At 38.5% G+C, this 72089-nt stretch overlaps 1 long non-coding RNA gene across 1 annotated transcript; it reads left to right on the top strand.

Moving 5' to 3' along the window:
• Nucleotides 1-1964: 1964 nt before the first annotated feature.
• Nucleotides 1965-38051, top strand: LOC311434934. The gene is made up of 4 exons (XR_014691840.1): nucleotides 1965-2084; nucleotides 9950-10025; nucleotides 36866-36949; nucleotides 37281-38051. It is a non-coding gene; the product is annotated as an uncharacterized lncRNA (long non-coding RNA).
• The last annotated feature ends 34038 nt before the right edge of the window (nucleotides 38052-72089 follow it).

Raw genomic sequence — 72089 nt, forward strand, 5'->3', positions numbered from 1 at the left:
CGTCCACTGACAGGCCAACTTCATAGCCTGACCAGGCCTTTTAAAATTATTTGTGTTGTGTGAGAAATACTGTGTCTAAGAAATGACATTTTTTTGTGCTCCTGTACTGACAATGGCCTGTGAAGCAAAGCATACTTTTTGATGTCTCTGGTTTCTTATTAACTTCATTGGATCTGATTGTTGGAATAGACAAGCATCATTCTGCTCCAAAGCTAGTTCTGTATTTCACGTGTTTCCAGTATATGCCTTTGCATCTTCTGTGCTCCAAGACACCAGATGCCAAAGAGGTCTAGATCTCATGCTGTTTGTTGGGAAGCTTTGACCTTTACTGTGCCATAGAAGTGCCTTCTCAGTGTCAAGGTAATAAATGACATCATCATATGAATCAAAATGATAGTCAAACACCCCTTCACATTACCAGAAGGGTATGAGAGAGTTCAAAAGTCTGGAAGGGAATGTGAATAGCAATAACTCTTCCTGCTTTCTGACATACTTATTCACTCAATTAAAAACTTGTGAAAACATATGAGATATATTTCTTACCTTTTTGTGTGTGTGTGAATTGTTCATCTAACAATGACAGCCATGAAGGACAACTATTTCTTTTTCCAGAACTTTCACATGGAAGAGGTGAGACCTATTCACAGTTCAGACATAGAGTAAGTAATTCCCATACTGTTATAGTATATGTCATATATCAGACAATATGAAAGTTTTATATCTGCACTGTGACATATCTGTCTTGTGTGATTTGTCTTCCAGCCTCTTTAAAGTCCAGGAAAAACTATACTCCAGGCTGGAACAAAACATGATTGCCTATACAAAGAAAAAAAAGAAAATTATTGTGACCAAGATCATCATTAATAGTACTAGTTAATGTTAAAGTAGACTCTAGGAATTTTAGCAGGAGTACAAAAGATGTCCACCAACATATCCGGATGAAAAATATGTTTCAACTGACTCATCAAGTTATAATTATAAATGCAAAATTACCGACACAACCCCTCCTCCCCCCCTTCCCATGACAAAAAGCCCAGGAATTAGACTTTCTTGGGACAGCGTCCAACTTGGTAATAATAATAAATGCTGATGAGGACGAAGAGGATTCGGCTGACCAGGAGGAACACAGCACCCGTAAGGCTATGTGGATGGAGACTGGGGAGTTAGATGATCTTTACAGTCCCTTCCAACCAAAACCTTTCTATGATTCTGTGATTACCACTACCTGTCTTATCTTCTTATATTTTTCTCTCATTAAATCCCTTTCCTAACTATCTCTCTGTGTATTTGCACTCTCTTGTCTATGTGAGCTGCAAGGATTAAGTGCCAGACTGAGATGCGGGTGAATAAACCTCAGTGCCAGCCACTGGGAGTCAGGCTGGGTAAGGGCACCCCAACTTGGGGTGCCAGCTACTGGAGTGAGTACAGGTGTCTCAGCACTAGCCACTGGTGACACCTGTGTGTATGAGTGGAGTTGGTGCCAGCTACTGGAGTCAGGCCAGGCATGTAGGCCCGTGGACTGTGATGCCAGCTACTAGAATGAGTTGAGTCCTCGTGTCAGAAGTTTGGAGCAGGTAGGGAGAACATAGCTCCCTGGATCTAGTAAATGTCCTAGAGAGTTTGAGCCTCAAGTGCCAGCTACTGGAGGGACTGGTGTGAGTGGGCGGGGTGCCAGCTAGGGGAATCATACTGAGGGTGAAGGCTCCCATGGCCTGTGGTGCCCGCTGATGGAGTGGGTAAGGATCAGTAAGTAGTTGGTGGGACCTCTCTAGATGCAAGGAGGGCCCCATGGACTTTGAGCCCACAGTGCTGCTACTGTGGGGATTGGTGTGAGTGAACTAGGTGCCAGCTACTGGAATCAATACTGTCTATACCCCCAGCCTGCGGTGCCATCTACTGGAGCGAGTGGGGTCCTGGCATTAGATGGGACACGTGGTGACCCCAGCAGCTGGGGAGGGAGCAGTGTGATCCCAGCTACCGCTGGGTACCGTTGTGGGTGAGGCAAGAACACTGCTCTGCACCGCTGGCTAGAGCATGGCTGTGAGCTACAGCCTGTGTGAATGGTGCCGTCTGCTGTCAGGGGGGTGAGTGTCTGTGTCTTTCCTAACCTGGTGTGTTCCCAGTGGTGTGAGTGTGTGTTTTCTAACAACATTTAAGCTAAACCAGTGGGCAAGTAATGGAGGCCTTGAGTCTGGGTATCAAAACAAGCAGTGGGTCTGTGTTGGTAAGTGCAAGGGGGACTATGGAATGTCGCGTGCCTGAGGGATGAGTTGTGTATGTGCATTTGCAGCAAACTTCAACTTGGACTGGCCAGTGAGTAAACAAACCATGAGGCAGGTAAGGGGGCCTAGGATCTGTGCAGGGATGCTGGGCCAGCAGAGGGACTGCTGAAAAGGTACTAAAGGAATGTGGGCAAGGGTGCTGGAAGAACAGAGGAACTGTGTCAGGTACTTGGAGGATCCATTAATGTGGGTGTGCCTGAGAACCTAGAGAGTGCTGTATGTGCTTTCACTAGTGACCTTACGTCTCTGCCAGCTGGAGAGGAGGAAAGGGTGTCTGTTTTTTTTTTTTTTTTCTTCTTTTTTTACACTTATGTGAGCCCTGTGTGTGTGTTTTTGAAGGCAGCCCTTGACTGCGGCAGCCTTTGTGCCCAGTCATATCAGTGTCCTGTCTTTGTGTGTGTCCATGTGTCTCTGGGATATGTGCTCAACTTTGCTACTGGTTGAACCTGGAAAGGGGAAATTGGCATCTGCACCCCCTGTCCCCCAGCCTGGGCACAGACCCTGGGTCACTGGGCCAGAGTAGCCAGGCAGGAAGGGTTAGGGCTGGAGGAGACAGCCACTTGCTCATTGTTCTTTATCCCACCTTAATAACAGTTATAATAACAGTAGTAATAATAATAACAGTAGTAATAATAATAACAGTAATAATAATAATAAACAGTTATTTCAAATTTATGGCATAAATGAGAAGACTAGGAATTTGCTAACATAAGTATCTTATAGTTTCATCAGCTTCTTGGAATTTGCTGAATATGATTTGAATTGTTAATAATATCGACTTTAAACTGAAATCACGAACTCACATCTTCTGGATTGTAAATTATTCTTCTGGACGTAAAAGGCAGAAAGAACCATTATGATTACCTTTCTGATCTGTATAATACAGTCACAGAATAACATCAGTTCTCACCCCTTAACTAGTTGATGAATTGAAATATATGTGAAAACAAAAAAGATACATGTATGTCTTGATTCAAGCTTGCTGGTTCTGCTCTAAGCAGAGGCTATGTTCAGAATTAAGGTATATGGTATCACCATGACTACAGCTAACTCAAACGTGTTAAAATGGCACAGAGATACGGCAGATGTATTATAAATACAAGCAACAAGAGATCCAGTGCAATGGTACTCTTAAAGTTCTTCAATCTGGTCTTCTTGTTCCATCTTGAAACCATCCTTGCAACTAACTCTGTCAGCTCCTCAGCAAGGGAAAAGCATGGCAGTTGTCATTAGATTTATGATTTAGGGTAATTTTTCCAGATGGTGCACAGTTAGTGGAACAAAAAATTCTTGAAAGCTGAATAGCTGAGTGGGAGCATCATACAGACATGCTGAAGTGGCTCCAAGAGCTAACTTTTACAACTAGTACAGCCAGGTTGATAATCATGATAAATTGGCCACGCATGAGTTTGGCTAGGTCTTCTATGAACCATTATCTCATGGTATTGCATTCCAGGGCAAAAAGTACCTAAACAAATTAAAAAAAAAAAAAAAAGAAAAAAAAAAGAAAGTGTATGAATAAATAAAGTTTTGTTCAGTACTCTTGAATTGTATTCTGTGACTATTAAGTTTTTATGACTCTTCAGTTTTGTACTTTTATGGTATGCTATTTGTTGTTTGTTTGTTTAGCTCTGAAGAAAATTATTTGGTATCATAGACATCTACAATGCTAAAGTTAACTCCAGTATTTTTTGGGGAAAACTTGCCATTTTATTTTACTCATTCACTTTAAAGCTGAAAAAAACTACTAGATTCAGTTTGAAGTACACACATCTGTGTTTTAGGCTAGAATGAGAAAAAAAAAAAAAGCCTTTTGAGTGAGATTTCCTGCATTTCGCACCTCTTGTGATTTCACAGCCCACTATTTGAATTGCTCAGTGTACGCTGTTTTATGCACAAATAGCTGGTAGTGAATCCAAGACATGAAACAAAACAAATATCCTACTTCCTTGAGCATACAGAATAAGGAAACAGTAGGAAGGCTGAATGTTTTGTGTGGCTGATAATTCAGAAAGACAGAAATAAGTTAAGGTAAATAGATTGTCAAAGTACTGTATAGAGGGATTTTCCAAAATAAATTTAATGTAAGAAGGAAGATACAGATTCCAGATATTTTCAGTGATCTGATCATCCTGTCTGGTCCAGAACTGTGTTGTAGGAAATTACTCAAATTCGTTTGCATTTTGCAAGCTATTTAGATTTTTGAGAGTAAGCATATCGTGGTGATGGTCTATATTCTGGAAGAATTTCTTACTAATTCTATTGATGGGTATTTTCCCAGCCATCACTTCTCAGGAATTACTGGCTGATGGTCAACTGCATGTGGCTCAGTTCACCTGGAATGCAGATTGCCCTTCTTCACCTTCTCATTTCTTCTTTAGATTTTTAAACCTTTCTTTTGTCAGGTTGATGCAACAGATTTGAATAGTTGAGGGGGTGTTATTTTTAACTGAAAACAAGCAAACAAAAAAAACCCTCTACAACAACTAACCAAAACCCGTCCCCCTAAATCCTTCATCAGGGAGTTAAATATATAAGCTGATGTATGAATTGTTGCTATGCAGCTATTCCATCTAAAAACTTTAAAGAAAAAAGTACTTTCATTTTTTACTCAGCCCATCTTTGGAGTTTGACTGTTGAATAGTTCCTCAGTTGTTCAAATATGTGTTATTATTGAATGCTGAATATGACAAATATTTCCTTGATGATGACGATGATATTTTTGGTCACATTGTTCACCACACTTTCAGTAGCTGAGATACTCAGGGTTAAATGGTAAAAAGCCAAAGACTAAAACCAAAACCAAACAGCAAAGAAAACCCCAGTCTGTGGCAGTCATGAAATCAAAATCACGCCAATGATATTTAGGCATATTTCTACAGTAACTAGTTTTAACTAGTTAAGTGTAAAAAATAACAAACAAAATTTCTACACCTCCATTATATGTATATTATACCTCCAGTATAATGTTCTCTGTTGACATCTCCAGCATGACAGTGGGCAACTAATTCATGTTATTAGATTTTTATCAAATTTATAGTAAAAGTTAATTCTTGCTCACCTCAAAAATGTGTAACTGAAGTGGCAAGTATCTGGAGAAGAAGCCAAGTATGTATAACTCCTTATTGATAAGTTGTAAGGTAGTTTACACAAATTTTACGAAATCCTATCTCTGTGCACCGTCGTCTTGTTGCTTACCAGTTTCTGAGTTGTAGCTGATCTATTTGAAATTATTTATAGATTCTACTCCAAGACATGGAATATATGGTTTTGTTTCTAACCCAGATAACATATATTTTTCAGAGCAATTTTTGTTGCAGAGGATTTTTTTTTAAGACAAAAAATATCAATATTAAAGTTATTTAAATAGGATCTAAGAATGTAAGAAAGTCTGTAGAGAAACAACAATTTTTGATCACAGAATCACAGAGTGGTTGAGGTTGAAAGGCACCTCTGGAGATCATATAGCCCAACACATCTTTCAAAAAGGAGCACCTAGAGCCATTTGCCCAGGACCATGTCCAGACAGCTTTTTAGTATTTCCAAGAAGCATCCTTCAGTCTCTCTGGGTAAAATGCACAGTCAAGAGGTGCTTCCAAATGTTCATAAGGAACCTTCGGTGTTTCAGTTTGTGCCCACTGCCTCTTGTTATGGCAGTGGAAACAAATTAAAACAATTTGTTTGCACTCTCCCTTCAGTTTTTTATATACCTTGATGAGATCTCTCCTGATCCTTCTCTTCTCTAAGCTGAACAGTCCCAACTTTTTCAGCCTTTCCCCAAAGAAGCTCCCATCCCTTCGTCATCTTCATGGCTCCACATTGGACTGTCTTCAGTGCTGATGTCTCTTTAGTACTGGGGGCCAAAGGTGTGGCCTCATCAGTGCTGAGCAGAAGGGAAGGATCTCCTCCCTTGACATGCTGGCAACACTTCTGTAGGATACTGTTAGCCTTCTTTGTGGCAAGGGCACATTGATGGTTCATGTTCAACTTGGTGTTCACCAGAATCCCCGGGTCCTTTCCTGTAGAGGTGCTTACAAGCTGGGTGGTCCCCAGCATATTCCTGGAGTTGTTTCTCCTCAGGTCCAGGTGCAGGAGCTTGCACTTCCCTTTGTTGAACTTCATAAGGTTCGTGTTAGCCTATTTTGAGTATAGTCTGATAGTATTTGATCAAATAGATGGATCGAGATCAAGTATTACAGCTGACAAGAAGCTGTTAAGTCAGAACAACGTCTTGCATGTTGAGAAACTTGTTACTTTTTTCCAACTTCTCAGCTGGTATTTAGTAGTATCTTAAACTAAGTAGTTTCCCAGTTGTCTTGGAAACTACTTCCATACTAAAATAATTATAACGCCTAATTACAAAAAACTTGTTTAGCCTTTTCTATTTTCATAGTCATTTTTTGCACCTAAACCAAAGTTATGAGTTTTGTTTGTACAGTCTTGGCGAATTTTTTTATGGCCATTCCTTTCTCCACCTGACCCTTCAGAGAACTGCTTTTTACTTGGAAAAACTCTGCTTGGTTGCATGGTTGTTTAAAGAATACATACTTCCCAGATTAGTTCAAAGATACAAACCTTTTCTCACTTTTTGCTGGATTTTGATTCTAAGCTGATATGTGTAATTTCAGCACTTTATTACTAGCATTTCAGCACTTCCTGTCAGAATAAATGTATCTAATGGAGCAAACCATGTAGAAAATAACTTCTAGCACTTTTTTTTTTTTAATTTTACTGAAACAAATATAAATCATTTCAGTGCTCAGCCCCAAGCGGAGATGATATCTGCCTTAAAAATAGCTACTTCAAAGAAGTTCAGAACACATTTGCATAAACCAGTTGTCAGATTGTTTGTGTTTAGTTCAAGAAGATGAAAATTAATTGTAAAATGCCATGTGGGAAATTTGTTCGTGCAGTGTCCATAGGGATGTACAACTTCATAACTTGGATTTTACACAGAATGGTTCAAAGGACAAATTTTAAAATCATGTTTCCCCTCCCATTATGGGTAAGTACACAGGCACATCTCAACAGACTACAAATTGCTTGTGTTTGCTTAAGTTCTGCTAATAAAACTTCTCTGGAAGGTGTGCCTATTTAGAGTAATTAAATAGTTGGCTCCTGTGGTGGTAAATGGAAGACATAACAGAGGAAAAGGTGATTTTCCACAATGCCTAATTAGAGACACACCTCAAAAAGGTATCTAGTGTGATTGACTGAAAACAAAAATAACTTTCCCACTACTTTCGAAGCTGAGAAAAAAACAGGTGGAGGAGGCCTGCTGGGGAATGTATCCCCACAGGAATACAGTGAATATTGCATATTCAATATTGCATATTCCTGTGAGGACAGCAAACAAAGGTTAGTTTGAGTAGAGCATTTACATATATGGAATTGAAAGAAGGCACCAGAGAGTTAGCTTTGCTCTCAAAGATTTTCTATAGGGGATGCAGCTCCATCATGGCTCAAGAGGAGACATCCCAGCAGTTTTAAAAGACATTTTTTGAAATGGAAGCCTATTTGAGGAAGGACTAAGTATCCTAATGTAAAGATCACTGAATTCAAAAAGAATCTTTCCTGATTTTAGGTTTACTCTATTTTGTATATTAATTGTTGAAACTTAATATTTCTCTAAATTATTCCGATGACACGTAGATACAAAGACTACCTGTACCAAAATAAGCAAGGTCGGGACATTCCCAGGCACCTTAACCTAATTGTATCTATTGTCAAATTGCCCCTATGGAAAAGTTTTTAGAGTGCTCCCTGGCATAGTTTTGGTTCAGTCAAATAGTCATAGTTTTGGCTCTGCTTCAGGTGTACCTCAGTGTATTTCCCAGGAAAAGCTCAGCAATTAGCATGGGAAAATAAGCAGTTTTAAGGAGGGCATCCTGTTATCTCTAACAGGAATAGGTTATCTCTAACAGGAATAATGTATGAATAAGTCCATGGCATTCCATGACAGTTTTCCTTAATAGTAGACCTAGCCACATTTAATTTATTCGTGTAAATATAAGGACAGTAGGGTCAGAAACATGGATCAGTCATACATAATGGATTTTACCCTGCTGAGCAGCTAAATTTCACCACATCCACTCTCTCACTCCCCCTCCTCGAACTAAGAGAAGAAAATATTTTGGTAAGAAAATAGGCTCACAGGTTGAGTTAAGAGTAATTTAATTAAAGGGGAAAGGGGAAAAAGAAAAAGTAAAGGCTATGTGGAAACACAGACGGAAGAAAAAAAAAGTATTTTCCATCTGTAAGCAATGTTTGGCCACATCCTGCGAAGCAGGACCTCAATATGCAGAGTGGTTGGTTAGGAATACAGATGTCTTCATAAACAGAGGGCCTCCCACCCCCCTCTTCACCCCCCCTTCTTCTTCCCCTTTCCCAGCTATTACTGCTGTGTGTGACACCACATGGTATGGAATAACCCTTTGGTCCATTTAGGTCAGCTGCCCTGGTGATGTCCCTTCCACACTTCTTCCCCACCCCCAGGCTTCTGGCTCTTGGAGGGGTTGTTAGGGAGTCTTGATGCTATGTCAGGACTGCTCAGCAATAAACACCAGTGTGATACCAACGCTGTTCTAACTACAAGTGCACAGCCCTATATGGGCCACTGCAGGGAAAGTTAACTCCATCCCAACCAGACCCAGTAAAATAACACAGGTTTGCCCTGACCTTTTTAATTAATATGTTGTTAAGCCTACTGATGGATTACAGCTATTTTTTTTTTCCTTACATGGTACAAAACCAAGCTGCAATGAGAAATCAGCTGAAAAACAGCCCTTTATGACAGAAAGAAATTGAAATGAAGATGTAGCATTTTGCATTGTTATACCATCTGTTTTATTAATTAACTTATTAATAAAAGTGGGTATTTAAATTGTAGTGGGTGATAGACACTGGGAAAACATTTTCTTTGATAAAACATAAAAACCTATGAGAAACTTTAAGGGTTGTTTGCTGGTTTGATCTGGTTTTCTTTTCCTGGATAAATTAAGATGGAGAAATGAAAGTCAGCAATACTTTCACACAGCCAGTTGCTGTACATAGATTTCCAAAATATATTGATGAATGGCATGCTGTTAAAGTCAAAATAATGATTTTAAATATTTTGAATTGCCATTGATATGAGACTTACAGGATTTTGAATATTTTAAATGTTTCAGCTTTTTATATTCTTTTCCCAAATCTCTGCTTCCTTTACTATAACTTATTTCCTTATTCCTCTCAGGCAGATAACCTCTAAACATAATAAGACTTGATATCTTTTGGAAACATTTTTAAGAGTCCTTATTGACTTTATTTACATAAACCTCTAAGCAGTTTACTCACAGACTGGAAGAAGCTCAGTCTTTGTTTCTCACCGCACTATCATTACTGAATATTTTTTGTTTCATGCCATATTATGGAAGAATAGGAGGTAGGAGGTAGAGAAGAGGAGAAGAGAGGAAACTTGAAATTTCAGACACTTCTCTGCTGGTGCCTATAAAAATCAGAGAAGTCTAGGATGGCCATTTACCTAGCATATTCTGTGAGGTAGGATGAACCATATGCTGTCATTGTTCTGGTGTCTCACAGGCTATAATTTGCTCTAAGACAACAAACGTATGTCATATGCATCCATGAATGAAGGTAAATTACTCTGGAAAATGTTTATTCCGCAGCTTACAAAAGAGAGTGCCATATATTTCATCACTGAATGGAAAGTTGCTGCAAGAACTCAGAGGAAAATGCATGTGGGTAAGTAGTTCTTGTTTTTACTCAAGCTCTCCAGCACTCAGGAACACAGCTACATAATTTCTGCCTTTTAAAAACGGCACATACCGGTTTCATTTCTTCAGAATATTCCTTTTATCTGGAATGGAAAAAGATATGAAAAAATAGTGTTTTATGCATGGGATAACGAATTCTTTTAACAGCAGCAATGGAATGATGTGGATCAAAAATGAAAAAAAGGATAGCCAATGAAAGAGGTTGAAGATTCATCAGATGATCTCCAGACAGAACTCTGGAGGTGATTAAGCAAACTGAGGTCCTTCTGTTTACCTAAACAAGATCTGTTTTTTTTTTTTTTTTTTTTTTTTTTCTTTTCACAAATTAGACTGTTTTACTATCCTTTAAACATCTATATTTTAAATAAAATCACATTCCACAATTTCAATACTTGTGAAGTTCCAAACTCCTATTTTTATTGGATCTGTCATGGTTATAAGATGTAGCCTGTTGGAAACTTTTTTTTTTTTCCAAACTAAATGGTACTATTTCAACTTATTTTCTGAGGACAATGTATACAAATTAGAAACTGGGCCACTTAAAAGCTGCAAAACTGATGTCATAGCTGATGAACTAAGTCTACCCAATCTTTTTCAAGTCTAAGTTTTGAGTCAGTTTTGAAAACTGAGAAATACATGCTGTGTATTAGAATACCTCTGTTTACCTAAGGAAGTTCTCATTATGAGCAAGATGACAAGATTCAGCTCTGCTCATTAAACGGAGTCACTGTATTCATACATCTTCCATAGACAGATACAATCACTGTTCTCTTCCTGCATAATTTTTGATAAAATTATTTTTGTCTTGATTCACTAAGATATTAAACTTGAAGTTCCAGAAGCTTTAATCTTGCTTTAATCTTTTTTTTTTTTTTTTTTTTTTTTTTTTTGGCTGCTGTGCCTGTTCTGTTCTACACTCTTCCCTTCTTCTGTTGCTACTCATGGTTTGTAAATTTCACTCAGAAGTAAATGACTAGAGGCACAGTTCATAAACTACTAGTGCAGCAAAGCAGAAAAACTTCAGAAATTCTCTGCTGTGTGCCTTGCAAAGTACTTTGACATCTTTCTGAAAGACTTGACATCTTTCTGAAAAAAACAAACAAACAAAAAAAACCACCACAAACCCAAAACATAAAAGATGACACTCAGTAAATACAAAATGTGGAGTACCAATGTATAAATGATATTTTCATAGTGAGACAAATAACTAATGCAGAATAAAGAGAAAATACAAATGGAGGAGAAGAAAGGGTATGACAAAGAAAGGAGTATCAGTACTATTTGAAAGATCAACCAATAATGATCAAAGAATATACAACCAAACTCAAGGGTGTTTACTCATCAGCCAGAATTAGATTGTAGCTGTAACCCAAGGCAACATTACATTTCTGTGTAAGTCTGCCAATATCCAGTTGAATCTTCACTTTGCAGCTGCCCATAATGCCCTACAGTGATAAATGAATGCTGGTGTGTTAAATTGTAAGTGCAGAAAACTGCATAGTTTAAAACAAAATTAATAGATAACGATAGGCTTAAAATTTGTTTCTTGTATAAGATCTGTAGCTTGGGGCTGCAATCATAAACCTCCTTTTCTTTTTTTTTTTTTTCCAATATTTTCAGACTTAAAGCAAGGCAACTGAACATTAACACTATTTTGCTCAGTAAACCATACATTTTCCTTCCCTTAATTTGTCATGTAAAGCTAGCTCCTTTATATGTCTTCAGATTTAACAGTTTTTCTGACTACGTAAGAAGTGTCACTGGCCACCTTCTTGGGATAAAGGGCATCTTTACACCTCAGAAATGCGTACTACCCAAGATCATGAAACTCTTTGATGTGATATACTAATGGCTTTTCTTAGAGGCAGAACTGTTTTTGCAGCACTGTGAATGGAGCCCTTAGTACCCAATGCATCTTGTCAGCTATTAAGCTGAAAATCATAGAGTTCACAGAATCACAGAATTTCTAGGTTGGAAGAGACCTCAAGATCATCCAGTCCAACCTCTGACCTAACGCTAGCAGTCCCCACTAAACCATATCCCTAAGCTCTACATCTAAACGTCTTTTGAAGACTTCCAGGGATGGTGACTCCACCACTTCCCTGGGCAGCCTGTTCCAATGCCTCACAACCCTTTCAGTAAAGAAGTTCTTCCTAACATCTAACCTAAAACTCCCCTGGCTCAACTTAAGCCCATTCCCCCTTGTCCTGTCACCAGGCACGTGGGAGAACAGGCCAACCCCCACCTCGCTACAGCCTCCCTTGAGGTACCTATAGAGAGCGATAAGGTCGCCCCTGAGCCTCCTCTTCTCCAGGCTGAACAAGCCCAGCTCCCTCAGCCGCTCCTTGTAGGACTTGTTCTCCAGACCCCTCACCAGCTTTGTCGCCCTTCTCTGCACCCGCTCAAGCACCTCAATGTCCTTCTTGTAGTGAGGGGCCCAAAACTGAACACAGTACTCGAGGTGCGGCCTCACCAGAGCTGAGTACAGGGGGACGATCACCTCCCTAGCCCTGCTGGTCACACTGTTCCTGATACAAGCCAGGATGCCGTTGGCCTTCTTGGCCACCTGAGCACACTGCTGGCTCATATTCAGCCGACTATCCACCATCACTCCCAGGTCCTTCTCTGCCTGGCAGCTCTCCAACCATTCCTCTCCCAGCCTGTAGCTCTGCTTGGGGTTATTGCGCCCCAGGTGCAGGACCCGGCACTTGGCCTTGTTGAACTTCATGCAGTTGACCTCAGCCCATCGGTGCAGCCTATCCAGATCCTCCTGCAGAGCTTTCCTACCCTCAAGCAGATCGACACACACACCTAACTTGGTGTCATCTGCAAACTTACTGAGAGTGCACTCGATGCCCTCGTCCAGATCATCGATGAAGATATTAAAGAGGACCGGCCCCAGCACCGAGCCCTGGGGGACGCCACTAGTGACTGGCCTCCAACTGGACTTGACTCCATTCACCACGACTCTTTGGGCCCGGCTATCCAGCCAGTTTCTAAACCAACGAAGCGTGCACCAGTCCAAGCCACGAGCAGCCAGTTTCTTGAGGAGAATGCTGTGGGAGACGGTGTCAAAAGCCTTGCTGAAGTCAAGGTAGACCACATCCACAGCCTTTCCCTCATCCACCCAGCACGTCACTTTGTCACAGAAGGAGATCAGGTTCGTCAAGCAGGATCTGCCTTTCATAAACCCATGCTGACTGGGCCTGATCGCCTGCTTGCCCTGCAAGTGCTGCGTGACGACTCTCAGGAGGATCTGCTCCATGAGCTTCCCTGGCACTGAGGTCAAACTGACAGGCCTGTAGTTGCCCGGGTCTGCCCTCCGGCCCTTCTTGTAGATGGGCGTCACATTTGCTAGCCGCCAGTCAACTGGGACCTCCCCCGATTGCCAGGACTGCTGATAAATGATGGACAGTGGCTTGGCCAGCTCCTCTGCCAGTTCTCTCAGTACCCTTGAGTGGATCCCATCCGGCCCCATCGACTTGTGCACATCTAAGTGCCGTAGCAGGTCACCAACCAGTTCTTCGTGGATAGTGAGGGCCACATCCTGCTCCCCATCCCCTTCCACCAGCTCAGGGTACTGAGTATCCAGAGAACAACGGGTACTGCCGCTAAAGACTGAGGCAAAGAAGGCATTGAGCACCTCCTCCTTTTCCTCATCTCTTGTAACTAAGTTTCCCCCCGCATCCAGTAAGGGATGGAGATTCTCCTTAGTCCTCCTTTTTGTGTTGATGTATTTATAGAAACGTTTTTTGTTATCTTTAACGGCAGTAGCCAGATTGAGCTCCAGATGAGCTTTGGCCTTCCTAATTTTGTCCCTGCACAGCCTCGCTACATCCTTAAAGTCCTCCCTAGTGGCCTGCCCACTTTTCCAAAGATTATAAACCCTCTTTTTTCTCCTAAGATCAAGCCACAATTCTCTGTTGAGCCAGGCCGGTCTTCTTCCCCGCCAGCTCGTCTTTGGGCACGTGGGGACAGACCATTCCTGCGCCATTAAGATTTTCCTCTTGAAGAGCGCCCAGCCTTCCAGGACTCCTCTGTTCTTCAGAACCGCCTCCCAAGGGACACCACCAACTAGTGTCCTGAGCAGCTCAAAGTCAGCCCTCCGAAAGTCCAATACAGCAGTTTTACTGGTCCCCTTCCTAGCCTCGCCAAGAATAGTGAACTCCACCATTTCGTGGTCACTCTGCCCAAGACAGCTCCCGACAATCACATCCTCCACCAGTCCTTCTCTGTTTGTGAAGAGAAGGTCTACCGGGGCACCACCCCTGGTAGGCTTACTAACCAGCTGCGTCAGGAAGCTATCTTCCACGCTCTCCAGAAACCTCCTAGACTGCTTTCTCAGGGCTGTGTTGTGCTTCCAGGATATGACAGGGAAGTTGAAGTCCCCCACGACTTCAAGTGCTGACGATTTCCCAACTTCTGTCAGCTGCCTGGAGAATTCCTCATCCGTCTCCTCATCCTGGTTCGGCAGTCTATAACAGACCCCGACCAGGACACTAGCCTTGTTGTCCCTGCTGATCCTAACCCAAAGGGACTCGACCTTGTCATTCCCAGCCTCGAGTTCTACAACCTCGAAAGACTCTCTAATACAGAGAGCCACACCACCACCACTTCTGTGCTGCCTGTCCCTTCTAAAGAGCTTATATCCAGATATTGCAGTACTCCAGTCATGAGACTGGTCCCACCACGTCTCCGTGATGGCAACCAAGTCGTAGCCTGCCTGCTGCACGATGGCTTCCAGCTCCTCCTGTTTGTTACCCATGCTGCATGCATTGGTGTAGATGCACTTCAGCTGGGCCATTGCCTTATCCTCCGGCCTTGCCATTGTTCCCTCTGGCACAGCCCTAACAATCCTAGCTTCAGCCCCATCCCCCTTCTTTTCTAGTTTAAAGCCCTCTCAATGAGCCCTGCCAGCTCCTGGCCCAGGATCCTTTTTCCCCTAAAAGATAGGGACCCGTCTGCGGCCATCAGGCCAGGTGCTGAGTAAAGTGCCCCATGATCGAAAAACCCAAGATTTCTGCGTTGGCACCAGCCCCGGAGCCATGTGTTTAACATGTGGGCTTTCCGTGTCCTCTCTGAACCCCTCCCTGCCACCGTAGGGATGGACGAAAACACCACCTGCATTCCCGCTCCATCCACTAACCGACCCAGCCCCCTAAAGTCTCTTTTGATAGCCTTCAGGCTTCTCTCTTCAATGTTGTCACTGCCCGCCTGGACTATCAAAAGAGGGTGATAATCAGAGGGGCGTACCAGGTTGGGAAGCTTCCTGGCAACGTTCCTCACCCTGGCCCCAGGGAGGCAGCAGACTTCCCTACGGGTAGGGTCAGGCCTACAAATAGGGCCCTCTGTTCCCCTAAGAATCGAGTCTCCAACAACAATAACCCTCCTGTCTTTCTTGGTGGAGGCAGTCCTGAGGCATGGAGTCAACCTCCTCGCCCTAGGCATCCTCCTGGGAACACTTGCTACCTCTTCCTCAGCTACTGGTCTGTCGAGCTCCAGGGCCTCAAACCTGTTGTGTAAGGGCACCTGGGAATGCGGGGCCGGAAGGGGAGGGCGTCGCCTGCGATGTCGAGCAGGGACCTGTTTCCATTCCTCCTGAACTCCCAGATCCCCTCCCTCTGCCCGATGGCTACAGGGCAGGGGGTCCGCCCCCATTTGGGGAGTCTCACCTCGGTACCTCCCCTTGAGGCCCTGCAGGGAGTTACTCCACAAGTCTATCTCTTGCTCACACTCCCTGATGGCCCTCAACCTCTCCACCTCCTCCTTGAGCTCCGCCACCACGAGTTATTTGCATATCGATAGGAAGGAAGGGCCAAAGGTAAAGCTTAAGTGTCGAATCTATTGGCTCTAATAAGACTTAAGGGCAGGAGTCCTGGGACGTGACCGATCCTTACTTTTGAGTCCCAGCTATTGTCATAGGCTACTAACTTCTTCTAATTATTTCAGTAGTTACAGTGGTTTGTTTCTAATTAAATTAAACAAAATAGCAACAGCTGGAAACAGACATATCTGATTAATGTTGAGAATAAATAATGATGATTGCATCTTCACCAGTTTAGGTTGCTCACTTTCTGAAACCTATGTTTGTATTCCCTGATATTTGTCGCTAATATGTGGATAGCTTAATGACACTTAGCATAGAAATGGCTTTGTTTCTGTTCTGAAAGGAACTTTTTTTGCTGCACATATATTCTTTAAGCCCTAATGTTAACTAATAATGTATTTTCTTTTGTGGAGCATTTCAGAAACTTTCAGGCTGAAATCAAAGACTTACTCATGTTGAAAGCAGATATGTGGAGAAAAAATTGCATATTTTTCTTGTACAGGTATTTCTATGTTGTTTTGGGGTATATATTTGTTTTTTTTTTTTTTTGTTTGTTTGTTTGTTTGATTGTTTTTTGTTTGTTGTTTGTTGTTTGTTTGTTCCTTTATGCCTATTTCTCAATTAAGATTGTCTGGCTTGTGAGACTTTTTTTGAAATATAATTCTTTTGCTAATCTATGTCAGACATTAAAAAATTTAAATGTTTTTAAAACATTTATAAGATGTGTTGTCATGGTCAAATGAAATAAAAAATGAATCTTTTCAATTCACCATAGCTTTTCCTTAAAACTTTTGTCTAATGTGGATTTTCTTGCTATTTCTACTGAATGTGGACTTTTATTAATTTACAAGTGCCCAATATAACCTGGATGTTATTTGTTTAAAATGATACAGCAAGGAGAAATGTAAAAAAAAAAGTCAAAAAATGACTGGTACAGAGCACTGGAACAGGTCGCCCAGAGAGGTGCTGTGGACTCTCCTTCTCTGGAGATACTCAGAACCCTCCCAGATGCCATCCTGTGCAATGTGCTCTAGGTCACACTGCTTGAGCAAGGGAATTGGACTAGGTGATCTCCAGAGGTCCCTTCCAACCGCTGTGATTCTGTGCGATTATGTACAGCATGGGTACTGGTGCATACGTGCATGCCTTATGCCATAACATTTCACACGTAACGTAGTTTGTTTAATCTGAGACCACATCTGGATCACTGTATCTATTTCTGGGCTCCTGGGTATGAGAAATGCATGGATGTATTGAAGTTAGCACAGTAAAGGGCCAAAACAATGTTAAAAGCTTGGAATATCTATCATACAGTGAAAGGTTGAGAGAGTTGAGGCTGTTCAGCCTGGAGAAGACTCAGGGATATCCATGCAATGTGTATAAGTACCTGCTGGAGGACAGTAAAGAAGGTGGAGCCAGACTCTTTTAAGTGACATTAAATTAATATAAGAGTTATTAGGCACAAACTGAAATACAAGAAATTCCATTTATATGTGAAATTTATATGTGAGAGAAATCTTCACTGTGAGAATGGTCAAACACTGAAACAGTCCAGAGAGGTTGTAGAGTCTCCATCCTTGCAGGTTTTCAAACCCACACTAGACAATGTACTGGGCAGTTTTCTGTAGTTGACTCTGCTTGAGCAAGGAGAGGTGAAGTAGACAATATCCAGAGGTTCTATGCAGAACCTATTCTGTGATTCTGTGAAGATTTTTTTTCTTTTTTTTCCTTTTTTTTATTTTTTTTTTCTTTTTGTATTTTTTCTGTAGTAAAATTCAATTAAAAATATAAAACTAAATACTATCTGTCTATAGGTTTAGTGTCCGTTTCCAGAAGTGAAGGAAGCACTATTGGTGGTTTCTGTCTTATACCCCAGAAGTGCATGGTTCTAAGATGTGAGTTGAGTCAATTTCAAAAGCCTGTCTTGGGGTAAGGACTTCTTTTACTTCTTTTATGCTGCCAAACTTTTATGTGTTAAGAAAAGAAGACATTTCTAAGTTTTTGATCTTTAATGTGATAAATAGTCTAGGATAGTATTAATCACACATTAAAACTGGCAGGTTCTCTCCTGTGGCCATAAATGCAATTTGCTTAGTGGTAGATACTTAGAAATTCATATCTGGCCAGATGAATTTGACCTGCAATTTTCAAACTGAGAATAGTTTTCATTACAAAAAGCTGATATAGTGAAAAGTGCTAGCACATTTTGGGGAACTTGCATAGAGCCTTCTGATTATTATTTTATTTTCAATTCACCTGTCTGATCTAATAAGTACTATTTGAATGTGTAGTAGGACAGAAGAACCTATAAATCATAACATTATTTTCTGCCATAGGAATCACTGGAAAAATCCCTAGGGCATTGTGTGTTTGCTGAATATGTACTAAGTACAGAGATGTAAGGACTGAAGAAAGTTTTATTTTAAAATACAAGATAAACATACAAGAGATACATTATTTAATAAAAATGTAATTAAATAAATAAATAATGTCATGACCGTGATAAATCTTAAACAATTCTGTCTCTGCACCAATACTCCAGCCACAAATATATCATTATTTTATTCAGGTGTGAAATGAGTTATGAATGATGTTCATTTGACAGGAATAGATATTGACTGGGTACATTCAGTGTACACTGAAAATTCCTGGTGAACTAGGAAGTCCTTGATAATCATCTGATGCTCTGATTTTGACAGTCTCTGTCAGTTTTATGTAAATGAACTATTGAAAGGATAGATAGCTCTAGAGAGAAATACTTGAGCAAATTCAGGAAGCACCCTAATCCAAGATTCTAGGAAGTGTGGAAGTGGCTACCATGAATCAGAAGGTATATAGACTGAGAAGGAGTTACTGTATAGTTAACTGTAGTCACCACAGGTAAATGAGACTCATCTGCCTGGCAAAAGCAGATTAAGGCAATAAAATATAAGTATGAAAAAGATAAAAAGGACAGAAGATTGAACAAACTGGATATCTGAATGGCAAATAGCTGGAGATACTTTCCTGCAAGGTAAAAAAATCTTGTGCTTGGAAAAAAAAATATAAATATAAATATAAATATAAATATAAATATAAATATAAATATAAATATAAATATACATATACATATACATATACATATAAATATAAATTTTAAAGTTTGTTTGTCTGTTTTTCATTTTTTTACAATATTTTTCTAAAAAAAGAAAAAAAAAGGGAGGGTAAGAAGTCAAAACTTCTGGAAAAAAACGGCCAACTCAATAAGTGTTATGGCATATGAATTTTTGATACTGTGGAACATTAAGCCATTACACATCCTTCTAGAGAAAAGAGATGATCAGTTCAGGAGCTTCAATTTCTGTAGAAACAGGAACTCATCTTCAAGGAGCTGGACTAGTAAACAAAGAGAAATTACCATATAAAGATGTGTTTTTTATTTTACTTGATTGTATTTTAATTTTATTTTATTTTTTATACCTGAGTGCTAGAGGTCTGGCTAAGAAATATTCAGAATGAGAGAATGACTTTAGTAGAGGTGAATAATTTTTTCACAGAAGATTTACCAAGACCTTGAGCTGAAACCAAGGCATTTATTCACCCCTTTTAACTTTTAAACTGAAAGCAAGAAAAAAGAGATTCATCTTGACAAGTTGAATCTTGAAATCAGAGATATTTTTTTCACCTCAGAAAAGTAAACAAATAAATAAATAAAATAAACCCCTCAAAACAGGAAAGAAATCCTGAAAAGATTTTGATGTACCTCTTAAAAATTCAGTCAGATACAGTAAGAAGCATGATGAAGAAGTTCATCTGAACATCCAATTTATGCTTCTGATATATAGATCATATCTATTACTTTCTAGAAGTTCATCCATGTTGGATCTTCAGCTTTGCTTTTGAAGCACAGTATTTCTAGCATGACACATTCAAATCTAGATCTGTAGGTCCCAAAAGAATGCGTGTGGTCTCCCATGCAAGTAGGGAGATTAGCATTGGTTCTCTGGTCACAGAGAGAGCACTTTGGGTGAGATGCTGCTGTGCCAGGGCAACTAGAGACAGCTGTTGGACAGCTGTCACCAGAACAGTTCAGGAAGCAATTGTGAAAATTCAACCGTTGCACCTTGTGTTTGAAATGCAATGTTTAACCAAACAGAAAGAAGACTAGGGAATGATTTGATTCCTCTTCATGAAGAAAACCAAAGTCTTGCTGTCCATAAAATCAAAAATATAACAGTTTTCAATATCTGGAAATTAAAGCTAAATACATCAGATGACCAATAATATATGCTAACAAAGGTTATAAGTAATCAGTGAATCGGTTTTCAATAGTTACAAAGTAGTCTTGATCACACTAATTTTTAAGTTGTGTTTCTGAAAAATAAGATTTTTTTAATCTATAGCTATTAGACTGAAGAAGACTGCAAGAAATCTTGTGTCCTTTTAAAATAGAGTAGACTAGATCACGGAATCGTAATGATCCCTTTTGGTCTAAAAATACATTAATCATATACGTATCTTTTGCTTCTTCTGTGCTGCTCCTGTAGTGCATTAGGAGCCAAATCAGTCAAGCTGTCTAGTCAATTTGAGTAAAATACTGATAGACAGCTTAGATAATTGACATTTGAACTTTTAAGTGCAAATCTGGCTCATCTATCTTGTCAAAAAAAGGATATTTTGAGAACCCTATTTGGACAACAAATTTTGAATGTCTGAGCTACTAATCATTAAAAGGGTGACCTGTATTTGGCTCTGGTGAGGCCGCACCTCGAGTACTGTGTTCAGTTTTGGGCCCCTCGCTACAAGAAGGACATGGAGGTGCTTGAGCGAGTCCAGAGAAGGGTGACGAAGCTGGTGAGGGGTCTGGAGAACAAGTCCTACGAGAAGTGGCTGAGGGAGCTGGGCTTGTTCAGCCTGGAGAAAAGGAGGCTCAGGGGCGACCTCATTGCTCTCTACAGGTACCTTAAAGGAGTCTGTAGCGAGGTGGGGGTTGGTCTATTCTCCCACGTGTCTGGTGACAGGACAAGGGACAACGGGCTAAAGTTGCGCCAGGGGTGTTTTAGGTTGGATGTTAGGAAGAACTTCTTTACTGAAAGGGTTGTGAGACATTGGAATGGGCTGCCCAGGGAAGTGGTGGAGACACCATCCCTGAAGGTCTTTAAAAGACGTTTAGATGTAGAGCTTAGTGATATGGTTTAGTGAAGGACTTGTTAGTGTTAGGTCAGAGGTTGGACTGGATGATCTTGAGGTCTCTTCCAACCTAGAAATTCTGTGATTCTGTGTATTGCCCGTTAATGTTTCCTTTACCTTCACAGAATCACACAGGATTCATAATCAGTCTCTCACTGCAACTGGAATGTTACCTTTGATTCCTCCTCCTTGTACCAAATTTCAGTAGCAAAAAGGATGTTTAGATATCCCGTACATACTTTAGTGAAGAATAAAGCACTTTTGCATTTGAAGTACTTTATCATATTGTTTGATAGTGTACTGTTGGAATGATTTCTGGGTATTGCTCGCTATTTTGTCATTGCTACTTAAAAATGTAAAGAAATCTGAAAATTTAACAATACAGAGACAGTATGATGAATTTTGTTAATGCTCACACTCACCAAATATAACCAAGTTATTTTTTGATAATATGTAACTGCTTGTAAGAGTACAGCAGTACTGTAACCACAACCTTTGCATGAGCTCTTAACAGCAAAAATGTAAAAAGACTGCTCAGTATAATCCCACGCTATTCCATCTGCTTTCTTTTCTTTAGTACAGCCTAGCAAGAGGTCAGCCTTGGCCAGTGGTCCGGGTGCTGTTTTCATGGTGACATTCCATACTTGTGTCCCTTCCTATGGGAGCAGTTCTGTTCTGCAGCTTTAGGCAGTACCACTGATATCAGCGAGGATAAAATTGAGATCAAGCTTAATAATAGTAAGAATAATAATAGTAATAATAATAAACCATTAACACAAGGACCTACATAGCTTTCTTTGTATGTTAATTACACTGTATGAAGCAGAAAATGATTCCAGGATTTCTCATGGACTACATTACGTAGTGTATTGGGCTTATGTGACAAGGTTTTGGTAGCAGGGGTACTTCAGGGATGGCCTCTGTGAGGAGTCCAGAAGCTACACCATGTTAAATAAGAGACAGCATTCTCCAAAAGATACCTGCTGCTGGCCAAAGCCAATGAGTGACACTGGTTACACCTCTATTTAAGAAAGGCAAAGCTGGTATGCAACAGCAACTGGGAGAGGTGCTCCAGGGATCAGGGCAGAAATTGCCCTGCAGCCCATGGGGCACCATGAGGGAGCAGATCACCATGCAGCAGCCTGTGGAGGAGTCCAGGGTGGAGCGGGTGAATCTGACCTGAAGAAGGCTGCAACTAGTGGAGAGTTCCCACAGGAACATCCTCTGGGCTGGAGCTGCAGACCATGGAGAGGAGCCCACACAAGAGTGGGAGGTCTGCTGGGAGATGCTGCCCATGGCGGACATGCTGGAGCAGTTTGTTCCTGATGGACTGCACCCTGTGGTATGGACCCATGTTGGAGCAGTTCTTGAAGAACTGCTGCCTGTGGGAAGCCCACACAGGATCAGTTCATGAAGGATGGCATCCTGTGGGAGGGACACCATGTGGAGCAGTGTACTGGGTCTGGCTGGGATAGAGTTAACTTTCTGTGCAAGAGCCCAATCCATGAGTTGTTTTTTGTCCTTACAGAATACTTTCCTCTCTCCTTCTTCTAAAGAGAGGGAGTGAGAGAGTGGATGTAGTGGAGTTCAGTTGCCCAGCAGGGTAAGACCACCACAAATAGGGGAAGAGAGTGAAGGTGAAGGAGGAGCAGAGATGAAACATTATGGACTGACCTCAGCCCCCATTCCCCTGTTCAGTTTGGAGGGAGGAGGTACGAAAGGGTGGATGGTAGAAGGGGGAAGGTATTTAATTTGCTTTTAGTTTCTCACTGCTCTGGTCTTCTACTAGTTGGCAGTAAATTACATTAATCCTTGTGGGTCCCTTCCAACTTGGATATTTTATGGTTCTATGAATCTGTTTTGCCTGTAATAGTCATTGGTGAGTGATCTCCCTGACCTTATCTCAACCCATGAGATTTTTTTCATCATAGTTTCTCACCCTGTTCTTTTGAGGAGGGGAGTAAGAGAGGGGCATGGTGGACCTGAGCTGCCCATCAGTGTGAAACCACCACACTTAGGAAATCAGAAATATCAGAACCCATCTTTTTTTCAGGTTTGTCAATGTTTTTCTTTCCTTATGCTTGTGTTTACAGAACTAAATTTCTAGAAGAAATTAAATGCATTACAAAACAGGTGTTGAAATATGTTGACTCAGGGATGTGTAGGAGTCTCTGGTGCTACCGGCTTGGGTGCTGCTCTGGCTTCTAGATGATTTTCTTCTGCTCTGTAGTGAAACAATTGTGTGTTGCTGCTGTAATGTGGGGTACAGAACTAAGGCCTTTTCTACATGTAATATTCATTTAATTGAATTTGCAGTTGAGAACCACTGATGAAGGCAAAAGCCTCTAAATTGTAACATAGCTATGCTACCAGCTCTTTTTCCTTCTGTTTCTGTATGCTTACAAATTTTGGTCTTAATACCACTTATTTTTGCTAGTGTTGTCAAAAAACATTTCATTAATTTGCATCAACTACAGAATCCCCTTTGAGAATCCTCTTTGAAATTAATAGGATTTGATTGCTCACACATCTACATGCAAGTTAATATGATCCAACAGGCATTGCTTCTGTACATAAACAAACCCTGTGTGAAATCATAATTACAACTGGTAAGTAGAGCAAGAGAAGCAAATTTGTCTAATTTTCATGCAAGCTTTATGTCTATTTTTTTTTGTCTTTTAATTTCATTTAACAAACACTTCTTTCTGCTCTAGCAGTATTAGTACGCATGAGGGAGCAGTGAATAGTACCAAAGGTGATTTGGAGTACATCAGTGTAGTGTACTACAAAATGATGCAGAGACGATTCAAAGTAAACCCAAATAAAATCAGTTATTTTATTACTACACCTAGCCTGGTACTCATAGCTAACATGACTTACCACTTCTTAGGATAGGGGAGACTGGAACAGGGGCAGAGGGAGCTGCTTTTCTGAAACAAGCTCTTAGCAGACACGGCAGGCCTGAGAAATGATGGAAAAGAAGCTTTTCCTGAGGCTCAAGAAGGACGTCACAAAGTTCATTGCAATTCAATCTGAGAAGCATTAGCAAGGAGAACACTAGGGAAAAACAACAGCAACATCTACACAACAAGAAAAAGGGAGGTGCTACTCTAGGTTGCACTCTAATCCTACTCATTGGTTTCTAATCCTACTGTATTTTAGAGATTGTTTTCTGTCGTTTTTTTTTGCTTTCGGTTTTTACTATCTAAAAGGCTCTTACTATCTTACTAAAGGCTTTTACTATCTAAAAGTCTCAATTTTTCATTTGTGTTTTAATACAACCTAATTTTTGAGATTCAGAGCTGTTTAAGGGTACTTTATGGAAAGACTGACCCATTTCAAGGGTCTGTTTTTCAGGATCTCATTGAAAAAACTCCAGTGCCAATATTCTGCATTTAGACAAAATTTATCAATGCATATCCACTCCACAAAGCACTTAAATTAATTTTAAGCTACTTCCTGAGCTTGGGCCTAACAGAATTAATCAAACACATCTGTAAAATCATTCTACAAGTTAAAGTCATTGTTGTTCCTTAGCACTGTAAAAAACTATAAGGGATTGATTTTAGATTGACCGATTAAGGTTTTGAGATTGAAACATTATATTAGTCCACAGACTATTTAAGTCGCATGAAACAAACTGCTGTATTAGAAGAAATAGATCTGTCCTTTCAGCAGTTACAAAGTGTTATCCAACGAACCATCTTGAAACTCTTCTGCAGTGTTTTTGCAGACATTTTTTTTTTCTCAATAATGACAATATAATAAAGTGATTTCTTCAGTGGTAACGGTTCATTCATGTGTAGAAGAGATAATTTGATTGAAGATGATCAAAGTGACCAGCTAAACAGACACTGATATATTGTGACTTTGAACTCTCATTTCCAGAAAAAGCTAACTAAAAAATGAGCTCTTGACAAAGAGTACACGTGTTCTTTGGCTCCTCAAGCAGTTATTTGATTCTTAAGGGGACTGTCAAAAGGAGGAACAATTCAGCAACAATTGGCTACCTTTCCCATTATTTTTAAGTGTAGAGAGGAGGACAGAGGAAAGTAGAGATTTTTACTAGCCAGTTATATGAACTTGATTGTGCATCCCACTCTATGTGAATAAAAATACATAGTGCGTGGTACCATGCAATTTCAGAGGAAAGTATCAGTCTCACTCAAGAAAAAAAAAAAAAAAAAAAAAAGTTTCTCAAAATGAAATCAGGGACGATTGCTAAAATCTTTGCTCCTGAAGGGAGATCGTTCTCCGCTGTTGGCTGTATCAGTGATAAGAGTTTGAAGAGAGAGGGAACTCTGCTTCAGAAAGAACAGGCCTGCTATCATTCCAGGTAGATTGTATAGCAGATTTCACACAGAAGAAGTGGAAGTGAACTCCAACCCTGCTACTGCACACGGAATAAAAGAGGAAACAAAACCTAGCCCTGCTTGTGAATTAAAGAGCAATACAAGCAAAGAAACAAATACTGCAAATGCACTTTACAAATGGTGAAGTTTGTAGAGGGACCCTCCTTTTGAACATCCAGACAGCAGTTGGGGTGCTAGGAGGAGCTGTCACTTCCAAAGCACCTTAGCCCCCTTCTTATGCTGCCAATCTCTTTCTTTGGTTGGAGTGTAGTGGGCCTCAGATTCTTTGTATCTCTGAGTCCAATATCCTAGGGGTTAACCTCAAGTTGTCTCTTTCTGCTGGAGGCTCCAGGTGGGGCGTTTTTCCTGGCTCTCGTGTAGAGCACATTTTTTTACATCTTGTCCTGCTTAAATTGGCCCAAGGGCTACTGCATGAACAATCTCCTGTTTAGTTTATTCAAAGACTTGTCATTGCTCAGAGCCTCATTTGAAATTGTTCTTCTTCCAGGTCACTTGATGGAGTGGGCATACAATCAGACTGTAATTTGGAATGTGCGTTCTCCAAAAACCCATAATGCCTAAGAAAGTTCGTGTTTCTTTTTTGCTAGTTGGTGGAAGACATAGTTGTTATTTTGTTTATCACATCCATTGGGATTTGATGACATCCATCTTGCCATTTTATTTCTAAAAACTTGATCTCTTGTGCAGGTCCTTTGACCTTATTGCGTTTTATGGCAAGATCAGCTTTTAGAAAGATTTAGACTATTTTCTACCCTTTCTCAAAATTTCTGCTGCTGTATTTCCCCACATGTTTATGTTATCAATATATTTCAGATGGTGGAGTAGCTGCAGGAGTTGTGCTGATTGCAGCCAATCCCCAGCACGTTGGAGTGATTTGTGTCTCATTGGAATTGCCAAGGTGATTACATGCCTTTTTCAAACATTCTTGCAGTTTTTTAGGATTCTTGTTCAGAAGTGAAGTTCCAGAGAATTGGAGGTGTCCCCTGTTGAGATAAAGACAGTTTAATAGGACAGAAAAGGAAGGGAAATAATAATAATGAATGTTAATAGAATGTACAAAGCAAGTGATGCGTAATGCAATTGTTCACCACCCCCTGACAAATGCCCAGCCTGTCCCCAGGCAGTGGCCCCTCCCTACTCTGGCCAACCCATGTTGATTGTTCAGCATGACATCATATGGTATAGAATATCCCTTTGGCCAGTTTGGGTCAGCTGTCCCCTCCCAGCTTCTTGTGCACCCCCAGCCTCCTTGTTGGCAGGGCTGTATGAAAAGCTGAAAGTTAGTGCAATCACTGTTCGGCAACAACTAAAACATCAGTGTGTTACCAGCATTACTCTGATCCTACATCCAAAACACTGCACCGTACCAGCTACTAGGAGGAAAATTATCATAGCTGAAACCAGGATGTTTCACCATTAATATTTGACCTTGATTATCATGTATAAGGAGAAAAGAGAGGAAAGTGGAATTTAGAGGAGATGGTGAGTTTTAATTAGTGATGATGGTTCAATTAATTATGCTAACTCCAAAATGGCATTATGAAGCCTCCTAGTATATTGAACATGTGAATGAATGGAAAAGTGTTCTTTAAATGTCAACCCAGAATCCAGTTTACTCAAGGAGAATAGGAAACAAACAAACAAAAAAACATATAAAAGTGATACATTTGTGTATGTCAGTCATATCTCAAGAGAAGACCTGCAGAAACAAACTAATTAGACATCACAGTTTATGTGAATTTATGGAATAAGAAGATTTTTTGGATTTTATTTTTATTGTTCTGTGCAGATCTGCTGAGTAGCAAAGAGATTAATGGTGCCCAAATACTATGATTTCATTATTATAAAGGCCTACACAATGTTTTGAAGCTGAAACAGCTCCAATTTTTCATTTAAAGGTGACTTTCATAGAAGCAGTTAAGTAATTTCCAAGAAAAGCATGGGAACCCATTGAATGTGAAGATAACAACAGGAGAAATACTGTAATTCAAAGTGTTAGCCTTGGTCCTGTTCTCTTATCTGTACATAAATTATGGAATAGACAATGCAAAGACAAAATAGGAGCTTTTACCAAGTGAGAGTGTAGAAAAATAGAAAAAAACAAAAACAAAACAAACAAACAAACAAAAAAAAAAACACAAAAAAAAACACACAAAACAAACAAACAAACAAAAAGACAATACTGAAAAGTCCATTTTAAAAATGTAGTAGAAAGGTAGGGTATACCTGTTTGCCCTATTGGAATAATCCATAAACCATTTTATGAATTAGGTTGGTGTTAGAAAAAGCACAACAATTTTATCACCTGTGTAAGCACTACAGCTGTTCTGAGTTTCCAAAAGCCTACTGGATATATCTAATTTGCACTGTGTGCTCTAAATTTCAAAACAACCAATAGTAATAATTAGTCTCATGAGAATATTTCACCTTTCTATTTGCTTAGTCACTTTCCAAATAGCAATTTTTCATCTAACTTTGTGTAATGGCCCATATGTTTGGTAAGTATACTGAAACAAAAACCTTTTATGTACCATACTGAGTTATTTTAGAGGGGCTGGATATGGCAAAAGAAAGGAAAGCTGAGTTATTGTTCAAAAAATTGCTGAGGTTTAAGTTGCTGAGAAAAAAAATAATATATATATGTGTATATATATATTATACATATATATACGTGTGTGTATGTATATATATATCTACAAGTATATGTATATATATATATACATATACTTGCCGCCTCCACTTGCAGAGGCGATCAGCGCCGGGGCAGACACATTCTGCAGTGGAGCAGGGGATTGAACAGGCAGGGCTAATTTTTCTGGCACCGAGCCCACTCGAGGGAGTCGCCAAGACCTGGCAGCCTTCGCGAGGGAGGTGAATGAGGTGAGAACGAGGCGTAGGTGGAGCCAGCAGCGCCCCCTCCCCGGCCGTTCAAAAGCTTCCCCTAGGGAGTGCGAGTGATCAGAAACGCAGCAACCAGGACAGGCAAACAGAGCGTGGTGCGTCAGAAGGGAGTGGCATGGCAGTTAGCGCGGCAGTTAGTTCGCGCAGCAGTTTGAGCGGCAGTTCAAGCAGGCAGGGTAAGCAGGAAGGGCAGAACGTTCCCCCCCGCCCATATGAACACCTCCTCTAACGGCAGTCTACCGCTAGCACAGCTGCAGTGGTGTACACCAGGCACAGCACGCTCTCCAGGAAGTCTGTACACACCCAGAGAGACTGCCCACTCAAAACTGCGGCAGTTCAGGTCTCCAGGTGCAGGGAGTGCCTGAGCCTGTTGCTGCCATCGGCAGGAGGCAGAGAGACTGTGTGCATGAGGTGCGAGCAGGTGGATGACCTGGTCTGCCTCGTGGCAGAACTCAAGGAGGAGGAGGAGAGGTTGAGGGATATCAGAGAGTGTGAGTGGGAGATAGACTTGTGGAGCAACTCCCTGCGCAGCCTGATGGACAGGTACCGGGGTGAGACACCCCAAATGGGGGTGGGCCCCCTTCCCTATCGCCATCGGGCAGAGACAGGGGACCTAGGAGTTGAGGAGGAATGGGAACAGGTCCCTGCTTGACATCGCAGGCGATGCCCCTCCGTACTGGCCCCACCTTCCCAGGTGCCATTACGCAACAGGTTTGAGGCCCTGGATCTTGAGAGACCGGTAGCTGAGGAAGAGGTAGAAAGTCTACCCAGGAGGATGCCTAAGGCAAGGAAGTCGACTCCACGCCTCAGGACTGCCTCCACCAAGTAACAAAGAAGGGTGATTGTTGTGGGCGACTCCCTTCTCAGGGGAACAGAGGGCCCTATTTGTCCGTCTGACCCAACCCATAGGGAAGTCTGCTGCCTCCCTGGGGCCAGGGTCAGGGACATTGCCAGAAGGCTTCCCAACCTGGTTCGCCCCTCTGACTGTTATCCTCATTTCATAGTCCAGGCTGGCAGTGATGACACTGAAGAGAGAAGCCTGAAGTCAAATGAGACTTTAGGGGACTGGGATGGTTAGTGGATGGAGGGGGAGTACAGATGGTATTTTCATCCATCCCTACGGTGGCAGAGAGGGATACAGAGAGGACACGGAAAGCCCACCTGATAAACACGTGGCTCAGAGGCTGGTGCCAACACAGAAATTTTTTTTTTTTGTCCATGGGGCGCACCAGGCCTGATGGCTTGAGACAGGTCCCTATCTCTAAGGGGAAAACGTATCCTAGGCCAAGAGCTGGCGGGGCTCATTGAGAGGGCTTTAAACTAGGTGAGAAGGGGGACAGGGCTGAAACAAGGCTTGTTAGAGCTGTGCCAGGGGGAACAATGGCAAGGCAGGGAGAGAAGGCAATGGCCCAACTGAAGTGCATCTACACTAATGCACGCAGCATGGGTAACAAACAGGAGGAGCTGGAAGCCATTGTGCAGCAGGCAGGCTATGACGTGGTTGCCATCACAGAGACATGGTGGGACCACTCTCATAACTGGAGTGCTGCAATATCTGGCTATAAGCTCTTCAGAAGAGACAGGCAGCATGGAAGGGGTGGTGGTGTGGCTCTCAATATCAGAGAGTTTTGATGTTGTGGAATTTGAGGCTGGGAATGAAAAGGTTGAGTCTCTATGGGTTAGGATCGGCGCGAAGGCCAACAAGGCTATCATCCTGGTGGGGGTCTGTTATAGACCGCTGAACCAGGATGAGGAGACTGATGAGGAATTCTACAGGCAGCTGACAAAAGTTGGGAAATCGTCAGCACTTGTTCTTGTGGGGGACTTCAACTTCCCAGATATATCCTGGAATCACAACACAGCCCAGAAAAAGCAGTCTAGGAGGTTTCTGGAGAGCGTGGAAGATAGCTTCCTGACGCAGCTGGTTAGTGAGTCTACCAGGGGTGGTGCCCCAGTAGACCTTCTCTTCACAAACAGAGAAGGGCTGGTGGGACATGTGGTGGTTGGAAACTGTCTTGGGCAGAGTGACCATGAAATGGTAAAGTTCTTCATTCTTGGAGAAGCCAGGAAGGGGACCAGTAAAACTGCTGTATTGGACTTCTGGAGGGCCGACTTTGAACTGTTCAGGACACTGGTTGGTAGAGTCCCCTGGGAGGTGGTTTTGAAGAACAGAGGAGTCCTGGAAGGCTGGGCGCTCTTCAGGAAGCAAATCTTAATGGCACAGCAGTGGTCTGACCCCATGTGCCCAAAGACTAGCCAGCGGGGAAGAAGACTGGCCTGGCTGAACAGAGCTTTGTGGCTTGAGCTTAGGAGGAAAAAGAGGGTTTACAATCTTTGGAAAAGAGGGTGGGCCACTCGGGAGGACTATAGGGATGTAGCGAGGCAGTGCAGGGACAAAATTAGGAAGGCCAAAACTCATCTGGAGCTCAATCTGGCTACTGCCGTCAAAGACAACAAAAAATCTTTTTACAATACATCAATGCAAAACAGAGGACTAAGAAGAATCTCAAGCCTTTACTGGATGCGGGGAGGAACTTAGTTACAAGAGATGAGGAAAAGGCAGAGGTGCTTAATGCCTTCTTTGCCTCAGTCTTTAGTGGCAAAACCAGTTTTTCTCTGGATACCCAGTACCCTGAGCTGGTGGAAGGGGATGAGGAGCAGAATGTGGCCCTCACTATCCATGAGAAAATGGTTGGCGACCTGCTACAACACTTGGATGTACGCAAGTTGACGTGGCCAGATGGGATCCACCCGAGGATACTGAGAGAACTGGCAGAGGAGCTGGCCAAGCCGCTTACCATCATTTATTAACAGTCCTGGCTATTGGGGTGGATCCCAGTCGACTGCCGGCTAGCAAACGCAACACCTATCTACAAGAAGGGCCGGAGGGCAGACCCAGGGATCTATAGGCCTGTCAGTTTGACCTCAGTGCCAGGGAAGCTCATGGAGTAGATTATCTTGAGTGTCATCACGAGGCACTTACCAGGTGATCAGGCCCAGTCAGCATGGGTTTATGAAAGGCAGATCCTGCTTGATGAACCTGATCTCCTTCTATGACAAAGTGACGTGCTTGGTGGATGAGAGAAGGACTGTGGATGTGGTCTACCTTGACTTCAGCAAGGCTTTTGACACCATCTCCCACAGCATTCTCCTCAAGAAACTGGCTGCTCGTGGCTTGGACTGGCATATGCTTTGTTGGGTTAGAAACTGGCTGGATAGCCGGGCCCAAAGAGTCATAGTGAATGGAGTCAAATCCAGTTGGAGGCTGGTCACTAGTGGCGTTCCCCAGGGCTCGGTACTGGGGCCGGTCCTCTTTAATATCTTTATCAATGATCTGGATGAGGGCATCGAGTGCACCCTCAGTAAGTTTGCAGGTGACACCAAGTTAGGTGCATGTGTTGATCTGCTTGAGGATAGGAAGTCTCTGCAGGAGGATCTGGATGGGCTGCACCGATGGGCTGAGGTCAACCGTATGAAGTTCAACAAGGCCAAGTGCCGGGTCCTGCACCTGGGGTGCAACAACCCCAAGCAGTGCTACAGGCTGGGAGATGAGTGGTTGGAAAGCTGCCAGGCAGAGAAGGACCTGGGAGTGATGGTGGATAGTCGGCTGAATATGAGCCAGCAGTGTGCTCAGGTGGCCAAGAAGGCCAACGGCATCCTGTCTTGCATAAGAAGCAGTGTGGCCAGCAGGGCTAGGGAGGTGATTGTTCCCCTGTACTCAGCTCTGGTGAGGCCACACCTCGAGTACTGTGTTCAGTTTTGGGTCCCTAGCTACAAGAAGGACATGGAGGTGCTCAAGCGAGTCTAGAGAAGGTCGACCAAGCTGGTGAGGGGTCTGGAGAACAAGTCCTACGAGGAGCGGCTGAGGGAGCTGGGCTTGTTCAGCCTGGAGAAAAGGAGGCTCAGGGGCGACCTTATCACTCTTTATAAGTACATTAAAGGAGGCTGTAGCGAGGTGGGGGTTGGGCTATTCTCCTATGTTCCTCGTGACAGGATGAGGGGGAACCGGCTAAAGTTGCGCCAGGGGTGTTTTAGATTGGATATTAGGAAGAACTTCTTTACTGAGAGGGTTGTGAGGCATTGGAATGGGCTGCCCAGGGAAGTGGTGGAGTCACCATCCCTGAAGGTCTTTAAAAGACATTTAGATGTAGAGCTTAGTGATATGGTTTAGTGGAGGACTTGTTAGTGTTAGGTCAGAGGTTGGACTGGATAATCTTGGAGGTCTCTTCCAACCTAGACAATTCTGTAATTTTGTAATTCACAGGTCACTTTGCAGTAATCTTAAACTACATTTAGGACAGCAAAGAAAGTTGGGAAGGGAGGTTTCCTTGCCATAGGAGGATATAGTGATTACAAGACATTTCATTGTGTTGGTTTTAATGAGAGAAAAAAATCTGTGTCTTGTATCTAGGCTGTATTGGATCCTTACTCATGATATTTCCACAGACAAGCCAGGCATCTAGTATTGCCATATTTAGAAGCATGTACTCCTTTAGACCACAACTACTTTCCACCTGTCAGAGAGAGCAGTGGAGCTTTACAATTCACTGTTCTTTACAAAGACCACAAAAATTTCCAAACTGAGTTCAATGTTCATGCAGAACATTTTCCAGAGAAGTGACAAATTACTTTAGGTACTTTACTTCAAACTCCAAGTGACTCTTTTTCATGAATAGAAACATTTATGAATCTCCTTTAAAACAAACAAACAAATATTGCCTTTTTGACATATACAAGAATATCAACTGGCATTTAAGCACCTTTTTTTAGACCTTAGGATTCTTAGATGTAGAAAAAATTCAGTCTGAAGACCTCAGATTGTATCTGACAGTGAAGATACAGCTTTATAGAACAAATCCTTGTAAGACCAAGGATACCCTGATATTCACAGAAAATCTTTGCGGGATTTTTGGTTGTTATTACACTAATTTGATGTAGTTATGGATAAACAGAAGATACTGTGGAATGGTGTGAAAGTTCTGCACAAAACAGTGTATAGTGACAGATGCATCTTTTTCATTATGGTTATAACAATTGCTCAGCATTTTCACTGATCAAATGCTGACCTAAATGCTGTGTACTCACCGAGGAGATTTTCTCAAAAAGAAAACTTACAATCTTTAAATGAAAATGTTCTCTCCATGGTAGACCTTTTTGTACTTTATAATTACCTCAAAAGAGGTTGTAGTGAGGTGGGGACTGGGCTCTTCTCCCAAGTACCAATGGCCTCAAGTTGCATGAGGAGAGTTTTGGGTTTGGGTATTAGGAGAAATTTCTTTACTGAAAGGGTTGTGTGGCATTGGAATAGGCTGCCCAGGGAAGTAGTTGAGTTACCATCCCTGGAGGTCTTCAAGAAACATACAGATTTAGAACTTAGTAGCATGGTTTAGTGGCAGACTTGTCAGTACTAGGTTAAAGGTTGAGCTAGATGATCTTAGAAGTCTTTTCCTACCTGAATGATTCTATAATTCTATGATATATATATATATATATATATATATATATATATATCAGGCCATATCTGAAAAATACACATACTAGTGATCAGAAACAAATTAGATGGAAAAAGACAATATATTTTGCATGGTATTATTTCCATTATGACCCAGTGAAACTGTGAAAAGCAATTATTTTTTAAATCAAATGTATCCAGTTAGTCACAAGATTTGTGGTGGGTGTTTTCATTGACTGTGTAACAGAGCCTGAATATATGTGTAATTAAGTGTCTTTTCCCCTGGGAAATTCCAACATCTACTGTCAGGATGGAGGAGAAGCCGAGCAAACAGACTCAGCTTAAAAGAACCCCCAGGCTTAAATACCCCAGGTTTCAGGAGTTGGTCTTGATACTGTAAAGACCAGAGTTTAACTTCATCTTTGTGCTCTGTAAGCAGACTGGGTGAAGTTAGCTGAGCTGTTCAAATGATACAGAAATTTAGGTGAATAGGCAAATCTTTGCAGAATCATTTTTATTTTTTTTATTTTCCTAGAAATTTGTGGTAGGTTATTAGAGTGGATGTCTGATTGAGAGGACAATGGACTTAATTAAAAGCATAGTTTGTTTTTTTTTTTTTTTTTTTTTTTTTCTCCTAGATTTGCACCTGCTCTTAGTCATGAAATGTAATTCTGTGGGTTTCAATGCAGTTTTGATCCTGACTGCATTTTATCAACTTTTTTTTTTTCATATTATTATTATGTTTATCTTTTCCAAGACAGGTTTCAGAGGAAATCAAGTAGAAGTATACTTCAACAATTTTAGAGTGTTAAATAATTTTAGAGAGTTAAAATTTTAATCAATTTAAAAATATATTTCTCTCGGTTATGATGTCAATGATAAAATCAATGAAGCAATATATATCTCTTCCTAGATCAGAAATTTAATTCTGTCCTAGAGATGCCTAGTATTATTATTACTAGCTATAAGAAAAAAAAAAAAAAAGTCTACAATAACTATCTGAGCTGTAAATTCCAGCAAGACAGACATCATGAGTCTTATTCTGAACTACTGTCTAAACTATATTTCTTGGGTCCAGGTTTTTCTTAATGAATACACATTAGAGATCTGTCTTATTAAAGTGACTGTCCTAAGAGAATATGTTGCATGGGCAAACTGTTTTTTGTTTGGTTGTTTGCTTTAATGTTAGGTGGAATTAATTATAATAATGTTAGATGATAGGCCTTGCTACTTTCTTTTGTCTTCATTGACAACAACGACACAGTTCTATAGGTTTTTATCTTATGAAATTAATAAAAGGAGTATTTCTGCTTTATTTGCCTCAGAAATATTGGCATGATATTGTAACCGTAGCTATAAAGCTGTAATCTTATCTACCTTGTCATGTCTAAGCCAATAGGATTTTTCTGTGTGTATGTTCTAAATTGGTGATACATCTTTGGTGGCTGCACTTGATTTTATGTATTACACAAAGAACTGTCCACATTGCATAGAATGGATAATCTTGCCTGCAACTCGTAGTATTATCCACACTTTGAGGTGAGTATAGCTTCAAGTCATACCAACTGACTTGAATTGGTATGTCTTCAAATCATACAAATCACCCAATGTAATTTAGAAACAAAAGTAGATCCAGAGCTATTTGCACCTTTGTTTGGATGGCAGTATGAAACAGGCTGAGACACAAGAATGTTGTTAATAATTAGCATAAAACATATGTATATATGTAGCTTTATTATTAGTGATTTGTTTGTTTTTCTTGGAAACCAGACAGAGTAGGATAGAGAGTAAGCAAATCTCCAGACATAACATAACATGTTGTTACAACAGGGTCATGCTCATGTTAAGCAAGACCTAAAGCACCTTTAAGTTTAGAATCATAGAATCATTTAAACTGGAAAACCTCTAAGACCATGAAGTCCAACTGTTTACTTTCCTTTTTGGCTACAACTGGGATTTTAATACCCATGATTTCTATGTTTAGATACTGCACACTGAACCAGGTGATGAACCAGGCAGCTCTGGCTGCTTTGCTCTTGTTTGAGGCTGTTGAATGAGGGGTTGCAATGTATAAGTCTGAAGTCTCAATCAGGCGTTAACTGACCTTGTTGTAATTCTAGACACATGATAGTTGTCTGAAATTCTTGTAAGGCCTCTCTGAAGAATCTCTCATAGATTGGTTTAGTTTGAAACATTGCTACTATTTTTCAGATTGTCATGTTTGCTATAATTACTAATTTGTAATCAAGCTTAGCATGAGACTAAATTCTGTAGAGATTTTCTTTTGATCTTAGTAATGAAATGATATGTGTATTCGTTTCCTACACGTATAAGGAAAACTATTTAGTTTTTGTTTTATGTTTCTTTATTGTACTTTTATTGCTTCACACTCACTCTTTCATCAAATAGTGAATGAAAGTGGCGGAAAAAAGACAGGACGCCAAAGAGTAAAGGCATAGTATTCAGCCAAGGTCAGCTCATACTCTACTGTGGTCATAAATGTAACAGGTTACCTGTATGATATCTGTTTGCATGTTCAATGTTAAAGTGCAGAATATCATTACCAGAGCTCATAGTAAAAATGAAGTTATTCTCCTGAGAATTTTAGCAGTGAAGGTTATAACTTAAAGTATATTACTTTTCCTTTTATTATGTTTTGGTTGATTTATCATGCCTTTCTCACTTCTACAGAATGGGAAGAAGCAGAAGATAAGAAAAAAATCTGAGAGAAGCTGTGATTTACTATAAACTGAAATGAATGCTGGAATGCTCTAGCATTTGAACATCTCTCTCCTTGTTAAGTTTTGAATTGGGAAAAATGAATTATGATTTTTTTATTTATTTTTTTACTTAAACTACACTTCCTGTGATTTTTAAAAAATATTTCTTCAGTAATAACATTTCAATTAATATACAATCATATAATCTGAGGTTAACAAGCTAGAGGAAGAGCCAAAACCAGCAGATGTTATAAGGGTTATTAGCTGGTTTTGGTAGTAAGAAAATATTTTATCCTTACTATGGAAGTAGAAGGAAACAGAAATATATTTAGTATTTTTATATATGTCTTTATCACTCTCTTTCAGTTTATGAACTCTAGCTGTCTACTCAAAATGAGGTCGAGGGAAAACAAATTTCCTATGAGGGATATGAAAGCCATGTTGAACATGGTATGCTTTTAAACCATATAATATTCTTAAATCATTTCTAGCAGATATTTGTCTAAGTTGCCCTTAAAATCTCCAGTAATAGAAGATTCCAAAAGTCATTTGATACTCTGAGAACTCAATTATTCTTTCTAGATAAATATATATATATATATTTAAATATTTGTAATCTGAGTCTTCCTTATTTAAACTTAAATATATTGCTTCTTATCCTGTGCTTGGAAATAAATTTGTCCACTCCTCTATGCATCAATTGTTGCTAATTCAGTAATCTTTATCTTCCCTGTGCTCTCTAATCTGAACTAACACTCAGAATTATTTTATTCCTTTGTAGACTTCTGTGGACACAAGTGGAAGATATTGGGACATCTGAATAATAGCTTGGACTAAACCTGAGGATCCCAGTTAGACTTTAAATCACACACTTGAGAATTTCACAGAAGTTGATAGAAGATTTTTATTAAAACTTTAGAGGCACAGACAGATTGAAACATATGTTGCTATGAAAGAAATATAGCACAGTATACCAGGCTTGTGGAAAGTGTCATCTAATCTGCTGTCGTGGATTAGATTGAGATGCTGCATTTGATGTTCTTTAAACACAGATTCATCTGCATCATTTAGTTGGCAACCCTGATGACTCCAGCTCTTGGTTGCTTTACTTTATCCACTGTGCCTTCTTTAATTTCCTTTAGGATTCTTATCAAAAAAGAATGAATCTAACAAAGGTAGAAAGATGTCATGATCAGCTTTAACAAGGAAAAAATGAAATATGGTAGATTCTGATGTGAGAATTATGATATAAACATTTCAATTGTGAAATCTTTACTGGATCAATCTGCATGGAAAGGTTACAACTTGCATCTAAGACAGAAATCGTTTTGTTTTCCTGAGATGTCAAAAGTATTTAGATGTTAAAAATCAATTCAGGTTAAAAAAAATAATTCTAACATGAAGTTAAGAACAGTTATCTGCATTGTTGTGTGTCATATATGTTGCAAGAGGGAAAAGTGTCTAATATTTCACAGGAACCAAGCAAATATGACAATCAGTGAATGAGAGACATCAATATCTGCATAGACTGGGATTGAGAATAATTCTTTTGATTGGGTTAGAGAGATTTGGAATAAAATAAGCTTGATAAGTAAACACAAAATCAATAAATAAATGAAAACAAGACAATGCAGGGAAGACTCAATGTAGAACTGAAAAACTGAGAGAAGCAGTTTGAGGTAATGCATATATTTAGGGTGAAAATGCAGAGTTCGTGAACTAGGCAAAACAAAGAATCTTGTGAATTGAACAAGATCTAACAGAGTGAATCTTATAAACTAGAGGTAAGTACAGAGGAAAAGATTAACTGAGTGAAGAAAAGGAATTTTGCATGGATACTGCAACCAAAAAAAATGTTTCTTTTAAAGGAGTAAACAATTAATTTATTTGGGTATAAATACATATGATAAAGTAGGCTAAAGAAAGAATGGAGAGAAAGAATAGCAGAAATCTGGAAACTGATGAATAAGCTTTCCAACTGTCAGTTAGAAGGGGTCATGGTTTCTGAAATTAAGAAGGAACGAAAGTATAGGAAGATTTTAAAGAAAGGGAAATTAACAATAATATGTAAGAAAATAAAACTGCATGTGTGTATAGTTACATTTTGTATGTATAAAAGAAAATTAATTCTTTTAAATTAAAGAAATGGTTTTAATGGTATAGTTTATACTCCACACGGGGAAAATTAAGTACCTCTTCTTGTCACAGTATGTTCTTCTTATTTACTAGTAGTGAGCATCTGTAACTTAGTGAATCTGTATTCTATCAGAAATATCTATATCTTTATAATCAGAATGCATCAAAAAAAAAAGCCTAAATAGGTTATGTGTGCAGGAACTTTCACAACTGCAGAAAATGAAATTGATGCTAATCATAGGAACAGAACCAGTGGCAGAAGCACTAACTGGTAGGTACCAAAATAACAGCCTTTCAAGTTGCACCACTTTTGTCCCCTTGTTACTGAAAGACTGAAAGTATTTTTTTTCACAGAATTTCTAGGTTGGAAGAGACCTCAAGATCATCTGTTGTCGACGGAAGGAAGACACAGACGCTCAATATGAGTGAACAGTGAACTTCAACTTTAATGGATAGCTCAGTCGCCTTTTATCTAGTTCGAACATAATCAACTCATACATATTGCAAAAACTAAGCTCAGGATTGGCTAACATTTCCCGCTCTTTTCAGGTAGTTCCTCCTTCTTTTAGCCACCATCCCGCCTTAGGGACTTTCCCCATCGCTCAAGGGCATCGTGTCCTTGAGCCTGATTGGCTCTCAGCCAGCTGCGTACGTGCCAGATTCATGTGAGTTGAGTACGGTACTTTACTAGCCCATTGCCTCTTAACTGCCCAACATCCACATGTCTTATTTCACTTAACCATTCCTCCACAATCATCGAGTCCAACCTCTGACCTAATGCTAACAGTCCCCACTAAACCATATCCCTAAGCTCTACATCTAAACGTCTTTTAAAGACTTCCAGTGATGGTGACTCCACCACTACCCTGGGCAGCGTGTTCCAATGCCTAACAACCCTTTCAGTAAAGAAGTTCTTCCTAAAATCTAACCTAAAACTCCCCTGGCAGAACTTTACCCCATTCCCCCTCGTTCTGTCACCAGGCACGTGGGAGAACAGGCCAAACCCCACCTCGCTACAGCCTCCTTTAAGGTATATGTAGAGAGCAATAAGGTCGCCCTGAGTCGCCTCTTCTCCAGGCTGAACAAGCCCAGCTCCCTCAGCCGCTCCTCGTAGGACTTGTTCTCCAGACCCCTCACCAGCTTTGTCGCCCTTCTCTGGACCCGCTGAAGCACCTCGATGTCCTTCTTGTAGCGAGGGGCCCAAAACTGAACACAGTACTCGAGGTGCAGCCTCACCAGAGCCGAGTACAGGGGGACGATCAATTCCCTAGCCCTGCTGGTCACACTGTTCCTGATACAAGCCAGGATGCCGCTGGCCTTCTTGGCCACCTGAGCACACTGCTGGCTCATATTCAGCCGACTATCCACCAATACTCCCAGGTCCTTCTCTGCCTGGCAGCTCTCCAACCACTCATCTCCCAGCCTGTAGTTCTGCTTGGGGTTATTGCACCCCAGCTGCAGGACCCGGCACTTGGCCTTGCTGAACTTCATGCAGTTGACCTCAGCCCATCGGTGCAGCCTATCCAGATCCTCCTGCAGAGCTTTCCTACCCTCAAGCAGATCGACACACGCACCTAACTTGGTGTCATCTGCAAACTTACTGAGAGTGCACTCGATGCCCTCGTCCAGATCATCGATGAAGATATTAAAGAGGACCGGCCCCAGTACCGAGCCCTGGGGAACGCCACTAGTGACCAGCCTCCAACTGGATTTGACTCCATTCACTATGACTCTTTGGGCCCGGCTATCCAGCCAGTTTCTAAACCAACAAAGCATATTCAAGTCCAAGCCACGAGCAGCCAGTTTCTTGAGGAGAATGCTGTGGGAGATGGTGTCAAAAGCCTTGCTGAAGTCAAGGTAGACCACATCCACAGTCTTTCTCTCATCCACCCAGCATGTCACTTTGTCATAGAAGGAGATCAGGTTCATCAAGCAGGATCTGCCTTTCATAAACCCATGCTGACTGGGCCTGATCGCCTGCTTGCCCTGCAAGTGCTGCGTGACGACTCTCAGGAGGATCTGCTCCATGAGCTTCCCTGGCACTGAGGTCAAACTGACAGGCCTATAGATCCCTGGGTCTGCCCTCCGGCCCTTCTTGTAGATAGGTGTCGCGTTTGCTAGCCGCCAGTCAACTGGGACCTCCCCCGATCGCCAGAACTGCTGATAAATGATGGTAAGCGGCTTGGCCAGCTCCTCTGCCAGTTCTCTCAGTACCCTTGGGTGGATCCCATCCGGCCCCATCGACTTATGCACATCCAAGTGCCTTAGTAGGTCACCAACCAGTTCTTCGTGGATAGTGAGGGCCACATTCTGCTCCTCATCCCCTTCCACCAGCTCAGGGTACTGGGTATCCAGAGAACATCCGGTATTGCCGCTAAAGACTGAGGCAAAGAAGGCACTGAGCACCTCCGCCTCTTCCTCATCTCTTGTAACTAAGTTTCCCCCCGCATCCAGTAAAGGATGGAGATTCTCCTTAGTCCTCCTTTTTGTGTTGATGTATTTATAAAAACTTTTTTTGTTATCTGTAACGGTAGTAGCCAGATTGAGCTCCAGATGAGTTTTGGCCTTCCTAATTTTGTCCCTGCACAGCCTCGCTACATCCTTATAGTCCTCCCGAGTGGCCCACCCTCTTTTCCAAAGATTGTAAACCCTCTTTTTCCTCCTAAGCTCAAGCCACAAAGCTCTGTTCAGCCAGGCCAGTCTTCTTCCCCGCTGGCTAGTCTTTGGGCACATGGGGTCAGACCACTGCTGTGCCATTAAGATTTGCTTCCTGAAGAGCGCCCAGCCTTCCAGGACTCCTCTGTTCTTCAAAACCACCTCCCAGGGGACTCTACCAACCAGTGTCCTGAACAGTTCAAAGTGGGCCCTCCAGAAGTCCAATACAGCAGTTTTACTGGTCCCCTTCCTGGCTTCTCCAAGAATGAAGAACTTTACCATTTCATGGTCACTCTGCCCAAGACAGCTCCCGACAATCACATCCTCCACCAGCCCTTCTCTGTTTGTGAAGAGAAGGTCTACCGGGGCACCACCCCTGGTAGGTTCACTAACCAGCTGCGTCAGGAAGCTATCTTCCACCCTCCAGAAACCTCCTAGACTGCTTTCTCAGGGCTGTGTTGTGCTTCCAGGACAGGGAAGTTGAAGTCCCCCACGAGTACAAGTGCTGACGATTTCCCAACTTTTGTCAGTTGCCTGTAGAATTCCTCATCCGTCTCCTCATCCTGGTTCGGCAGTCTGTAACAGACCCCGACCAGGACACTAGCCTTGTTGTCCCTGCCGATCCTAACCCAAAGGGACTCGACCTTGTCATTCCCAGCCTCCACCCCTTCTGTGCTGCCTGTCCCTTCTGAAGAGCTTATAGCCAGATATTGCAGCACTCCAGTTATGAGAGTGGTCCCACCACATCTCCGTGATGGCAACCAAGTCGTAGCCTGCCTGCTTCACAATGGCTTCCAGCTCCTCCTGTTTGTTACCCATGCTGCATGCATTGGTGTAGATGCACTTCAGCTGGGCCATTGCCTTATCCTCCGGCCTTGCCATTGTTCCCCCTGGCACAGCCCCAACAATCCTTGCTTCAGCCCCATCCCCCTTCTTACCTAGTTTAAAGCCCTCTCAATGAGCCCTGCCAGCTCCTGGCCCAGGATCCTTTTTCCCCTAAAAGATAGGGACCCGTCTGCGGCCATCAGGCCAGGTGCTGAGTAAAGTGCCCCATGGCCAAAAAATCCAAGATTTCTGCGTTGGCACCAGCCCTGGAGCCACGTTTTTAACATGTGGGCTTTCCGTGTCCTCTCTGTACCCCTCCCTGCCACCACATAAAAGAATCTGATACTGTGTACATTACTTAAGACTACAATCAGGTGGGTGTATGCTTGTTAGAAAAAAGAGTGCAACCCCAAGTCATAGTATACACTGTACTCAGGAAGGAAGTCCTTTCCAACTTGAACTATTTTGCTGCTTCTGTGCGAGTGGAACCAGGCTCTTTATTTAAATTGTGGGCTAAGGTGTTTCTCATTAGTGTTTCAATTTAGTGATATTGCTGAAGTCAAACACTTAGTGATCCTTTTGTCAAGACCTTTGGCACAATGTGTTCACCATGCCATTTTCTGCCTTGTGTTAGGACTCTCTTTCCTCTAAAGTATTTTAAAGAGTTTGTGGTCAACTCCAAGGCCAAGATTACTCAAGCATTTGTTTAGGACAAAAGTGGTTTCTCCATCAGCCTCAATTTGGATACAATGATTGATGAATTGTATTCGGAAGAATGTAGCCTTATTTCACTATGACAGTAGAGTTGATTTCATTGGAGTAATTCCAAATAAAACAAATAGTGAAAGGTCAAGGGTAATATTCTTTTCCTCTCAAGCAGAGAATCTCTCTGCTCTTTTCTAAATTTTATTTTATTTTATTTTTGGTAGATGGTCACAAAACCCTTCATATTTAGGAGAAGATATTTAGAATTTAAGGAGAACTGTTTTGCAGTAGTGTGACAAGCATAGTGGTGCCAGTTAGCATTTCAGAGCTGAGATATGACTGGCCATCTGGGGAAATGGGTAATTTAAGGTCAACACATGAATAAGAATAAGAGCTGAGACTCATTTCTTTCATCTGCAGCAGTTGTGCTGCCAAAAAAAAATGATATTAAAGTGCAAAAATCAAGTATTGTATGTTCCAGAAATACCCATTCATAAATGTCAGTAGATCTGTCATATTACTTTTGTTCCAATGATATGGCTCTAGTGGAATAAATGCTCCTCTCAAGCCAATGCCATCTAATTTGAGGGAAAGATGGGTTTGGCACTATTCAAAACATAACATCACATAAGTTGCAGTTACCCATGAACAATAGAAAACGGAGCTGATAATGAGATAGAAGATTAATCTCATTAGTAACAGCCTAAAATTGTGGAAGTTAGCTACTGCCCAGAGGAAAGAAAAAAATCTGTATTAATTTTGCTAAGCCTGACTAATTTAATCAGTTCAATGTGGATTTAATTCTGGATATTGTTCTATTTATATTTATTCCTTCTTTGTTGTACCCAAATATCATGAAAACTAGGCCACTCTTCTTGTCAAGGTACAGTGCATTCTGAACATTCACATACAATGCATCAGTGCTAAGGGAATAAATGAAGTAGGTACAAAACTGTATTTTCCAATTATTGATAATAAATACATCATAAACATTGGCCTGGTGTGGTTATTCTGTGCCTATGTAAGCGATCTTTTTAATTTAATTTGTTTTAATGAAATCAAGTCACATAATATATTTGAAAATATATTTGTGCTGCATATGCAATTGGCAATTAAATATGAGACTTTCCCTACAAAATCATTATGCAAATGTAGATGAACAATGACTGATTTTTTTTTAATCATCTAGAAACATTTTGATCAGTATAAATAGAAAGGGAAGGCTATTACAGTTCAGTTTCTCCAAATTCAGTACCCATGATTCCAAAAGAGAAATCTTTGTCTAATGGGTCATTTTCTAAACTGGGAAATCATTTCCCAGTTTTGTAGACACATATACAAGTACACAATCACCTTTGTGCATACTCATTTTATTATGAAACATGAACTTAATGCTTAAAATGTATCTCAAAGAGTGAATAATGCTGGAGTTTCTTTATATATCTTCTTTAAAAGCCTAATGCAAAAAACAAAGTTTCACTGGGAGAGAGAGAAAACATTTATCTTACAGATTTCTCACATATTCCTCATCTCTTGCATCTAAAGAGAAAAACGGAAACCCATCTACATATGGGTCTAGAGGACAGAGTCAATTACTAGACTGAATGTAATAGTAAGGAGATACTATTCAGCTTCGTATTCCTATGACTCCATAATAATAATTCCATTATGGTATTTTTTTCTGCTTTTAATACATACTGATTCATTACATTCAACACATTCATTATTTCAGTGTAGCATTTATTTCTGTGTTGTAACAATAATGATTTATCTGTATTTTAACAATAGTAATTATCCAATGAATGTGACTCTTATGAAGACAATGATGGAAGCATATACTGCATGAGACATATCACAATATCTGTGCATATTTCTTTAAATAAGAAAGAATAGCTTTCCTATAACATATCATGACATGTAAAAGATTTGTCTTTTTCTCTTACAGAAGCTAAAGCAACATGCATGTGTAAAATGCATGTGTAATACATGCATGTGTAAAAAAAAAGGTAGAGCATTGCTATGATATTATTTTGGAGTCCATTAGTTGCCTGTTTATTTCACTCACCACTTGTGTTTTGCCATTTATATGGAAAAAGTATATCTTTTCCTATAAATCTGAAATTAAACATAAATATGTCTGTTACTCTTGTTTGAACTTCTAGATGGCTGTCATGCATTCAGTAGTCATGAAGTAGTACTGACAGAGGACCTCATCTAGTTTGAGTATAGCTACTTCTCTAAGTCCTTTATTCCCATGAATAACTTCAATAACTACAGAATCTCAGAATCACAGAATCATGGAATGGTTGAAGTTAAAAGAGACTTCTGGAGGTCATCTGGTCCAAGCCCCTTGGGCCTCCCAAAGTAGGCTGCCCAGGATCATGTCTAGGCAGCTTTTGAACATTTCCAAGGAGGGACATTACACTACCCTCTCTGGGCAACCTGTGTCACTGCTCAGTCACACACACAGTAAAAAAAAAAAAAAAAAAAAAAAAAAAAAAAAAAAAAAAAAAGAAATGTGCTTCCTGACGTTCAAATGGAACCTTCTGTGATTCAGTGTGTGCCCATTGCCACTTGTCTTGGCATTGGGCACCACTGGAAAGAGCCTGGCTTTGTTATCTTTGCACCCTCACTTCAAGTATTTATGGATGGTCACCCCTGAGCCTCCTCTTCTCAAAGCTCAGTGGTTCCAACTTTCTCAGTCTTTCCCCAAAGAAGAGATACTCCCATCCCTTCACCATCTTCATGGCTCCATATTGGACTGTCTCCACTATGCTGATGTCTTTCTTATACTGGCGGGCCACAGATGCGGCCTCACCAGTGCTAAGCAAAAGGGGACGATCCCCTCCCTTGACATGCTGGCAACGCTTTTACAGGATAGCCTTCTTTGTGGCAAGGGCACATTGGTAGCTCATGTGCAACTTAGTGTTCACCAGGATCCCCTTTTTGCAGTGCTCCTTTCTAACTCTTTGGTCCCCAACATATTCTTGTTCATGGGGTTGTTCCTACACAAGTGCAGGGCTTTGCAATTCCCTTTGTTGCAATACATGTGGTTTCTGTCAGCCTATTTATCCAGGTAGTTGAGGTCCCTCTGGATGGCAGCATTACCTTTTGGTGTGTCCACCATTCCTCTCAGTTTTTGTCATCAGCAATCTTGCTGATGGTAAGCTTTGCCCCATCATCCAAATCATTACTGAAGATGGCAAATAGGATGGGACCCTGTAATGTCCCTTGGGATCCACTAGTTACTCTGCTCCAACTTCATGACAGATCACCATGCCCTGGGCCTGGCCATTCAGCCAGTTGTTAGTCCACCTCACTTCTAATCCAGCCTATACATTAACAGTTTGTCTATGAGGATCATAAGAAGCATGTCTCAAATCAAAACCAAACAAATTTCATCTCTTTGCTACAGACCCCTGGAAAATAAAGCATCATGAAATACATTTATTTTTAATTTAACTATGATAAATTTTTATTATTACCCACTTAACTCTTGTTCAAATGTTTAATTACTAAAAGAATTCAAATGTATAAAATCAGCATTGGACAGAAAATTATTGTATTTATGGATAGTGCTTCTTATATTTGGACATAAGTGAATATCAGGATTAGTACAGAACTCCTTTCTACTGTAATGGCAGGTACTATGTCTAATAAATAATAAAATGCTATGGATTTAAATATATAAATATATATGTATATTTTGTATAAAATCAGTGAAGCTTTCTGTAATGTATAATATTGTGCTTTATATGTGCAGATGTGAATCTGTGGAGCAACTTTTAGTTTTCTTGCATGATGTTTTCATCCAGCTATGACACATGCAAAATATTCTAGTATCTCAGATATTAGATATCTGTTACTAAGATATTGCATATGCAAGATGCACACATGCATGTTTTATCATGTAAGTTTTGGAGCAGGCTCTTTTTCATTTATTTCTGGAGAATGTTACTTCACTCCAACTTAGAAGTCACTGTCTAATTATAGAGAAGGCAACTCAAATGTAGTGATACGAGAAGTGTAGAACAGATACTTATATGACAATGAGGAGCATTTGGTTTTAAAAAGATTTGCTGACAAGGAGGGAAAAATCAAATAAGCTAAACAACTGCATTTACAAAATTCTGCAAAATCAGAAATAAAACACTAAAAAAAGATAGAAGCAGCAAAACATAGACAAATACTTACTAGGCAAGGGCAGTTTTATGAACAGAGTGAGACCAAAATCACTTGGAAAAACAGCATATATAATTGCAATTGCAAGCAATTCTGTAACAATGTGATCACACCTTTAATTACAACATCCCCCCATAACAGTGTAGAAAGCTAGGGATACTTATACAAGTTTAATCTTGAAATTTTCTTTAGAACTTAACTTTTTAACTTTAATTACAGAGTGCTGAGGGTGCATGCTGAGAAAATGTAAATTCATGATACAGACACTTAGGGACAGTAGATACTTTTGACCTTTGAGCTTGAGTGAGCAAAGGATCATATTAATATACTATCACACTCAGTGGAACAATATTAGCTAGAGAAAGGTACTAGAAGATGATTTCTTTGTAGTGCCTTGTGAAGTGACACTTTCTTCTCTGAATTCACTGAGAACTTGGGTTGACATGGCAAGGTTTTGGTAGCGGTGGGCTGCAGGGGTAACATCTGTGACAAGCTGTCCCATGTTATATAAGTGCCAGTTTCAGCTGGCTCCAAAGGAACTTGCCACTGAACTTGTCTCTGGGAGAGCATATTTAAGAAGGGGGGGGGGGGGGGGGGGGAGAAGGGGGAGAAAAGAAAAAAAACAAAAAAAAACACTTCTGCACAACAGCAGCTGAGAGAGTGAGGAGTACATTCCACACTGCAGACACCACGGTCAGTGCAGAAGGAATACAGGAGGTGCTCCACGTACGCAGCAGAAATTCCCCTGTGGCCTGTGGTGAGGACTCTGGTGGAGCAGGCTGTCCCCCTGCAGACCATGGGTCCCACATGGTGCAGATCTCCACGCTGCAGTGCGTGGAAGAGCCCCTGGTGGAGCAGGTGGATGTGCCCTGGAGGAGGCTGCAGCCCATGGAGAGCCCCCACAGGAGCAGGCCCTTGGCCAGAGCTGCAGCCTGTGGAGAGGAGCCCACACAGGAGCAGGGGGTCTGTGCAGACTGCCACCTGTGGGGGACCCATGTTAGAGCAATTTACTCCTGACCGATGGCCCCTGTGGTATGGACCTGTGTTGGAGCAGTTCTTGAAGATCTGCTGCCTGTGGGAAGCCCACGCAGGATCAGTTTGGAAAGGACAGCATCCTGTGGGAGGGTCCCCACATGGAGCAGGGGCAGACAGTGACCGTGAAGGAGAGGAAGAGATGAAGCATTAGGGACTGACTGAAGACCCCATTACCCTGTGCCACTTGGGGAGGGAGGTGTAGAAGAAGGTGGTTGGGTGGAAGGTGTTTTTAGTTTGTTTTCTTTGTTTCTCACTTCTCTAGCTTGTTAGTAGTACGCAATAAATTTCATTAATCTTCCTGTGCAGAGTCCGCTTTGCCCATGATGATATTTGTTGAATGACCTTCCAGTACTTATCTCAACCCTTGAGCCTTTTTTGTTCTGTTTTTTCCCCTTTTATGGGGGAAATGGCACAAGGGTTTCGAACCTTTTCTGAGCTGACACCTTCAGACAGGCTGAAGCAGTCCAGTATGTTCTGGATGCAGGATCAAAATGTTTGTCTGTTGAGTTAAGTAATATGATAAGAATTCATATGAATATCTATGAACTGCTTCAAAAGCAAATGGTTAAAGAACTCTCGGGAAAATATTACAGGCAGTTTTAAGACATAAGTAGTCTGGGTTTTTCTATACTTAAATGGAGTTATGCTGAGTGACAAGTTCTCGATACATTCAGAAAACTATAGCTTTTAAACCATAGCTCAAAATAGAGACGATGAATATTCTCAGTTTTGTCAAAACCAAAGTATGAATATGCAAAAAAAAAAAAAAAAAAAAAAAAAAAAAAAAAAAAAGAGAAAACAAAGATCTCAAATGCAAAACAACAACAACAAAATCTTTTGCAACTCTTTGTCTTTTGTGTACACCATAGGATTTCCACTTAATACCTTTCTTCTTTTTCTGATTCCACACTAGTCAATGTGGAGAATTCTAGGTAGGACTGTTTGTTAACCTGTCCTGACACTCTAATTTCTGCTCCCATTTTGAAACTAAATACATAGTTTCAAATGGTATTTTTTTTCATGAAGTAAAACTAATACACCAAAACACCCTGAGAAAAAAAAAATAAAATAAAATAAAAAAAAAATATATATATATCCTGTTGTTATTCTTGTCCATGCGTCTATACAGGAACATCCTGAGTAACTTAGTTTGGTCTATTCAAGCAATGAAAGAATGGTCCCAGCTACAGACAGAGTGAGGAAGTACTTAACTTGAATTTAGAAACACTTGAGGCACATTAACAATATTCTTTTACTGCTAAGTGGAAGTGTTACATGCCAACTGGCATAGCAGAAGTAATATAACATACTCTCCAGTGTTAACCATTATTAGTTTAGACGGCCATTCTGAAAGCTTTAAATCTATTCACCCTTCCACGTCCAGAAATTACAATTGAATTCCCTCTGCTCAAAACAAGATGCTTTGTAAATAACAGCTTTTAATATTTTTCTTCTGCTTATTGTGTTCATGACATAAATTGTCTCTGGGGAGATGTTACAGTAGACTTCCAGTACTTAAAGGGGGCCTACAGAAAACTCTATCAGGGAGTGTAGGAATAGGACAAGAGGTAACAGTTTTAAACTAAAAGAGTACCCTCTATTTAGATAAATCATTAGGAAGAAATTCCCTGCTATGAGTGGTGAGGCACTGGAACAGGTTGCCTAGAGAAGTTGTAGATGGCCTGTCTTTAGAGGTGTTGGATGGAGCCCTGGGCAACCTTTATATTGGAAGGTGTCGCTGCCCAGGGAGATTGGATCCTTAAGTTCCCTTCCAACCCAAGCCATTCAATGATTCTATGATTCCATGAATTCTTTTTCATGTTTGGTGACAATCTGCATACTGAAGTTGCTATTGACTGGTGTCAATAACTTGTTCAATGTAATTCAAATTATTAAAATGCATGCTAAAAATTGTGAAAAGCTATATTTAAGTACTAGTTCCTCATAAGCACTTCTGTTGCCCTTGATCTGCTTCCACTGTGTATTCTGATTGCAATGCAAACAGTCTGCAGAATCATCTGAGAAAACTGCAATCTACTGAGATGAATTTTATTTGTAAACACCCAGGCTTGACAACAGTGCTCATCACATTAAAAAGCACGTTAAGCTCCGCTAAATTACGTCTGGCACCCAAAATAGCTTATTTTAAGATGGTTATTTCTGGACTTCACTATTGCCTCTAATGTGATTTTCTATACATAATCAATTGTATAATTTCTGAGGACAGTATTGGTAATTTTTTTAGTCAAATTAATGGAGAAAATTATCTGTGTGTCCCAAGATTTTTCTTGTTGAATCACAAATATGTTGGGGTTTTACTGATGTCACTGGATCAAATTCATCACTAAAACAAAATGACTGATCAAATATGTATTTCCCATTTGTGAAGCTTGCTTTAAAGCGCTCCATATTTTATTTATTTATTTATTTTTTGTATGATTGGTTCTGCATTTAAACAAGGAGATATAAGAACTAAGGACCTGCTACAGCAGCATACAGCACTAACTTATAATATCCTAAAATAGAGCACTATATAAAAGATGGTTCTTGAATGTATGGAAATTTCCACCATCAAATGACATCGTATTTAGTTGTTTGACTAATGAGGTAAATACATAGTTGCAATCTGCAGGGGAAGTGTTGTCATCGGGCCTTTCAAAACAGTGCCTTATACAGTAATGTTCAACAGTGATGGCTTCCTGGCTCAGAGTGGCATTTCTTCATTTCACATATTCATTTTCCCTATTTTTCTGGTTGTTGATTTATTTTCCTATTGCCTGCTTTGCACTGCTTTCATCTGAATTGTTTAAAATCACATAACATAAAAGTTATAAAATGTTATGCATAATGATGATGGTTTCATTTTGGCTTTTGCATTTTGTTCAGTTCACTGTGAATGGTGTAGTTACTTCTAATTCCTTTTGTACAGTTAAACATTTAACTAATAATAATAATAAAAATGTTGGGTTAGTTTTGTCATCATGTTCTGCTCTGTGGAAGGGCAGCTGTACAGTTTTGGTAAAATTAACATCCAAATATGTGACTGGGCATTAAAATGCCACAATTTCTCAAATGCAGCTAGAGATTCTCCTCTTTATGATCACAGAGGGAATCTAGTGCTGGCAGCTTGTCACTGTTGATACCCAAAAAGTGGTCTCAGCAACATTTGCTGTTGGTGTCATACACTCCTGTGTGATGACAGTTAACACTTTCAAAAAATTAAGAAGAGTAAAATGTAACTTGTTCATTAAATCACACACTGCTTCTGCTGAGGAGCTCCTCCAGTTGATCTGAGATATTCAAATATTCCAGAAGAATTCTATGAAATGCCTAGAATTTACTAAAAATGCATCATGGCCATGGTATACTATCAAAACAAACAGGAGAAAACTCCTAAATAGACTGTAGAGTATTCCTGCTTCTGCTCAAGAAAAATATAATTCAGAAAGAAAACAAATATCTATTAACAAGACATCGCAACTCAGTAGAATGTATGGCGTGATGGCCATTCACTGTACTGGTTCTTTGAGATTTTTTCATAGATCAGACCAAGTCATTTTCTCTACAAAAACATTCCAGGAGAGCCTTGAAACACATGAATAACCTACAGAGTCTGTGGCTTTCATGACTGAACCCTTAATGCAATACTGTTTCATTTCCAGAGGATTCAGTTTGCATCTTGTCCAATTAAATATGCATGTGGTTTGGGATTCATTCAGTTTTCGGATATTTTTCTCAATCCCTTTCCTTCTCTTTTCCTCCAAAAAGGCATATAAACAATTTGCAGAGGTCCCAGCAGTGAGGAAATGATTGATAATTTATGTATGCCTTTAAACCGTTTTAACTTTCAAATTATAGTGCCATTCTTTTCTTACATTTTATCTCTCCCACCCTCACTTAAAAAAAAAAAAAAAAGTAATTTGGGAATTGTTTAATTATTTTTCTTCTTTTTGTATATATTTTCACTACATGCATTCCTACTGGAGATTAGTAAATTACTCTTTTATGTAAAAAATTAACATTTTAATAACTTCAAAATACCTTAAGGGCATTATCCCCTTGAAATGTGTGTAGGACTTTGAGTATACCCTAATGAGTTAGTCTTGCTTATCAAGGTGAAAATACACCCTATAGAGTTGCATCTAATTTTCTTTTCCCTTCTTTGTCCTTTTCCTGAGCTAATTGCTCAGTAATGAGATGTTAATGAGGACATGACAGAATATATATATATTATATATGTGTATATATAAAGAGCTTAATATTTAAATTATTTTTTTTTCAATACAAGAAAAGAAAAATAGAAAAGGGCAAGATACAGTTCACATACAGCAATACTTCATACAATACTCTCTGTGATTTTAGAACTCTTCATGTCAAGTTCACCATAGGAAGACAATGATTTCTGCAGTCCAGAATAAATTAGAGTTACCCCAGTATTGGCTGTGTTGCCTTTAAGCATGAACACTTGACTTCCATTTTGTTAATGTGAATCTTTAACCTGGGAAATGTCGAACTGATTCTCTCTTTCCCTGATGTTACCCCTGCAAGGTTTTCCCAGTTCACTTCTAACCTTGCTGTCAGATCACTTTAATGGAATCTTATCAAGCAATTTTCATGCTCTCCTACCCAGAATGTGATCTTCCTTCAGTTTTCCTAAAATGAAGACAGTGAAATCCTCTGTGTTGTTTATCTGGCATCTGTCTCTTGAACTGACAGGCAATTAATACCAACTATTATTTTCACCATTGAAGCAGAAATTAAAAGAAATATAAAGTTTAGTGAGCAAAATATAGAAGCTACTAACTTTCTGATACTTTTTAATTTTAGATTTACTGGTTTCAGCTTCAAATCGGAAGCTAAAATTATATGTAGCTGTTGATACATAGGCTCAGTCTCTTTTGGATTTTGCTCTCTGTTATCTGAACTTTTCTTTTATAAGTTCAGATGAGAACCAATAAACCATTTGTGTATTCTCATGATTCCATCTTTGTGCATGTGATACTGTGACACATAGGTAGGATAGTAATAGTATATATAAACAGATATATTAATATACAGATTAATATACACCATGTCTGTTATGTCTGTTATGTCTGTTGTGCTTTCAGTAGTGTAGGGGGTCATTTTGACCCAGGTTGTACCAGTATAGAATTACTATATTCACTTCTTTTCATGATTTGTTAATAGGTCATTTAGCAAATACCTATTTAGCAAAGACTAGGAGAAGGCAAGAGTTTATAATGTAGAGCTAAACTACTTTTGGTTAACCTGGAGAGTCCCTTTTTCTTTTCACTCTTTCTCCCATGTATTTTTAAATGAACAACAAATCATTTTCATTATGCCTTCTCCTCTTAAAGGAAGGAATTTCATAACAGTTAAGGTGTTTTCTTTCTCCTTAGATATTTTTTCATTAAGATATCCCACCATCTCACATGAATTCAACCAATCATTTTTATTATTTACAGCTAAGCTTATTTGGCAGATTTTCTTCCGTACCCACAAGCTCGGAAGGATACCTTCTCTACTTTATTTTTCAGTGTTGTTTTTCTTTGCATCACTTTGCCTTTTATGTTAACATCACTGAGACTACTCCTTCGAAAAAGACGTCTAAGGATGCCATTTAAACTCTTCTGCTTATTCGTTGCTGCTTTTGCTATATTCCATAGAGTGATCTTATACCTAGATCAAATAAAGGGTATTCTGTTTCTTTGGTTTGCCACTGACTTGCTGAGTTGCCTGATATTACCTGATTAATCTTGTATTGTGTTATCCAGCACTAAAAACTATATGCAACTATATGTGCATATTTTTCATAAATGCAATAGAAGTCTGGGGAAAAATAGCCTGAAAAAGACTTCAGAAATTCAGATTTAGACAAGTGATTTCATTTTTCCCTATTCAAGAATCCTTAGAGGACAACAATTTACAGAGCACACACAGCTGACACTTTCATTTACACTTTATTTTATTTCAAATTTTTATTTATTTATTTATTTATTTTTCAAGATACCTCATATTTGAGACTCAAAATAGAAGTATTCAATTCTTAAAACAAGTTTTCCACACTTTTTTTGAGTGTTGGAAGTAATTGAAGAAAATAAAACAGTTTTAGAAAAAAAAAAAAAAAAGGAACAAAAGAGACACAAGGTTTAGTGAATCCTAATAATAGGATTCACTTAGAACCCTAATAATACTGACATGAGGTACTGACAAGTAACACTGTTGAGCAGCACTGGAGCTATGTCTTGAGGATGCCTCACCATGCAGATTGGCTTAAGAAGCAGGCTGGAGAAGCCCATACAGGCTTTTAGACCATACTTTTTTTGCAATCAGCAATCTCTGAGAGATCACCTGAACCCCTTAGAACTTACTGTGTTTTGGCTCCCAGGCTCTCATACTGGCAGTTTTATTAAGACCATCAGCCTCTGGGTGTAGACCTCAAGCCACAATATTTTGGTAATTTGTCAATTACTAAACAATTTGTTCCAAAGCTGGTAACACCGTTGTTGAGAGGACATTTGTTGTCGACGGAAGGAAGACACAGACGCTCAATACGAGTGATCAGTGAACTTCGATTTATTGGATAGCTCAGTCATCTTTTATCTAATTCAATATAATTAGCTCATACATATTGCAAAAGTTAAGCTCATGATTGGTTAGTGCATTTCTCTATTTTATCAGCTAGTTTCTCACTCCCATCGACCGAAATAACACAGCCGGTACTTTCCAAAACCTCCAACGGATATTGTGTCCTTGTGCCTGATTAGCTCCCAGACGTTACGTACTTTCTCAGACTCATATGAGCTGTGTTCGATACTTTTTTTAGCTCGTGACCTCCTAGTTGGTCAACATTCACATGACCTACTTCACTTAACCATTCCTCCACACACCGTAGCTAACAGCTTCTGAACACAGTGGCTTTAGGGTAGGTCCATCATTTAGACTGACCTAGAATAAATCAGTTATGTGAACTTTCCCCAGCTTTTGATGAGCAAAGCTTTCATTATTTGTTTTGGAAGTAGTCTGGTTGATCTGTCCCAGATCTGCCAAACTTGGCAGTAATAAATTGCTCTGAAGCAGTCTGATAGGACTGGTGGATTTGCCATTGATTTGGCAAAATGTAGTCAAATCTGAGATGAGTCAAACAAAGCATTCAGCCTCAGTTAAAGATTTTTTAATGAAAATATTGTCCTGGGAAATATCTTACCATCTGTACTCAAGTTAATAAAGCCAGTTCTCACTGATTTCATAAATATGAATTACATGCATGTTTCCATTAACATTTTACCCTAATCACAAAGTTTTTGTAACTCATAAGTCAGGGTTTTTTCAATACACGTAGTAATTCAGTTTTTGATCAGCAGCTTTCAGCAGTCCTTGTGTTTTGTTTCCTTTCTCATATATGTTTATCTTCCCCAAACAGATAACAGACCATGCAGCTGTTTAGAATACTGTCAAAACTTTTTTTGTTTTTATTTTATTTTTTATCCATATTTGCTTTTCCCTTGCTGTGCCTGAAGTGCATAGCCACCATAAAACTCACAGATTATAAGACAACCAGAAAGAGTCCAGTTGCCATTCTCATTGTTTGTTTGTATGACTCTCTCCAAAGTTTCCTGGGGATCCCAGGTCCATAAGGGCACATGAAGCCCACATATTGCTCCTTCTCCTCTCCTTTCTTGTGTATGTTCATACATCAAAACAAATGGTCAGAATTAAAGTTCAAAACAGATTGAAATAGCAAGGTGGACATTGATGTAATAATCTGAATTTAAGGAAAATATTAAATAATGTAAAATTTTTATCACTAGAAAAGAGATGTTAGCTTAAAATTGTGATCATAAAAGCTTTTTTTTTTTTTTTTTTTTTTTTTTTTTTTTTTTTGTGCCAACCTTCCTCCTTTGCATATGGTCAAAACTAAGCTTTAATTGAATATCTTGATCACTTATCTTGTCCACACCCCATTAGGATTCATAAAGTCATTGTTTCCCAGTTCATTTTTAATAAAGGTCTCTACTTAGATACACTTTGAAATTTCCCTTTTCACCATAGTAGAAACATAGAAGAGCCCAGGTTGGAAAGGACCTCGAAAGATAATCAGGTCCAATATTTTATGTAAAAAGGGAACCTAGATAAGATTATCTAGCACCCTGTCCTATCACATCTTTAAAATCTTCAGTGATGAAGATTCTACCATGTCCCTGGGGAGGTTATGTCAATGATTGATTGCTCTTACTGTAAAAGAAAAATATTTATTGTATGCAGATGTAATGTCTCTTGGTGCATCTTGTACCAATTGCCTGTTACTTTCTCCATGTAATTCCTTGTGAAAAGAGAACCTCTATACTCTTTGTAATCACTCTTTACGTATTGTAGTGTTGTGATGAGGTCTCCCCTGAGCCTTCTTTTCTTCAGGGTGAAAAGACCAAATTCCTTTTGTATTAGATTGTTCATATGAAACACAAGAAAGCTGGATTTATTTATTGATTTATTGTTAAAGGAAATAAATCTCACATCTATTTCCTAGATAAAAGCCATCACACCTCTCATCTCCAAATAATTCTAGTGGAATAAACTTACTAGGCAAAGCTGAAAATCAAAGGCAATGCTTCCCCTTAATTGTGTGATAGGAATTAAAATCAAGAAGTCTTGTATTTTCATCCTAGCCCATGAAGGTCATACTTATACTAGTAAACTAAAAATGACCAGGGCATGGAATTCAATGCATGATGACTGTTTAGTCATTTACACACTCCTTGGCAGTTTTGTTTCATAACAGCTAACACCTTACCAGACTGTGAAAAGCTTGGAGAAAAGCAAAGAGAAAGGTTCTGAAGAACAAGGAGTGTTCCTCCCATGCAGAATGGATGAGGTGTCCTGTCTGAGGAATGGATGACAGTTAAGTCATAGCAATATCAGTCCTAGTCTATTCTGCTTACTTGCATGTGCGCCAAATGAAAGGCAATGAATGAAAATCTGAACTAATCTTTGGAAAATATAACTTTCAGGCTTTCTCGCAGCTTTCTTGAACGCTCTTGTTACAAGATTAAAATCTAACAGACTACTCCATCTGGCTGGGTGATACTTGTTGCTCTATGTAGAGCGGAAGCATTTTCAATACTTATCTGATATGTTCATCCTGGCATCTAGAGCAAGGGAGATAGACCCATGCAGGTGCCTACAGGGGCATGACACGTGAGAGTCATAAATAGTATCTTCTCAAGGCAGAGAAGAACAAATTAAATGCAGTTTACATGGATCCCTCCTCAACATGCATATTTTTGTCTATCCTATTTTAAGACGCTTTACTTTTTAAATGAATCATATAAGCAGCTTAATCTTATGATTCCATCAGTAAGTCCAGTGCTTAAAAACTAGGTACTGGGACAGTTTAGCTCCTAAATTAATGTTGAATCCAAGCCAATGAGACTTAGTGTTTCTAAATCCCCACTGAATAATAGTGGGGTAGGAGAAGGAGAAAATTGAGTTTTAGCCAGTCTGTCTAAGAATAAATCATAACCCTGAGGATATATTCTTATAATGCCTCTGATGGGAATTCATTGTGACTTTGATGAGGAAGGGAAAGACAGAGAAGTAGAAAGCATCAAAGTATTTGAGAAACCTCCAAGTAAGCAAATAGAATTGGAATTATTCAGTGTGATTATGCACATCCCAAAGCTGTCTAAACATAGACCATAAACATAGACTAGTCTTAAGGTGCACATTACAGCCCAGTGGGAAGAAAACTAAGCTTCAATAATCATACTGCACATATAAAATTTGCATTTAAATAGCATTAATGACTTATGTGTCAAAGTCATAAAAATAATAATAAAAAAAACTAAAAACTCCTTGGGCAAAAACAATGTTACTATATATATATTATGTGTATATACACATATACTATATATATACACACATATATAGTAACTATATATATGTATATATGTAACTGTATATATGTATATAATTATATATAGTAATTATATACTATATATACACACACATATATATAACGTATATATAGTACATAGTTACTATATATAATATATGGTATATGAGATATATATATAATATGATATATATAATATATATCATATATGTAATATAATATATAATATATAATATATTGTATATCAATAATATTATATATTATATATATTATATTATATATATTATGATATCATATATTGCATATAGTTACTGTATATACTGTATTTATAGTAACATGTATATATAATATAATCTATATATAATCTATATATATACATATATATTATATATATTTATAATTATATATATAATATATATATTGTATATAAATGCTTGATGAGGTAAAAGTTGTAATTGCAAATACACAATTTCTATCAGAAAAATATTAAATTCACCTTGAATTCAGTTGAATTCACTTCCATACATTTGGAAATACTCATACTGATGTGAGCTGAATGTTCCAGTTACACTGTAATCTTGTTTCAAAGGAACAAGATTTAGAATCTGATGCATTAAACACACCACACATTATCTATACTCATTTCCCAGTGAGTTTCCTTGAGCAAGTCTGAATTTTGTATGAAAGAGACCCTCCCTTCTGCAGGAAAGGAGACATTTTTTATTCTTGGGATTGTATCAGTCAAGCACTAAAACATTCTGATCATCTGTTACCATGGAACAGTAATCCATAAACCCTCAGCCAGAACTTCTGTTCATCCCCATCACAGTCATCTCATCTGGCCCATGTTATTGCCTCACTAGAGTATTTCAGTCCTTTATACTATATCTTGTAGAAAATTCTCTTAATGTTCTGTATTTTTTAAGGTGATAATAAAATACAAATGTAATAAAATTACTGGTTTATTTTACTAATAATTTTATTTTGAGGCAGAATAGATCACCTGAAAATGTGAAATATTTTCCTTCGTGTTCAGTCCATACAGTATGGAAAATATAGTGAAATAAGTGCAAATGAAATAAAGCACCCAAGGAATATTTATACAAAATTTGCTTCAAAGAAGAAAAAGTAAGTGGTTAGGCATTTATGTAATGTTCTGTTTCAGTATTTACTGAATTAAATATGCCATCTTTCCCTTCAATTTATATTGTACAGGATATTCAAAATGATAAAATATAAAATGTGACATTTGATGAATAAATACATCGAAGGGAATATTTAAAATGCTGAAGTGATGTTACTCTTTTATTTTTTTATTTTCCCATGGAACATTTACATCAAAATATACAAGAAGAATCACCTAGTTCTTTCAGAAAAAAAAAAAAGTAATAATAAAAAATTCAGTGTTGGATTTGTGCCATCATGCACTGTATTGCCAAAACAGCATTCAGTTTCAATTTTCTAAAAGCTTGAGGTTTGTGTGTTCATAGCAGTGAGCTGTTAGCACCTTTTCCCCCATTTGTCTCCTCCCATGTGTCAGGGAATGTATGGTTAAATACATGTTTGAAAAAAAATATTAAATAAATTGCAGTGGTTTCATATACTGCTTCTATGGACCACAGGCTGAGAAACACTATAGTAGAGTATTTTGAAATATTTTGTTACATTCTTAACCAACAGAACAAAAACAAATGTTGAGAACATATAATAAATAGATTTTTCTCTTGGATCTGAAAACTGTGTTTGATTTCTAAGTGTATTCAGAGGAATCTGTCTGAAAAGATAATTTTTACCTTACCAACTACGTCAATAGCCTGAGGAGAGACGTCTTATATATTAGATCTATATTAATACCCATATATATATAAATGAGCGAACATTGACCTAACTTAGAAGATTTATACCTACAAAAGATGTCCAGAACACAGAATTTTCATTAATTGCAGCAAGTTGCATTTATCTCTGCAAGGATCGACAAATGAACAGCATAGATGCTCTTTGGCAACACAAAGAATAAGTGGCTTGTATGATCTCTCCAGTACAGATCAAACTGGGAAGGAAAAGGTGGGAAACATAATGAATCTAGACCATGTATGTGTTAGATTTTTATATGCTTGTCTGTACATCAATTCATACAAGAAACTATATCTCAGAGGAAGAGAGAACCAACAGCTTCCAGGGATGTAACTCTAGGATTCTGTAGTCATCACGCTGCACTTATTCTGTATATCTGTAGAATCGGCTGCAAGGCAAAAAGGGAAAAGATAACTGCTAGCTGTGAGGAAGTTTACAATTCTACTGAGCACTAGCTACACAAAAAATATCCATTATGGTCTATCTATCTGTGTATAAGATATGAATCTGGGACAAGAAATTAATGCTCCAGTAATGTATAAGTACTTGGGTTGTTACATGCATGGTACATGGTAAGTCCCATGGTACATTTCTGAAGGTACAGTCTTTTAGTCATAAAGACAAAGATAATTACAGCTTTTCTGTAAAGGCAGAGAAATACTGTAAAGGAGTAAAACTTGTAAAATTTCTGCATTCAGAAATGAATGCAAACAGAAATAATGCAAACAATTGCTTTCTGTGATCAAATTTGGCAGTTCAATGACAAGTCAGAGGTCATAATCAGAGGTCATGATGTTGGAGATTAAGACTAATGAAATAGATATTTTATAAATGGGGGAGAGAAAGCCATACCTCAAAAACTCCAGGGGCTAACCATAGATCTTCCTCAGACAAGATAGGTATTGCTGAATTGATTCATCTGTTCTTAATGTAGCCAAGAAAGGGAAGAAAACCAAACCAAACCAAACAAATTAAAAAGAAGACACAGAAGAATAACCCCCACCAAAAAAAAAAAAAAAAAAATGAAATCACTTTTGCCTTAAATCTCCAAATCATTTAAGAAGCCCAAGTCATTTTGGATACAGTATATGTATGGCTTATTAAACAAACTACTCATTTCTGTCTCAGTGCACATATCATAATGTTTGAAGTATTAGAAATGCTGTGCATTAGATTAAAATTATATGCTGCATCTGAAGCATTAAACTTTGACAGGACTGTGCTGGCTAAGTTAACAAGAAAGCACTCCACAGAGAAGATACTAAAACAGTCTATTAGCTGTGCAAGCAATTATCCTGATATGCATTTGTGGTGTTTTAAAACTGCAGAAAATTTCATTTTACTCATACAGCTCTGAAATACAGCTGATTAAAAGACTTAGCTGTAAGTATGAAATTGTATGCTGTCATTCTAACCCTTTGTAACCAGGCTCTGAGAGAACAACTGAAATTCAATACTCTAGTCGAACGTATTAGTAAAGCCTAGATAAGTTTTGGCATAAAATTGATTAAAGTATTCTAATAACATTTATGCTACATAAAAAAGCAATGCAGCCAAGATGTCTGTTAGAGGGGATTTGAAAAGTCTAAGTTCATTAAAAAAAAATCAAAATATAATGTTTTGAGTCATTTCATTGATGGTTCAAAAATCTTTAAAAAAAGAAGCTGAAGCTTTAAAATACTGAACTATATTATCACTGCTTGTCACGGTTATTCTAACCATGTTGTTTTCTTAGCTAAGTTGTACTGCTTTTTTTTTTGGTGCTACTCTTCTCTGCCAGAAAAGAGACTTCAAAGAATCTGAAAATGGCTTATTTTGTTAAAATCCTCTCCTGCTGGGCTATCGTTTGCATAAGGATACATGGCAGCTGCTTCTTGGCTCTCTTTGACTTGTTTAGAAATTCACACTTCTAATGTAATTTTTCTGTGAACGTTGGGAGTGATTACCTGTATTTTCCACAATTAGCTTCCCAAGCAGGTGCTGTAGTGACCTTTATAGCAGGTGTTCACTGTTTTTTGGTGTTGTTGGCGGAGTGTTGTTTTGTTTTGTTTTGTTTTGTTTTTCCCTAGTTTTGAGACTGGTATTATTATGAATATATGAGCATTGCACAGTCCATTCCATGCCTATCCACATACTTCCCCATCCACAGGGGCTCTGCTAGGTTAGCTTTACAGTTTATACTGCATGAATTAATTCAGCTGTCTTCACGTTCTTCCCTTTAGATCTAATCAGAAACACTATATTAATAAATGATCCCTCTGTTTAGGGACATTCAACTGCTGAGACACCCTATGAAGCAATAATGGGTGGTGATCGTGTCTTGCTTTCATCTGTATGGCTTTATTTCCATTTTTAAAAACTGTTAGCTCTATTTCTAAAAAAAGTGCTGATAGCTAAAAATGATGTTCTGCATATGTAAGGATTCATAAATGTGTATATTCCCCTTTTTGTGAGATCCCAAGCTTGTTACTTAACAGGAAAAAAGATGGCAACATTCAGTAAATACCTGAAAACTCACATCATTCAGTCAAGGATAAACTGTTACTTAGAAAAAAGGTATTATCAATGTGTTATAATAACTAATAATTACCTTAATTAATCAATTTTAAAAATAGTTACAATAAAGGATATTTCTTGACTATTCACCCCTTCACAATTACTCACACAAGGCAAAACAATAAAGGAAGAGTTCCCTCCTGAAGGCCAAAATACTTCTAGTTTTCCTCAAATCCATGCATTTCTTGCTTGCTACATCTATAGAAACCCTCCACTGGATCTTGCAATGAAAATTTTGTTCAGAGCTCATTAAAAGCCCTCTTTGATTGTTTCCATAGGGCCCTCTCGTGGGTTCTAATGAATATTTCTTTGCCATGAGCATAACAATCACCACAAATAAACCAAAAGCTCCAAATGACACAGTGCACACAGTTCTGCTGTTTAGCTTTTCAGCTCACTCTTGGAAAAAATAGAACGCTCTGTTCATAGCCATGCATTTAGCACCTAGTTGTGACATTAAAAAGAGTCCTGTGATTGTTTTGTTCCAGAAATAATAGTTTGAGCTACATGAAAGAAATTAATATTAGCTGAGAGGTAAATTATCTGCCATTTTTTAAGGATATGAAACAACAGTGAACAAAAAATGCTGTTTTTTCATGCTTATTTCATTTTTCACTTTGTGGAGTAAGCAACCATGTCTGCTGCCATTGGAAACTCAACATTTGCTTGCAATTACCCAACGGTTAGCAACAGTTATGGTAGATGAAATTACATGAAGTTTTCTTTGCTAGTAATTAAACAGCATAATCTTTTTTTTGTTTTTGTTTTTTTTTTTTCTTTTTTTTTGGTTGTTTTATAAATGTATACCAATTATGATAAGATAAGCAGAGGTTGCTCTATGATACAGTAAAAGGTAAAGCAAATACTCTACAACATAGTAGAGCAATACAGGGTTGAGATGCTGAAGTGATGAGTGAAATATCACAAAATTCTTAGTTATAGACAAAGGACTCTTTTTTTTTCTTTTTTTTTCTTTTTTTTTTTTTTTCCTGCCAAATCCCAGAATTATTTTTGCTGATTCAATAAGGATTAATCCAGCTAAAGTGAAAATTGAGTTATGGGACAACATCAAGTTTCAACTGTAAGGATGCCTTCACAGTTTGAAACACACAGTAACAGGGAGTTATCATACAATAAGGAGGTGAGCAGAATGACTGCCAACAGGAAAAAGGAAAATATTAGATATAAAATTCTGGTCACATTAGTAAGTTTCTTTTTCATTTTCATATTGACATATCAATACATGCTTGTATACAATTTTATTTGTTAACATAACCATATTAGTATTTACAGAAAAACCTTCCTTTGCAATATCTCCTGCAGTATATACTTTTTGTTTATATTACTAGTGGAATGCACTATACTCCAGCTGAGTATAATAAGGTGAAACAAATAACTAGTTATTGCATAAAGCTGTGTTAAAATAATGACATTTCCATATTGTGTATTATTCTTCACCTTCAAATTTTAATACATAAATTGTACCATGATCTGTTAAATAACAGATCTTCCTTTCTTTCCCCATTTTTTTTTCTGCTTTATTGCAAAAGAAACTGTCAGAAAAATAAAAAAATAAAAAAACGCTCATGGTATGTTGCGTTATGCATTATGCATTATTACCTACATTATTACCTAAGCGTACTAAATTAAATACTGAATTAAATAGCTTTTTTTTTTTTTTTTTAATTAGATAACAGTGTTATCTTAGTTCATGATAATCAGGAAATATCCAAGTTCTTTAGCTGACTCATTTGACATATCATTATATTGCTTTTCCTTTAGGAATTTTTATGTCCTGTCTTGCACTTTCCAAAGCTTTTACCATGGAAAGGAAATACACCCTTTTCTTTCTGTCAAAAAGGAAAGAAAAATAAAAAAAAAAAATAGTTTTAATTTAAATATTCTGAAACAAAACAAAACAGAACAAAACCACTTTTGTATAAGATAAACATTATACATAAGGTAAATATATATATAAGGTAAATATTTTTTTTTGCCCTGAAATGTCATGTGAAAGTTATTTTACATAGATAGAATTTTTAAAAAGGAGTCATTGAAAAAAATAAAATTTAAAAAGATTTAGAAGTTATTTTTCTAATTCTCCAGTAAATTGGTCTTTTTAAAAAGAAAAAAGTTAAACAATTAGTATAAAAATAAAAATCCAATGTTTTTTTTTTTTTTTTTTTTTTTTTACCTACTTGAATTAAATACATGAATAATTTTTATCACTTCATCATATTTTTTGTTGTTTTACTATTTTTTGGAAACAAACAAAAAACCACATAGCATTATTATTATTATTATTATTATTATTATTAACAAATTCAGCCTTTTATTCATTGCCACTTCTTTTATTCCATGTGACAGTTTTATCTTAGCAAATTATAGAACTCAACACATTTTTCTAGAACTTGTAGAACTTGCAGTAGATAAGACAGAATTATGATTTAGTTATGACTATTAGGTATTAGTATAGATTCAAGATGGCTAGAGGAATTAAGATAGGGAATGAGGCCTAAGAGAAGGATAGGGGAGATAAATACTTGTATTGTGAGTGCTAATTACTTACTGTAGAGATTGCAGGATGGAAGCAGGACTAGATGTTTTTTGTTGATGAGAATGGTTGTTAAGTATATAAACTGGTGTGGCTAGAGGAACTTAGAGTAAAAAATATGGGAGAATTAGTTGAGTTCAGGTTAGAGGATGGATTTAGGTATTAGGATTAGGACTAAAAAAGTAACAATGTAAAAAGGTGTATTTGATGGTATGGAAGAAAAGTTGCAGAGAATAATGTACTTACATACTTCCTGGGCAAGAGTTATAGAGATTTCGTAGGAATAATGAAGTTGATTGAGGTGGCAATGGACAAAGATATTGAAAATAGAAACAAAAAGTGAATATTTGATCCCATTGATCAAGGAGGTTGGAAGTATGATTTGAAGGTGAGGGAATGGGCAAACAAAACATGTCTTGTAATTTCATTAGGGAGATTCAAAACTATTCCTAATTTTTAGTAGGGAATTATGAAGAAGAATCTGCTCATCCATTAGAAGATTCTTGAGTTTCATGATTCCTATCAACAATAGAAACAGGATGGCAAAACGCTTAAATGCTGTTTATGTAGTAGATAAGAAAACATCACTGCTCACTTGGCTGCAGACATAACAAGACAGGGGTATTTATGAACTTATGAAAAGAAGCGGAAAAGGGCAAGGGAAAAGAAAATGGAAAAGTAAAGGGAAAGAGGAGGAGAGCATATATATGAAACATTTAGAGCAGCTACTTCCCATTAACTCTGTGACTGTAATTGTGACCCCTTAGTAGTGTGAGAAATCTAAATGATACTAAATAAGTAAGATAATGTATCAGGAAAATATGGTACATTATTTTAAAATACACACTACACATCTGCTTACTTGGTCTAATCATTTAATTGAAATTCAGGTTTACTTCTTCTTCTGACTCTGACTCTTTTTTTGCTTCTTCTTGACTCTTCTTCTGACTCTTAAAAAAAAATGATTTTATTTTGATTCCTAGCTTTAACACTCCCAGACTGACTATTTGTGAAAACACTGAGACAGAACAGCTCACTCAGGCAATTTCCATAATTATATTTTCCTATTTCCAATGGAATGTTAACTTCAAACAAGGGCAGATTGATAAGTATGGCAAGATATATAGTGAAGTGGAATCACACACTGAAGATATCATACAGATGGAAAATTTTCAGCATGCATCTCAACTATGCATCTAGCTTTGGCTGCAGCCTTACCACAGCTTTTTCATAGCTAAAGAATGAACAGACACCATAAATAATTTTTATAAAAATAAAATCAAGAACAAAGTAAACCCAAAGAGTTTCAATTTGTGTGAAAAACAGGAATAGTTAACAAAGAATTTCCAATCATATCTTCAAAACTGGGCTGATTTATGTCTTAAATGGTCTTTTATGTCTCAAATACCCATATATTGATCATGTCCATGAGTAGTAGAGGTAAATTATTGTCATCTTCATATTTTTTATTTATTTTTAATGAATCCTCCAAAATATTCTTCTTCATTTTGGTTCCTTCTTTTTCACCACTACTTGCTTTTTTTTCATGATTTTTTTTTCTCCTGTATATTTATCTTGTTCAAAATGATTTTCATTTTATTGCTTTCCCGATTTAGCACTGCAGATATTTTTACCTGTCATCTTTGGTTGACAATAAGAGGTCAATTTCCTTTGTGAAACCTGGGCCTTTTTACTGATTCTTCAAAAACTGTAGTTCATTTTTTTGCTTTCATAATGTGGTGCTGAGCCATTTCTTTTCCCAATTTTCAGTTAAATGTATCTGGCGAGATCGTTAATTGTTCCTGTCTTGCTCTCAGTCAAGCTAAATGATGCCATTAATAACTTCTCTGCACTCCCTCCAGTCACTGAATTGCTGTAGATATTTTCTATGAGGTTCATCAATTTCTTGGCAATACCAAATGGATATAAAACTTGTTTTATTCCAATTCATTAGACATTATCACCAGTTTGATGCCTTTCAAATTTCTGTAGTAGGATTGTTGTTTTTTCCCTTTCTCATTCAATATACTTCCTGTTAAAAGTATATACCTGCTAATTCCAGTGTGCATCTGACCTTTACTTCTGCCAGCTCTGCTTTATTCCTTCCTGACTGTGGCAAGCTCAATGAAGAAGTTTTTGGGATATGCAACCTTTGTAGTTCTTGTGTTCATTGCTGTCTTCTTCAGGTTGATATTACCATTGCTTTCACAGATTTACTGAATACCCATTCATTGTAAATACCATTCCACAGTTTTACCTTGGCTCTGGTGTGGGTTTCTCACATACTTGTACACATTATCATTCATAGACAATGTTTCTTTTTAAAAGGAAAACCATAGTCAAAAGAAGATTTTATTTTTTCCCCCATGTTATTTACTTTCCTCTATTTTTCTCCGCAATTCTTCCTCAGGACCTACATAATTACTATTTTATGAAGCTTGTGTAATTTTGGGATATTTGTACATCACTCCGTATCATTATTCATTAATTCTTATTTACACACATTTGTCTTTCAACTCAAACATTCTATTTGGTTCATCTTATCTTGGATAAAATTTCTCTTCAAGTACTCATCTGCTTCTTCACTTTATTTGTTTTCTTACTAATTATTTTCTTACTCCCTACATGATGTGTTTTATATTGGGTTACCTATTCTGTTCGTAACTTCATACTGTTACTACTCAATTGCCTTGCACTCCAAACCTTCTATAAAGATTCCAAAATTAATGTAAAACTGAAACAGAAAAACAAAGCTATGTTTCTCCATCACTACATCAGAGATGTAATGATTTTGAGTTACCTTTTTCATTATCTTTAAGCATCTGACCTTTTCTATTTGTGTTTATTCAATATATTAATATCTACTACTTTTGTTGTTGTCATCTGTAAACATAATTCTTTTAATGCAAGTGCAAAATTAGGATCTAGTCTGGTAGCAGGTATAATTTCTTGACATTATACATTGACATTTATGGAAAACATACAGTGCTCCTTTGCAGATCAGATTCTCTCCAGGTCAATTACTTGGTGACATTCTTCACTAAAATAAGATTATTTTGTCTCCTAGTTTTCCCTTTCTTTCCTGTCATTTCCTTTGAAGTATCCAAATGTATCTACTGCTCTATGCCAGAAAGTTTCCAGTTTCTTTCCTTCTTTTCTTTATTTCTTCCTTCAACTTTATCTCTTCATCTCTTTTTCTTTTTCTTTTTCTCTTTTAATTGAGAAATTTTCAATTTTACATGTTTTTTTTTTTCTTCATAATTTCTATACATTCTATCCTCTTTCTAAATTGTAAATATGATTTTTGCCTAATTTAACAGGAACCAGAATGACATATTTCTCATAACAGTGAAATTCATTTAGGACAAAAAAAAAAATAAAATAAAAAATCCTAAAGGGACCACATTTGTAATTTATGGAAAAACATGGATAACATTAAGAAGAACAGTTACTAATATTGGAAAATATCAAAATATCAATATCTGTAACAAATAGTTGCATATATTGGAACAGCAATTAGATAAAAAAACACAGAATCTAAATAAAACTTGACTGTAATGTTTAAGATAAAATTAAAGTTTAAAAAATTCAAATAATTCAATATTTTCTTGTACTATGGAAACTATGGATTAAGTGATAATCACCTTTTGTAATTTTACTCCATTTAGGTAAAGCTGTATTTATGAATCACTACCTTACAGATTTCACAGCTCTGTGAGGCTGTCATTCACAACTATCTTCAAAGTCCAGTTTATATTTTCAAGCTGATCCTTTTTCCTGTCAGTTCTTTCAGAATTTTGCTTTGGAAGATTCTTCATATTGCTTAAGATCTTCCCTTTGTAACAGAATCCACAGATTTTTATTTATTTATTTTTTTCTTGAATTCTACAAAAATAATGTTAACAGTCACTCTCTGGGAGTGGTAGCTGACTGCTTTAGGAAAAAAAAATAATAAAAAAATAAAATATATATAGCTTATAAAGCAAACAGTGAACTTTTGGAATCTGTTACCACAGAGAGCTTTGAGGACACTAATATCAGAAGGCTGAAAAACGGTTTACACAAATTTGTGGACAGCAGTTCTGTAATCAAATAATTAAGGAATTTATAGTTGAATAAACAAGGATATACCTTCTAAACACCTTCACCCAGTGTCTGGGAACTCTTGAAGGCTATGAGGGACAATGGATAATTGTCAGACTCATGTACTATCCCTAAATAGCATGTTCTACTGCATATCAAGACAGGGAAGTGGGTTAAATGGCCCATTATCTACTGAATTTCTCATTTCTTTTGTTTAACTATTCTTTAGATTTTTATCATTATGTTTTCCTACTGAATACAACTTGACCGAGTCCCTTACTCATGTTGTTGTTGTTGTTATTATTATTATTATTATTATTATTGTTCTTCTTGTTATTGTTGTTATGGTTATTTTGTTTCTCTAGGCTTATTTATGGCTTATCTCTAGGATAAGCCATAAATTGAACAAAAAAAAAAAAAAAAAAAAAAGAAAAAAAAAAAAAGGTAGTGGTAAGTTAGAAAACATAATGCCTTTAAAAACTCAAAATCACCCAATAACCAATAGACTTCAATGTCCTGCCATAAATGCTAGCACATTCTGGACAATAGTCACCTCACATAAAGCAAGTTGACAGCAGAATAATTATGTAAATTCATGTAAAATCAAGCTACAAGGTGTGTGTTCAAGATCAAACAATCCAGACAAAGCTTGGCAAATCCTGAGAACTGCTATGTTTTTGTTTGTTTGTTTGTTTGTTAGTTGTTTTAAAGACTGGGGCTTGTTACTAGCACTTGGCAACATTACATTGCCTTGACCATATCATATACTTACCTCCAATTATTCATTCAGTTATTTCCTGTTGTAAGGATCTCTATAACACCTTGCCATACTTTTCTTCCCACTTTACCAGTAGAGAAAAGTCTGTTATTTCCTATTGACTTTCACTTAGGTTGTTTCCAGACTATTCCCTCATTATTTATACTAGTTTTACAACTCAAATTTATTAACAGTAGGGATTTATTGTCATCAATTAAATCAAATACTTTGTCAACACCTCTCAGACAAATGTAATAAGAAACTCATCTCAAGCATTAGGAGGTACTTTTATCCTTTCTGACAAATAAATTTAGTTAGTAAAGTAAAAACAATGAGGCACCACTTATATCAATGCTTACAATCTATATTTTTAAGATAAAATGGAAGGTTATAACTTGCAGTCTTACTCTGATTCCATCTTGCTTAAATGTAATATTTCTTAATCAGCTGATATTTGTGATTTTGTTTCTCTGTGGGTACTTTCCAGAATAGTGTATTGGCTTTACATAGCAAGGTTTTGGTAGTGTGTGGCAGGGGAGGCGTCTGTGAGGAGTCCAGAAGCTGCCCCATGTTAGATAAGGGCCAGTTTCAGCTTGCTCCGGAGGGACTTGCCACTGACCAGAGTCAAGCCAATAAACTGTTTGTGTCTCTGGGAGAGCATATTTAAGAAAGGGGAAAAAAAAATGCTGTGCAACAGCAGCTGTGAGAACTAGGAGTGAGAACCAGCCCTGAAGCCCCCAAAGGTCAGTGCAGCAGGAGGGCAGGAGGTGCTCCAAGTGTGCAGCAGCAGTTCCCGCAGTTCCCTGCAGCCTGTGGAGAGGCCCCTGGTAGAGCAGGCTGGCCCCTGCAGCCCATGAGTCCCACATGAAGTAGATCTCCATGCTGCAGTCCATGGAGGAGCCCCAGTGGAACAGGTAGATATGGCCTGGAGGAGGCTTCAGCCCATGGAGAGCCACCACAGAAGCAGGCCCTGGGCTGGAGCTGCAGCCTGTGGAGAGAAGCCCACGCAGAAGCAGGGGTACCTGCTCAGCTGCTGCTGCCAATGCGGGACCTGTGTTGGAGCAATTTGCTCCTAACAGAGGGAAAGAGTGGCGGAGAGGACGGAGTAGCAGACAAAGTGTTAGGAATAACAACAGCCCCCATTCCCCATCCCTCAGTGCTGCTTGGGGGGAAGAGATGAAAAAGAGTGGTTGGGGAGAAGGTGCTTTTAGTTTGTTTTCTTTGTTTCTTGCTGTTGTAACTTGTTAGCAATAGAAAATAGATTACATTAATGTCCCTATGCTGAGTCTGTTTTGCCCATGATGCTAACTGTTGAATGATCTCCCTGTCCTTATCTCAGCCCTTGAGCCCTTTTCATTCTATTTTTTTCCCCGTTTCCCTTTGAGGAGGGGAAGTGAGAGAGCGGTTGTGGCGGAGCTCAGCTGTCCAGGTGAGTAAAACCACCACAAATGGCTACAACAAAAGTATGCTCATATGAAGTAGCTACAAGTGAGTTGTTAGAATGCTTACTTTTACATTTACATTTACATTTACATACTCTATCTTATCTGTTAATCATGCATTCAGCTGATAATTCCTTAAAAGTTCTGTTAATTTCTAAATCCAAATGGAAAGAACCACCAAGAGCTGCTTGCATATTTCCTTTCCCTACACCTCTCCCCTAATAAACTCTATAGAGATCGAGTAGAATTACCCCCCAAAATTTTCCTCCTTTCCTATACACTACAATGTATAATTTATCGTGAATGCCTGGCATCTAAATTGCATGTATTGTAGTAATGATAGTAATACCTAGACTTCCTACAGTATTAGCAGATTAACGGAATTCAAAGTGTTTTGCAAAGAAGGTCAAAAGAATTATTAATACTAAAATAAACCACATACAAATAGTGTTTAAAACAGAAAAATAAATTAAACCCTTAAAAATAATTTTATCCCAAAGCACTTCCAATTTAAGGCAATCTTCAATGTGGATAAAATGTCTTTCCCCAAAGTATTGACTTAGCAATTTTAGCACTTTATACATTCGTTAGTTACTGGAAAGAGATGCATTTCATAACTTCTTTGCCTATTAGACTTCATAGTAAACAATGTAGATGTACATTTATTTATTTTTTTTTTTCTAGGTGCTGCTAAATCAACAAATGCCCAGGGTTGCCTCACTCCACAAACAATGCCTGTCATTCCAGACAGGGTAGGTTTCCTTTCTGATGTCCATGCAGAAAGAGACATGAGGGTGTTTGTTTGTTTTAAAGAGAATTAAGAAGCTTTTTTATTTTTTTTTTTAGATTATGCTATTCTTCTACTGTGGATGGACTTTGTGTCAGTCTTTCTTCCTTCTTAAAACTATTCTGTT

The sequence above is a fragment of the Aythya ferina genome (assembly GCF_964211825.1).
Source record: "Aythya ferina genome assembly, chromosome: 3".
NCBI classification, from domain to species: domain Eukaryota; kingdom Metazoa; phylum Chordata; class Aves; order Anseriformes; family Anatidae; genus Aythya; species Aythya ferina.